We start from the raw sequence: 72089 nt of genomic DNA, 5'->3' as shown, positions 1-72089 counted from the left end.
GAATGTAACACTCCAACATGTGTTACTTCTCACAAACGTCCCTTTCTCAAACTCACGGGTCATATAGAGCTATTTTTAATTTGATCATACAGTAATGTCAGAGCAAGGTACACTGTTCTTTGGGGTGACAGGCTGTTTTAACTTATGCATGGCTGTCTCACATTCATAAGAAACAGAACAGTTCCCACAGAATCTAAGCCTGGAAGATCATATAAATAGCATGTGATCTATTAAAAATGATCAAGTTTGCAATTGCTGGTAAGAATTAAACATTTCAGCAGAATGTGGATTAAATGATGTGGTTCATTTTGACTGTCAATTAGGAGATGAGAGTATGCCAGGAGTAAGGAGAGGATGAAGTATTGAGTAAATGTTCTTTCTACTCTAAGACAAAAGGGAAGGTTTGAAGAGGGAAACTAAGGCCAGTAACTGTGTTTTCAAGGTGACAATAAGTGCTCAGTGGAGGAGTGAGAAGATTAATGAGAGACAAATTATAAATTGTCAATAGAAAACTTGGAAGGTGTAAGAACTGAAGGCAGAAATGTACGGCAGTCTGACTTTCTCAGTAGATGGAATCTTGCCGGTATGTGAATAACTGTAAGGAATGTTAAGATGTCCTTTTGTACTCATCATCAGGAGTATCTCATGAGGGCCAACTGACATCTGATTTTTTATGATACTTAAAACAGCATATAAAGAAGTAAGTATATTTACTCTAATAATTAATAAGATAAATAATATCTAGCTCTGTTCTGTAGGATGCTTTGGTTTATATGGGCTTTTAATTCAGTGAAAATATTAGGCATTAAGTGAGAGGAGTGAGCTAATTCTTATTGAAGGCCAAGCACGACACATAAATTTTGATAGGTTCTTTACATACTTTAACTCTCTTATTTTAAAAAGTTTTGTTAGCCTTTACTCCTTTTTATACAGAAGAAAATGAGTCTCAATGAAGTTAAGCAACAGTATCAAGTCATATACTCTGTCATCTCTACTCGTCCCGCTTCACAATACTCCTTGCAAGAATGATGTGAAAATATCAAATCACAGAATTGATCATTGGCTGCATTGTCAGGATTGCCCTTGAGGCAGTTTTCCCTTATTTTGGGGGGGGGGGGGCACGTTCTTCTCTTAAGCTGTCCCTTGACCTCTCCTTCCCAGGTTATTTGGTCTATCTTGATTCCTCATGTGTCAGAGAAAAGCCGTATGATGATCTCATTTCCACTGATGTATTTGCCTTCATGGGCATCATGAAAAGTAGAATGTAATGGGCTGGAAAAGTAAAATTGAAATGATTGAATTTTAAAGAAAGTGACACATGAGCAAGAGAGATGTTTGGAGAAAGAATAAGGAATTCAATCACCAAGGAGGCCTATACTCTGGGCATAAGGATAGCACCTAGAACAGCTAAATGTTGTTTCTACAGGACTTTTCCCAATAGCATCACATGATGTAAATATTATTTGAAAAACGGCTCATGGTCATTTAAATTGAAGACATTTTGACTTATTACATTTATACAAAAGATACTGATCTGTGCCTACACTGTGCTGAAGAGTTCTGACAAGTGCCGCATTTGTGTGGAATTTAAATTCCAGTGGGGAATAGATGGATAATAAACAAGCTAATAAATAAATAAAAACTGTAATTGTGTTTGTAATAATTCTGCTGAAAAACATTTATTAAGTGGGTGATACAGTACAGTAGATAATTGGATATAGATTTGTGTACTTGTTTGAAGCACAGCTAGAATTTTAGTTAGGCCCAAGATTAAAAAAACATATCATTTCCCCTCTTTCTTTTTATAAGGTAGTTACTCTAACACATGCTTTTGCAACGGGGACGTTAGCTCTCCCAAGTAGGCAAAAATGATTTCTTGGGAGATGAAAATATGCTACTGTTTTTACATATACAGCGTAGATATACATAAAATACATAAATAGTATATCTGTGGTGTTAAGATTTTTGGGGGTGATTAGGTAACAGAATGTCTAAAAGGGGTCTTAGGTGGGCAATAATGAAAAAAAAAAAAAAGGTTGAGGAGCACTGCCTAACACATGGTTAAGTGAGAACATGGAGTGGTTTTAGAATGCTATTAAATATAATCCAAGCACAGAGTTTGGCCCATCACCTGTGAAGATCATATTTAGTAAAACTGAAACTCCTTCTCAAGAGAATTCCCAGGGGGTATGGTCAAATATGTTACTGAAGCAGTTGTAATCTGTGAAGAACACTGTAATTGTAGGATACTGATAGTTTTTACTATTGAAGGTAGAAAAAGAATAAAGACTGTAACCCCAAATATTTCTAAACTGAAAACATGTGATTTGGGAGTACAAATTGTTATGGAATGAGACAGAATTTAGTCTTTATTTTTTCTGGCTGAGATATATTTTTTAATCCTTAATAATGTCAACTGGAGGCCGGCCCCATGGCCTAGTTCTTAAGTCCCAGGCACTCTGCTTAGGTGAGCCTGGTTCGGTTCCTCGGCATGCACCTACAACACTAATTGGTGGCCATGTTGTGGGACCACCTACACACAAAATAAAGAAGACTGGAAACAGATGTTAGTTGAGGCCAAATCTTTCTCAGCAAAAAATAAATAAATACATAATGTCAAATGTTCTTCAGTTAGATGTGACACAATTTTAACAATACACTTAAAAGTTCAAAGCTCACCAGATTATGTGATAGAAAACTTTTGTCTTAGTACTTGCTAGATAGCCAAGAAGAAATACTACTGACTTTTCTTCATTTATGTTTTCAGACACATGGATCATTGTGTGGCCATTCTGTTACTGAAGAAGAGACCTTGGTTGTGGAATGAATAATTGAATGGTTAATACCATGATCTGGCTTTGAGTTTGTGGAACATCAGCTTGCCTGGCTCCAGTGAAGTTCAGCCCCTGGGCAAAGCAGATCATTGCAGGGCTGGACAGGAATTCACTAGAATGGTGATTAGCTCCTTAGTCAGTAGAGACACAGCCTCAAAGGGATGCAATTGGAATGAGGCAAGTCTACTCATTTTGAAATTCTGTGCCATTTGATAATGGCACTCTGCCCCCTTTTAGCCCAAGTCTATTGCCCAAAGGGGCATATCCTGTTAATGATGTTTCTTCCAAGATGTGGATTGGAAACTCTGTGCAAATTAAGCTCAATATGCAAGCAAATGACAGACACAGTCCCATGAATGATTTTGTTAGCAGCTTAGCTGGCTGTCTTTTTTTGGAAACATTTTATATTTAGATGAAATTTAATTCCTCTACCAACCAGAGGGTTTTTTCCCTTCTTATGTCTGACCACTTCAAGTAGTTGTTTTAAATCTTTCTTTAAAATCATTAGAAACTCTGATCCTACGGATTTGCTACATTAAAAATTTAAAGTCATGATACTTAGGTTTTTTCTAGATGAAAGTTGATTTGAGTGCATCCTGGATGAGGCCAGACCTCTGGAGACCCTGGCATTATCCTAGAAATTTTACTTGCATAATGTCAACTTTCTACTTACTGTGTCCATCAGGTAACTTGGCTTTTGGATGTCACAGAGATGACATCAGACTGAATTTTGGAGGCGACTTTAAAAACTTATTTGAGTATTAAATATGTTCATATTAATTGGAGCTACCATTTTGAAATTACTGAAATAATTGAATCATCTATACACACAGACAATCATGTCATACTTAAAATGTGTCAGTGTTTTATCTGTTTTATCTATATATACAAATTGCAGCCTTGGGTTGGAAAGCCTTGAGTTATCAAAATTTTTAGCTCGATTTACTTTAATTTATTTTGGCAAATTATCAAATCTTAAGTGTCTACCTCTTGACCTCTATCCAGTTGATGAAATTAGCAAATAAAACAGTGAGTTTGTGTTTTAGAGATGAGCTTTTAGGAAGGGAAGGAACAGGATTAACTGGGCATGTCTAGGATGCTTTTAGAGAGATTTTTGTTTCCCTTCTTTCATGCAACTCTGTCTCTCTCTTTATGTGTGTGTGTGTTCGTGTATGTATATGGATATAATACAAATATATACATTGTATATGTGTTACTGATTTCCTCTTGTATCAATTTCCTTTAATCTTTATTTTTCCACTAATCATTTTTGAGAATTAACCTATGTGATGTTTTTGTTTCTATTTTAATTAGTTAATTATACATTAAATTTCTGGCTTAATTAATTAATTTTTTTTGAGGAAGATTAGCCCTAAGCTAACATCTGCTGCCAATCTTCCTCTTTTTCACTAAGGAAGACTGGCCCTGAGCCAGCATTCATGCCCATCTTCCTCTACTTTTTACATGTGGGACGCCTACCACAGCATGGCTTGACAAGTGGTGTGTAGGTCTGCACCTGGGATCTGAACCGGCAAACCCTGGGCCGCTGAAGAGGAATTTGCGAATTTAACCACTGCACCACTGGGCTGGCCCTTCTGGCTTTAATTTTTAATGTAAAGATGAATTGGAATTTAAAAATATATTTCTCTATCTCTGTAAAAGCACGCACATTTGTTTGTGAGCAGCTCTGCCCGCCAGGGTGGTTTTGGTGCTGGTGCTGACGGTGATACTGATGATTTGTTCAGAGATAGGGTGGTAAAATCAAGAAAGGTCATTGAGTGATTAAGCCCTCTCCCTCCAAAAGCATTCAAAAAAAGTAAGTTTTTGCATCTACAATGGTATAGTAATTTTCACTGTATAAATGTGCTCGATCTTCACACGTCAATCAAGGAAAGCAAAGTGAATTAGGAAGACTTACCACCAGAACAAGTCCTTTTAAAGCCTTTAATTAGAGAAATATACTATTGATGATGTATGTGCCCAGGATGCATATCTTCTGAGGAACACAGGGCCACTGATTATTCATTAAAAAATGATGACTCAGGGCCAGTCCCAGTTGCCTAGTGGTTAGGTTTGGCAAGCTCTGCTCTGCTTTGGCTGCCCAGGTTCAGTTCCCTGGGAACAGATCTACACCACACTGTTAGTGGCCATGCTGTGCTGGTGGCCCACATATTAAAAAGCAGAGGAAGATTCCCATAGATGTTAGATCAGAGTGAATCTTCTTCTTCAAAAAAAAATGGCAGCTCAAAGGTCCTTACTAAACACATTGCTATTACTTCATGTTCTCCAGGACTTTATTGAAGAAATTATTTTGCCCCATAAGAAATTAAGACACAAGTAACACATTTCAGCCGTAAAGTCAGCATATTGCATTCAAATCTAGTCTTTATCACTTACTAACTGTATAGCCTTAAGAAAACCGTTTATTCTGTTTTTTTCAAGTTATAAAACATGTCTAAATATAGCCAGATGTAAGGATTAAATGAGAACACATGTATAAAGTACTAACAAAATGTCTGGTACAAAAATTACTTATTATTTTTTGTTAAACAATGATATCTGTGAATAGACTATATATCTCTATATAGATATGACACTGCATTTAATTTACCTTTATATGGATACCATTAACATATTTATTGTTTATGTCATCAATGAAATTCTGGGAATTTCGTGGGTTCTAGGAATTCTAGGATTGAATGAACATAAATTAAGGTGAGATAGAATTTTTCACCCAGCACTTGGTTAATATAATAAAGATTGATAATATTTAGTGTTAGAAAAGCTATGGGGAAAATTATTCTTTAATTATTTTTCTTTCAGGCAAATTTCATAACATAGAGATAGCATGAACTTATTTGCCTAGTAAACCCAGGTAGATGAACTTGCATGTTTGCATTACATTTATTATTGACAATTCTGAAGACATGCTTGTTTTTATTAAAACAACAAACTGATACTAGCGTTTATTTATCAAAGATTATCCTGATCATTTGAAATTGAAAACCATTTGGGTTTGATTATGTATTTCTGAGAGTTTTAGGAATACTTAATTTATATAGGTGTTTATTTTTGTTTAAGCCAATTAAATAGAGCTCTCTTAAAAATTTCATGTACATAGTATACATAAATACAGAGATATACATAAACATACAGATAGACACAGAGATCTTATAGCTTTTATTTGAAACTTTTAACCATGCTTCAGATATAATAAAACAAAACTCAAAAGAATAGCTGGATCCAAATTGTGTTTCTGCCAGATGGACTAACTTAAGGTTATTGGCTCAGTTGGCGACAGTTTTTAGGATTTTTTATTTGTGAACTATAAGAATTCTTTTAGAGAAGCTATTTTTGGATTCATTTTGTCTTTTAGAAGTTTCTGCAAACCAATCAAAGAATGTATTCCACTGTCTCCAAGAGGTCTAAGATTTCTTTTCAAGGGTGCCCCTTAAGGTGGACTACCTTATCTAAGTCAAAGTTTTCCTAAAGTGGCCACAACAATTCTAAATTATCCAAAAATTTAACCATTTTTCCAGAAATCACAAGATCCAGGTCCACACTGAGTATAAGTCTAAGAGACAGGAGTCTTTTTCCTTTTCCTTTTCTTTTTCTTTTTTTGCTGAGGAAGACTGGCCCTGACCTAACATCTGTGCCAATCTTCCTCTATTTTGTATGTGGGTCACCACCAAAGCATGACCACATTTGAGTGGCAAAGCACTGCACCTGGGAAATGAACCCATGCTCCCAAAGCAGAGCATGCTAAACTTAACCAATAGGCCATGGGCCCAGCCCCAAGACAGTAGTCTTTAAGAGAAGAGGAGAAGGGAATTTTGACCAGGTGAAACTCATCTCTGCATTTAGATTCCCTGAAACAAATAATCCAAAGGAATCCTGGTAATTTTCCTGCTGCCTAAAACCCAGGGAATCATGGGTTTTCCCTCTTACAGACAGAAGGATGACCTACCAAGTAGATTCAACAAACAAAATACAGGTATGCAGAGTAAATCTGGAGAGCTCACATGCAAAGCAAGCAGAGCTGGGATCCGAGAGAGACTTACCATTAAACGCCAGGCTCTGTGAGAAAGCAGTGAGCTCAATTAACTCTCTGCATACCAGCACATGGTTTCTCACCGGCCTCAGAGTCTTTAAGGGTGTTCTTTGGATCCCACTTCTGATGCCATAATCTGTCAAAATTTCATAAATAGCAAAATTCAACTCATCAAATCAACAAATAGTCTTTAGTTAGAATTGACTGTGCATGTAAGACAGTTTGTGAAGTGAGAGCTTCATATTAGTCTTTGAAAGTAGAATGGATCTATCTGAAGTACAATATACATGCTGTAAATACATTGCACATGATTCATCTTCAAAGTAAATTGAAACAGTAGAAGCTATAAGCTCTCTATTGGATATTCTCTCTTTTTGTTGAATTAATGAATAGCAATAAAGTACATAAATAGGCTTCTGCTCCTGGATGAGATTCAATAACTTGTGGCCAAAAGTGTTTTTGCCATGAACAACTAGAAAAGCCAGAAACAATAGAAAAATAGTACCTCACCTGTATGAGGTACCGGAGACCTGCTGAGGCAACCAAAATTGAAAGGGAGACAAGACCTTCAATAAAGTGAGTAGAATCCTGTGGCTGCTTTTACCCTGGGAGAATTTTTTCTTTCTCTGGATAGACATCCTGTCTGAGGATGATAGCCTCATCCAGGCTGAGAATCTTGGTTTTTTTATTGTATAGTTCTTTCTAAGGATATGAGGGAACATAGGTAGCCAGGCTGTGGTGGTGACCCACATACAAAACAGAGGAAGATTGGCACAGATGTTAGCTCAGGGCTAATCTTCCTCAGCAAAAAAAGAAAAAGACTCCTGTCTCTTACATGTATACTCAGTGTCGACCAGGATCTCGTGCTTTCTGGAAAACTGAGTGAACTTTTGGATAATTTAGAATTGTACTGGCCATTTTACTCAAGAAATCAGGTGTATGAGGTCCTGGAGACCTCCTGAGGCAACAAAAACTGAATGGGAGGCAAGACCTTCAATAAAGTGAGTAGAATTCTGTGGCTGCTTTTACCCTGGGAGCATGTTTTCATTCTGGGGACGGACATCCTCTCTGAGGAGGTAGCCTCATCCAGGCTGAGAGTCTGGGCTTTACAACAGTGGATTGTTACTTCTGGGGCTTGGGTGAGGGCAGAGAAAGAAGCAGAACTTTTGGAGGAAATTTGGAAAGCCTCAATCATACAGTATTTTTCCCTTAAGACATGTCTCCACCTCTAGAGGATGTAGAGAGTGTGCTATGGGTTGAATTATATCCCTTTCAAAAGATCTTGAAGTCCTAATCCTCAGTGGCTGTGAATGTGGATTTATCTGGAAAAAGGGAATTTGCAGATGATCAAGTTAAGATGAGATCATTATGGTGAGCCCAATCCAATATGACGGAGATTCTTATTAAAAAAGCAAAATTCAGACACAGAGACAGACATGCACACAGGGAGAATGCCATGTGAAGATGATGACAGATTGGGGTGATGCATGTATAAGCCATGGTACTCCAAAGACTGCCAGAAACCCACCAGAATTGAAGGGAGAGGCATGGAACAGATTCTCCCTCATATCCTCAGAAGGAACCATATCATAAAACCAAATAATAAAGAGCAGAAAGCAAAGACATAGAATATAAATATGAAGAGAGCATGCATAGACCCTAAATCTGGTCTTTGAATTAGAAGAATAAAATTTATAAACTTCTACCATGTGTTGGTAGTTATGTGAGGGTGTACACCTGTCAAAAGTGATCTACTTTACGTTTAAAAATTATACATTTTATTGCATATAAAGTATATCTTAAGAAGTTGATTTGGAAATATAAATATATAAACACATTTTTTCTTTACATTCTCTCTTTCTCTTCTTCCCTCCTTTACCTACTGACTTCAGAATGTTTTAGAAATTTTATTAGTAGTTTTCATTGTAATTATTTGTATCATAATGTATTTTATTAGAATTATTAGGTTTTATAATTATTATATTTAACAGTAACATTTTCTAAAATATGGAACTGAGAGGAGAAACTTAGCTAAAGTCACAGAAACACAAATAATGAGGCTATAATTCAATTATATCACATCTATTTGAACTTTTACCTGGACCCAGAGCTTTGTCTGTCATTAGAAAAGATTTGACTTAAAGGAAGAACCTTTGGTAACTTTTAGTTGGGTTTACCTCAGTGTGACTTTGAAAGTGTGTTTTTTTCTTAGAGCATAGTGCATGGGTGGAAAACTTGGTAACTGAAATGGGAGTGGACGCTCAGGAACAACTAGGAGAGGAGGAGGGCTCTGAAGAAGAATCTGCCTGTTGACAACATTTTCTGGGATTAATTGGCCCCATGGTTTGCTGTGATCCTGAATTAACTGAGCTAAGTAGCTCATGGAGCAAATCCTTCAGAGTTGGGTGGGAAGAGCGGAGTCCTCGTCCATCCAGAGGCTGGCCTTTGTGAAATTTTATGAAATTTCTACAAATATCTGATGGAGGCAGAAGAAATATTTAACTCCGGTGTTCTGCCAAGGAATGCTTCGGGGTTTTAGAGCTGGCTTCAAAGATGTTTCCATCACAGAATAGTGGGCATATTTCTTTTGTATTCCAGAAAATTCTAAAAGTTGAAGTAGAAAACTTTCTGCCAGTAAACAGTATCTTTTGGAGAGTCTTACTGAGGCTTTTTAAAAGAGTTGGCTATCTGTGGAATATCTTCCCTCCCCATAGATCCTGCAAGAGAAAGCAGAATGAATCTATTTAAGATAAAATGTACTTGTAGCAAACACAGTGTGCATGATTCACCCTCATAGGAAATCAAATTGAAATAGCAAAAGCTATGAGGTCTCAATTGGATATGATCTTTTTTTATAAGAAGAAAAGTAAGTTTTCTAGCCCCACTGAACTATTATCTTTTTATTGCCTCCCACTTAGGACTGGGTTCTAGGCAGTTGCTATCATCCAGTTCTGTCTCCTGAGAAAACTTAAGTTCCAGGAACATACTTCCCACAGTGATGAGATGATTCTGATGTTTCAGGGTTCCCCAGCTTTTACTGGCCTCTGCTTAATGCAGCACTGTCTCATGCCGAATTTTTATTGAAACGAGAGGTACATTGAAAGGAGCCAAGTTATAGTATCCTACACATGCAGATTTCTTATTTACAAAGCTGAAGGTCAGGAGAAGGTGAAGAATGCATACCGATACTACTATGATCCCATTATACTGATTGTCCTGATATTAACAATGCTAATGTTGGCTGCCCAGAACCCTCTATCACCCCTACTAACATCCAAACATTACATTCTCTTTCTGCGCTTGGAGTAAGGATAATACGAGAAGTGGAAGAGAGAAGTAAAACTCTCTAGTGAAATCCTAGGACAAACTACTCTTTATTCCTAACATGGCTCTTTGCTCACCCGCACACTGTGGGATTTTCCTGTCCCCTCCCTTGATTCTTTTTCCTTGTCTGGTTTTTTCCACAATCACATTTGTCCCTTGGGCTCTGATACCTGCCACCATTCTCTGACCTCTCTGTCCCCTCCTCCTCACTATTATTTTTTCAATTACACATATAAAATGCCAATCTCTTTGTTTGACTCATCCTAAAGTGTGTATCCATTTGATAATCAGGACATGTATTGAACATGCCAATGGTTTTCTTCTTTACCTGTTTATGATTTCATGGCTTTCTGCTGGCTCTGCTCAGATGGTTGGACACTGATACTTCGCATGTCATTGTGGGGTGGAGTGTTAGAGAGAGAGATTACTATGGGGCCATGAATGCTTGGGTTCTGGTTTGGGTTCCTATCTGATTACTTTCTGCTAAACTCTGCCACCCCGTTTAACCTGAAGTACAAAAAATAAAGCAGCATGAACTTGCCTTATGAGATATTGTAAAATCGAATGAACAAAAGATATTAAGCAAAAGTGAGAGAAGACTGTAATTCAGGATTGGATGATTCAGCAAACACACACACATACTTTAATACTGGAAGCCCATTAGCAAGAAAATCTTTTGGTAAAACGTGGAAGGGTTTGCTGGATACTCTGTGCACAGATAGACATGGATATCAGAGGAAGGTCATTTGCTACTAAGAAAGATGGACATTCGGAGAATGAGATAGTCTAGGGGCATTTATGAAGGGCAGCAGTGTCAGGCATGGTTGGAGTATCTTTAAGCAGAAGCACTGGGATGAAAAGGTGGAAAGCAAGATCATGGCACAGAGAGGGCTTCGGAGGTCACAGTGAGTATACCAGCCATTGCATTCGAAAACCATCATAACCATTTTGTTATATTTATGACTCATTATACATTTAAGGTGCCCACTTTTCCTTTTTAAGGTATATCAAGGAGGTAAAAAGAGGGAGAGGACAGAATGAGTGAGGAGAAGAGGGAATACCTGAAATCGTGTCCTTTCTTTCTGTTTAGAAACAGAATAGGCCTGTGGGAATCCACTTAATGAACTGTAGGATTGGCCATTTGGAATAATGATGTTTGTGAAATATCAGCCTGAGTTTGTGGTATGATTGAGCTAATAATTCTCAGAATGAAAATTCACCTAGGTATCTCATTCAAAGTGTTATTTTTCTTCCACTAAATTGTGTGAGACAATTTATTTAGAGTTTAATGAGTATTAAATACTATATGAAAGGAATTGTTATGTTGTATGTTTTGGGTATATAAAAATGGTCCTATTTTTAGAGCAGTAAAAATACTATTCATGAGACCTAATGATAGACACATGTCATTACACGTTTATCCAAACCGTAGAATGTATACCACCAAGAGTGAACCCTAAGGTAAATTATACATTTTGGGTGATTATGATGTGTCAGTGTAAGTTCATCCATTATAACAAATGCATCCCTCTGGTGGGGGATGCTGATAATGGGGAGGCTTAGGAATGGGTGAGGCAGGGACAATATGGGAAATCTCTGTACCCTTCCTTAATTTTGCTGTAAACTTAAAACTGCTCTAAAAAATAAAGTCTTAAAGACAACAACAACAAAAAGAGATCCCGTTAAAGCTCAGGAGAGATATTTAATTTTGCCATTCCCCACAGAGGCTAATTAAAGGTGAGCACCTATGATCTTCTCTAAGAAAAGAAGTAACAAGTCTCAAGCCTCTGATGAATCATATTTTGGATGCCTGCAGGCACTATCTTACTTTTGTTGGGGCCATCATGAATCATGTTGTATGGTTTTCACTGAGTTTCTTAGTGTAGGGGATAGAAAGACAGACATCTATAGTGGAACTCTGATAATCTTGAAGGAGTTAGATACCTCCTTACAGATGACCTCAAAGTCCAATTAGCCTAAATTTAGTAAAAAGAAAAAAAGAAAAGAAAAGAAAAAAGATTAAATTTCATTAAAGAACTTTGAGTGATTTTTGTTAAGTACTGAGTAAATCTTTTTGGTGCAGAAGATTGGCCCTGAGCTAAAATCTGTTGCCAATCTTCCTCTTTTTTTTTTCTCCCCAAAGCCCCAGTACCTAGTTGTGTATCCTGGTTGTAAGTCCTTCTAGTTCTTCCATGTGGGCCACCACAAAATCGCTTGATGAGCAGTGTGTATGCCCACACCCAGCATCCAAACTGGCGAATCCCAGGCCACAGAAGCAGAACACACGAACTGAACCACTATGCAACCCGGCCAGCCCCACTGAATAAATCTTGATAAAAGCTATTCTAATGCTTTTTAGGCCTCCAAATTTTATATTTCACCAATAAAAATATATTCAACTTCATAACCTGGCTTTCATGCCTTTCAACCAGGAGGAGAGCTTTCTTTTCCAAGCTTTTCTACATGACTTTTGAGTCTGGCTAAACTAGAGTTTTCATGTTGGCCTTCTTTCTGTTTGCCTGATAAAGTTTGCCTTATCAATTCTATTAAAATTTTGATTTCATTTCTTTCATCCCAAATGTCCTTAGCCCTCTGATTTTAATATATCTGGGTCCCTTACTTTTCTACAGTCATGGACTTATTTCATTTTTACTTTCCTCTCATATTGGGCCCCATATATTGAAGCTGATATATACTTTTCTTGTATATTTTAACATTTGTCACAGATATTTGGAATTGTCATTCCTAGCTTCTGATCACCATAAGAAAACCAGTATGATAAACAGTGCTGATAAGATTTCAGCCACTCAGTAAAGGAACTTAATGTTTAAAATATTTGTGCCACTCTCTTACCAATAAATGAACAATTTAAATTAATATTTTTGAAAAATTGAAAGTACTTCTAGAAAAACCAATACCAATAATCATAATGAAAATAATCACTCTAAATGTAGATAGTGTATACTTGCATCTTTTATATGCTTGTCTATATGGAATTATATAACCTTCATAACAACTCTGAGAAGGTATATTATTTTATTATTTATGTTTACAAGTGAAGAAAATGAAGCACTGAGATGTCAAGGGACTTGTTAAATGTCACACCACGATAGATAGTTGTGTGGGGTGTGAATCAGGGCTATGTGGCTTCAAACTTTACGCAATGATCTCTGTGTTAACCCACCTCTCAGGTCTACTTTTGAATATTTGCACTTAAGAAAACCTGGCTTTGAATCTGACTCTCTTCAGTTAACATTATAATCCATCCTTTAATAATTCTGTTTTTTTTACTACCAATTTATCTACTTTTGGGAATTTGTACTCTTCTCTCTGCAGACAGTTTCCATTGTTCTAACACTAATTACATGGGGACTTACATAGTTAATGATCTTATCTAAATTTATCTTAAAATTCATATTAAATTATTAAGAAGAGTGGAGTATTTTCCCCATTCCTCACAATATCTCCAGATAATTTTGATTCAATATTTGAAATAAAAGGTAATCCTGTCATTATGGAAGATACGTCAATAAATATAATAATTTTATAGTATGTTGAAGTAATACATTAAATTAAAATGGACAAATTGAAACTTGCACTTTATAAAAAGGAAACAAAATTCACAGAAACAGAGAAAAAGCATAATCATAATAGTGAAAGAGGAAGAGGCTGAGATGAGTAGCATAGTTCTTAACTTATTATGAGCCAGATCTTTTCTCATTTTATCTGTATAGTAACCATGATTATGTCTAAAGTGGCTTTCTCAAGATCATGCAGCTAGTAAATAGTGGAACTGGGATTTGAACTCATGCCGTATGAATCCAGCAACTGTGTTCTTAACCAAGAAAGAATTATTTTGCTAGAGTAACAGCAGTGCTAGATAAAATATTGCTTGCAAAATATGAGCTCACAAAAAATAAAGGATTCTCAGAAAGGCAATATTTTCACTTGAAATGTAGTAAAAATGTAAAATTTGGTTGGTGATAAAAATGTATATGCATGTTATAAAAATACAATTTTTTTCCTACTAAACAACAGAGATAATAAGACAACATCACCAGATAAACTGTTTTTTGTCTGCAGGTTCATCAGCTTTTCTGCAAAATCACCAACATTGAAATATTGGCCATACTTGCTTATATAAAAAATTATTACAGAGACACACACATATGCAAGTATATTTATACAACGTTTCTGGAAGGACATACGAGAAACTGAAAGTAGTTATTTCCAGGGAGTAGAATTATAGATTCAAATATTTGAAGATAGATTTTAATTCTTATCCTGACATTCTTCTGTTCACTTTGAGTATTTATGGTGATCATGAATTACCCTATAATAAAAAAACACAAAATATTGAAAAACTCTTTAATACTTTATAGCAATGATAATCTCTAGCATTTGTGGCAGCAATATTGTATTTTGGAAATTATTCTAAAGCACTTTGTAGAATTATTATTTATGAGAGTGAAATTTGGAAGCAATAAAAGTATCTCAATTGACAAATGGTTAAATAAATCCTTCTTATAAAGTTTATACAACAGGCCATTCAATTAATAATTAAATTATGGAAAGTATGAGAACATGGGAAGATCTTTTATAACAATTCTAAATAAAAGTCAGAACACAAAATACTATATGATGATGATTTCTATCACATGAGTTATATATACTATGAATCAGGACTTGAAATAGAAAAATTATAAAATTGAATACTGGAATTATGGGATTTTTTTAAATATAATATTTTTAGAAGAAGTGTCCTGGGCGATTCAGGGTAAAGACAAATATTTGAGAGTAAAAACACTACTTACATCAGAGGCATATTAGAAAATTTATATCAGATCAAATTCATAGGCAGAGAGTCTCAATTTTCTTTTAGGGTACGTTCAAGAGTATAGTAAAGAGGTAAAGAGTAGTTTCCCAAATTATGACAACCTCAAAGTATTATCCAGGCATTTGTTCTCCAGACAGATTATTATCCAGACAGTTATCATGACCATCAGTGAAGCTGATGTCTTGAACACAAGAGGCATAGGTAAAGGGTTGTCAAAGTAAAGCATATTTCATCGAAGACCCTTAAGGGGTCAGGGATAATGAGCATAAAAATGAGTGAACCAAAGTGAGAATATTTTCTTCAGGAGGGATTCTCCAACAAAAGTAGCTCTTAATTGCATTGGAATAGTGTTGTTCAGATTTCAAAGCAAACAGATAGAATGAAGAATACATGAAATATTCATGTGTATGTGTGTGTATACGTACGGGCATAAAATCTTTTTTTCAGTTCTTAGGAAAACTCAAAGTAATGGCAAGTATTTGTACTCTACTTTTTTATATGAAAGCTAAATTTCAAAGCAGTTAAATCACTTGCCCAAAAAAGTACAAGTTCTACAGTTCTCAATCTTGATAGGAATGAAACATTTTAAAGAACGTTTATTTTTTATTTATACAAAAGCTTTGTTCCAGGAGCCAGCCCTGTGGCCGAATCATTAAATTGGTACACTCTGCTTCGGTGGCCCAGGGTTTTGTTGGTTCAGATCTTTGCCGCTGACATGACACCGTTCATCAAGCCATGGTGAGGTGACATCCCAGATAGCACAACCAGAGGGACTCATAACTAGAATATATAACTATGTACTGGGGGGCATTGACGAGGAGAAGAAGAAGAAGGAGAAGGAGAAGAAGAAGAAGGAGAAGGAGATATCCATCAGATCTTAGCTCAAGTGCCAATCTTTTAAAGAAAAGATAGGCATTGAAAAAAAAAGGCTCTGGTCCAATGCAATGAGTTTCTGAATTAAGAGCTGTATCTGGGAGATGCTTGGACTTCTGCAGATTTACAAAGATTCATAGGAGATTAAAGGAAGTTGGAGGTAACAGGATGATGTGGAAGCAAGTGATTCAGAGTTAAGTCCACTGATCTTCTTAAGATGTCACTTCTTTTTCTCTCTACAGATTAAAACGTTGTCAACTGCATCTTACCTATACCCACTAGTATGGCAATGAATAACAGTGTGATTTAATTCATTCTGTTTGGGTTGACACAGGATGCAGGAATGCAGAAAGCAATGTTTGGAGTCGTCTTGATTCTTTACCTTATGACACTGTTATAGAACTTTCTTACAGTAGTGAATATCAAAACAAGCAAGACTCTTGGGAATCCCATGTGCTTCCTATTCTATCTGTCATTTGCTGATGCCTGCTTCTCTACAACCACAGCCCCCAGATGGATTGTGGATGCCTTCTCTCAGAAGAAGACCATTTCCTTCAATGAGTACATGACTCAGGTCTTTGTGGTCCATTTCTTTGGATTCACAGAGGTCTTTGTGCTTATCCTCATGGACTTTGATCACTATGTAGCCATTTGTAAGCCCTTGCAACACACAACACTCATGCACTGGCAAATCTGTGTTGTGTTGGTGATTCTGGCCTGGGTGGGACATGATATCTACTCTTTAGCACAGATTTTCCTGGCATTGAGATTGCCCTTGTCTTATCCTAATGTGATTGACCGCTATTTCTGTGACTTGCAGCCCTTGTTGAGACTTGCCTGCATGGACACTTACATGATAAATTTGATAGTTCTTTCTAGTAGTGGGGCCATAAGCATGGGGAGTTTCACAATTCTGCATGACCTATGTTGTCATCTTGTACTCTGAGAAACCACAGTCCAGGAGGAAGGCAAAAAGCCCTTTCCACATGCACCTCTCACTTGATTGTGGTTGTCATATCTTTGGATCCATGTATATTTATATACACATGTCCACCAACCACATTTACAACAGACAAGATAGTGGCTATGTGATGAAGGGAGGAGTCTCACGTTTGGATGTGAAAGGCAATATTACCATACAGTTGCCTTTTCATGGTCTTTCACGTTGTTCTTCACAAAGGTGAGGGAAGAGGCTGTAAGAGAGTTTAGCAGCAGGTATAGGCAGAAGGGAGGGTAAGGGAAGAAAGTAGAATAGATAATGCATGATGAAAGCAGGGAAGATGTGAAAGGAAAGTGGAAATTTTATCCATGTGGGAGAAATTTATCATCCTTAAATTTTGAGAATCACTTTTGGGTATATGAACATTTGCAGGAAAAATGATATTTCAGGATATTTCTGTATCCGTGACCTAGTGTAGCTTAGCTTCCTTGGCTGTTATGTTTATTTGGGTATTAGAAAAGAAGGATATATTTTTAGTTCTTGTTCCTAATAGTATCTCAAAATTCAAAATTCAGATTTCTTGGGAGAACCTGAGATTGAAAAATCAGCTCTAGTGCTCTTCAACTTTGATCTTTTAGTTTTAATGTGAAAATTATTTAAAATGTGTATTTTCATTTGGAAGATAATCTAATCTCTCTGTGTAATACAAACTCACCAGCACCAGCACCACTTCATAATATAATAACACATACTCTCATGCTGTTTCAGTACCCATGTTTATAATTCCCATTAAATTGGCACCAAGAAATTTTACTTTAAGTGATATAGGCTTATGAGAAAAGAACACAATGAATTTCGTAAGTAAGTAGAACATTTCTACTAACTGAAGACAAATGTTACCAAGTCACACTAAATATTCTCAATACTCCCAATATAGCTAATGGTGGCAGCATAAATATTTAAGTCCCAAAGAGGTCACTTATCAACCTCTCAGTACCATATTCAAGAGGCAATTTTGTTTCACAGCCCCTCCAAATAAACACTCCTAATTTTCCTAGTTTTATGTCTTACTTTTTCATTTTTAAAGCATTTGAATCCAGTGCTATGAAGGTTATATTTCAGTGTAATTGGTTTTTAACTAACTGTGACATAATCAAGAGAAAACTATACTTCTGATCTCTTGTTGTTCCATCAAACTTAATTTAATGGGAGAAAATTTTCATCTGTCCCTAAATGAAAACTCAGAATGTTTCAGGAACTTTTTTTGCATTATTACATAATACAGAGCGCAGATTCACTTAAATTTTATTTTTATTTATTTATTTATTTAAAATTTTTGTTTTTTTCAGATGTACATCATATTTCAAATGCTGGATACATTACATCTTGTTCACCACCTCAACACTAATTATAGTGCATCCCCTCACATGTGACCCTAATCACCCCTTTTGCCCTCTCCCCTCCCCCCTTCCCCAATGGTAACCACCAGTCCAATCTCCAGTGCTATGAGGGGTTTTTTTTTGTCGTTTTTATCTTCTACTTATGGGTGAGATCATATGGTATTTGACTTTCTCCCTCTGACTTATTTCACTCAGCATAATACCCTCAAGGTCCATCCATGTTGTCACAGATGGCTGGATTTCGTCATTTCTTATGGCTGAGTAGTAGTCCATCATGTATAAATACCACATCTTCTTTATCTTCTTTATCCATTCGTCCCTTGATGGGCACCTAGGTTGCTTCCAAGTCTTGGCTATTGTGTATAATGCCGCAATGAACATAGGGGTGCAAGTATCTTTATGCCTTTGTGTTTTCAAGTTCTTTGGATAAATACCCAGCAGTGGAATAGCTGGATCATATGGGAGAACTATCCTTAATTTTCTGAGGCTACTCCAAACTGCTTTCCATAGTGGCTGCACCACTTTGCACTCCCACCAGCAGTGAACAAGGGTTCCCTTCTCTCCACACCCTCTCCAACATTTGTTGTTTCCTGTCTTGTTAATTATAGCCATTCTGACCGGAGTGAGGTGATACCTCACTGTAGTTTTGATTTGCATTTCCCTGATAGCTAATGATGTTGAGCATCTTTTCATATGCCTGTTGGCCATCTGTATTTCTTCTTTGGAGAAATCTCTGTTCAGATTTTTTGCCCATTTTCTAATTGGATTGTTGGTTTTTTTGTTGTTGAGCTGTATGAGTTCTTTGTATATTTTGGATATTAACCCCTTATCTGATATGTGGTTTGCAAATATCTTCTCCCAATTAGGTTGTCTTTTTGTTTTGTTGATGGTTTCCTTTGCTGTGCAGAAGCTTTTTAGTTTGCTGTAGTCCCATTTGTTCATTTTTTCTTTTGTTCACTTAGATTTTAGACATGGGCTTAATTTGAGAGGGTGGAAGAAGCTATGAGGGAACAAATAGGTCTTACTTGACCTGGTATCTTAACAAGCTGACTTATTGTCTCTGGGCTTGGCAGATGTTGAAAGCTTTTTCTTTCTCTTCCTTTGTGGGCCTTTGTAGGCCTTCTAATTCTAGTATCCTTGATGTAGGAGGACATTTCTATCCCTTATGATCACTGGTGACTCCTTGCTTAGCCCTTAGAAAGCCAGTGATTACCTTAAACATTCTGTACCCTTCAAAATGACCCCATTGGACTGATCCCTATAAAATCATCTTATGGCCCCTCTATGGAAGCCCATGTGGAAACATCTATGCATCTCTGCCCCTCAGGAGTACTATTAATGTAGAATCACTGTTAATGTTGGCTGATATCTACCAGGCACCCTCTCCTGACTCCATCAGTAAGTCAACCTGTCTATCTTCCTGCCTCGAATTTCCTGATCTCGGTACCTTGGGCCCACTAATATGGAGGGTTGCAGGGTACATTCTCAGAGTAGCTCCATCACACACAGTCACGTGCACACACACACCCACACACGCATGTTAAGTTTAGGGTGAGAGACATATCATTAGCAATTTCCCCAAAGATGTTCTCACAAACCAATCTCCCACTTTACACTCTGATGAGGTTTATGTCCTTTATCTAACCGTGGGGAACTTATTTTTATCATTTCCTCTGGTTTAGAGATAGGCAACGGTGGTTTGGACACACTTTGTAATTTCACATCTATTGTGTCTAGTCATAATTTCAGTTATAATACCTTGTTACACAAGAAGTGTTAATTCATAAATAGTTTGTCTTAACACTGGACTTCAAAACAATTTATTTTCATTTCGAAAGGTATTGCACATTATTTCAATTTGGGAAACATTTCTTTGCACTCACATAAGAGATATATTTTATGGAGAAAAGTTTGTACAATTAAAACTTACCTGTAAACAGGGAAAACATCAAAGGGAATCAGGCAAAGACTGACTTTAGGAATGAGTAATGATAAAAGAAGAAGACAAATCCTTCTAACCATAAGAATCGGAGGCAGGAAAGGACGTATGAAAATCCATCCAAAGTGACAGTGCATGGACCAAATTCACTTAAAAATGTATAGGTTTGTTTGATCCAAAATTGTTATTTAACATAAAGTTTAACAAATGGATCAGTTATCAACATATTCAAATCATTAAAATTCATATAAAATATGAATGCCTGATTCCTTTGAAACCTGGATATGTTGCAAATTTGGACATTCAATTTCCATAAGGCAGCAACAGACCAGAGCTGAGTCATGGCAGACCTTTATAGGGGGCAGGGTTTTATCCCTCTCAAGGGGTTGCAAATGTCTTAAATGTCTGTGCACAATTTGGCTTTTGTCATTTGTTTCATATTTCTGGCCACTGTAGGCATATGAGATTGAGATCTCTGCATTAGACATTCAGTAAAGTATATAGTAATAGCATTACAAAAGGTGGCTTTGGGGCCTGCCACGTGGAGCAGCGGTTAAGTTCACACGTTCCTCATTTTGGCAGCCCGGGGTTCACTGGTTCGGATCCCAGGTGCAGACATGGCACCACTTGGCAAAAGCCATGCTGTGGTAGGTGTCCCAGGTATAAAGTAGAGGAAGATGGGCACGGATGTTAGCTCAGGGCCAGTCTTCCTCAGCAAAAATAGAGGAGGATTGGCAGTAATTAGCTTAGGGCTAATCTTCCTCAAAAAAAAAAAAAGGTGGGCTTGTCTTATTCTTGAATTTAATGGAAATTAATTCAGGAATTTCTAATTCACTTAATTTACAATTAACGATGATATTTTCTTCAGGTATCTGGAAACTATTCTTTCATCAAGTTAAAGAATTTCATTTTACTTTTAGCTTACTGTGTCTTAATTATAAGTCAGACTAAATTTTATCAAATCCCACTTTGGCATCTTGGAAATTATCTATTTACAAAACAATATAATTTAATTAACAGAAAATCCTAGTAACAGAAATCAATCAACCAAAGTTTATATCAGAAAGCCGAATATAGGGGCTGGCCTGGTGGTGTGGTGGTTGAGTTTATGCACTCTGCTTCAGTGGCCCTGGGGTTCAGTGGTTCAGATCCTGGCTGTGGACCTATGCACTGCTCACCAAGCTATGCTGTGGCAGCATCCCACATAGAAGAAGTAGAAGGACTTACAACTAGGATATACAGCTGTGTGCCAGGGATTCGGCGAGAAAAAAATTAAAAACAAAATATAAAAGAAGCAGAGTCTATAAAAAGTTTCCAGACCTTATTTGGTAAAATATATTTAATGAGAAATAGAAGGACTCTGTTTTATGGGAATTAATATTAGTCATCTATGCAAAATATGTGAGCAAACTGGCAGGTGACTTTAAATTATAGAATGACAAATTCCCAAAAGTATCTCATTAATATGATGCAAAGCAGAAAATTTAAGCTAGCATTACACTATTTCTTTGATTGACCCTTATCAAATTATTACACCTCACATATTACACAAATATAAATTCAAAGACCTCACTCCAAGGTTCTTCCTAATATTTGCATCTTATGATTATAATTAAATAAAGATTGTCTTAATGTTTTTCCAAAGGCCCAGGTAATCACACTATTATGGATTCTCTTTCTTCTTACTGATATATGGAAAAAAATAAAGAACTGTAGAGTTAAGAGGAGTATTTTACTCTGAAATATTTAAAAAGGGTATTGCGAAGTTTATTCTACAACTGAAAATTAAAGGACAAATAGAAGCAGGCTGCAAAAGCTTTTCACAACATGTTGCCCAAGGCCTCTATAGCACAGAAGCTAGAGTCCATCTACACTCAGAAAGAAGTTTTAACACTAGGTCATCTTTAAGTAGTAATAACACTCAGGTTCTTTGGGGATTCAGGAAGGGCTAGACAGATCACCATTACATGATCTGATCACTGTGTAAATTTCTGGTTCTGCTTCTGGCAACTCGCTGCTTAGATCATTATGTTCCACTCACTCTGATCTTTCATAATTCCTTGAAAATACCCGGGTAGTTTCTGTATTATAGTTTTCTCTCTCATGAACCTCCATCCCTCTAATCCTGATATGGCTGTTTCTTTTCAATCATTCATGCCAGTTATTGGTGATCCTCATTATTAAACTAACCGATTAATATATTTCATCACTTTTCCTAAGAATATCGCAACAGAATTCAAAATCAGCTGAAATGTTACCTGCTAATAGAATCCTTCTCTGACTTTTCAACGTGATGTATCCTCTATGAAATAACCATAGCCTTGTATTTCCATTAACTCTGTTTTAATGATCACTCTCTGCTATTTTTTGTGCTGTTTTGTTTATTTTTAGTTACCTATTGATTGTCTCTTTTTTATCCCTAACCACCTGAATTTGGCTATTTGGAAAAAAAGATGCTTGCATTATAGTCATTCAAAAGATATTTATTGAAAACCTAATAGGTGCTGAGCATAAATAAAATAAAAACACTTCCCTCACAGATGTCCAGTCTAGAGAGAGATGGGAAGAATCAGAAATCAAATAATAATTATACAAAATAATTATACATTTGATCATTGTTGGTAAGAAAATGTAGGTATTGACATACCGAATAATGGCAGAAATGGAAGTCATTGAAGAGAGTTATGGAGGAAGGCTTTCTGAGGTAATGGCACATAGTCTCTTAATCTAGGACCAGAAGTTGGAGGGAAACAGCCCTGAAGAAGATGAGGGCTTGTTTTCAGAGAGAGAAAGGAAAAAGCACTGAGTTCAGAAAAGGCTTGCGTAGCTCTAAAGGCAGATGAAAAAGCCCAACATGGCTGATGAGCAGTGAGGGAGGAGGTGAAGTGCTCAAGATGTGGTTGGAGAGATAGAGGCAGTAGAAATATTAATCAGGGGATTCTAGGACAAGGCAAGAGTTTCTAAAGGCAATGGGAAGCCAAGGAAGGATATAAAGCACTAGACTATCATAATCCTTATGTTGTAAATACCCTAACTCATAAATCAGATCTCTCTCTCTCTCTCTCTCTCTCTATATATATATATATATAAAATATATATATATAATATATATATAATGTTATTTTTTTTAAAGATTGGCATCTGACCTAACAACTGTTGCCAACCTTTTTTTTTTTAATTGCTTTTTCTCCCCCAATCCCGCCAGCACTTTGTTGTATATTTTAGTTGTGGGTCCTTCTAGTTGTGGCATGTGGGATGCCGCCTCAACATGGCCTGATGAGTGGTGCCATGTCCGCACCCAGGATCTGAACCGGTGAAACCCTGGGTGGCTGAAGCAGAGCGCACGAACTTAACCACATTGCCATGGGGCCATCCCCAGATTTATATTTTTAAGAGATCCTTCTGGCTGCTGTTGGAGAATGGGCAGTTTTATTTCTCATGTATTCCCTTTTAAATTTTGCTAGAAAAGAATATTTTATTTTTTTAATTGAGGTAAAAATGTTTTCCAAAACTTTTTATGGTAATTATGTTTGTGATGGATGCTAACTAGACTTATTATGGTGATCATTCTGCAATATATACAAATATCTAATGTTTATGTCTCACACTTGAAACTAATGTAATGTTATATGTCAATTACATCTCACACATTTCTGAGAGAATGACTTCTTATGGGAAACACATGATGCTCTCAGTATGACAGCTGTTTGCCAACCAAAGTGCCTTGTTTCCTCGACAGTTTCCTCATGGCATTTTTTACGTCTGTGTTCCTCAGGGTGTAGATCAAAGGATTTAACATGGGTGCGATGATAGCATTAGACACATTCATTGCCTTGTCTATGGGGTGAGTAGCCATAGGTCTTACATACAAGAAAATGCATGGTGCAAAGAACAGCATGACCACTGTGAAGTGGGAGCCACAGGTGGAGAGAGCTTTGTGTTGCCCTTCAGAGCTGCAAGACTTCAGAGAGCAGAGGATGACCACGTAGGAGCTGATGAGGATAAGGAAGACAGTCATACACATCACCTCACTGTTGAGGATGACTAAGAGCCCCAGGATGTGGGTGTCCATGCAGGCCAGTTTCGGCAATGGAAACAAATCACATAGAAAGTGATCTATGATATTGGGACCACCGAAAGGTATTTGGTACACAAAGAGAAGCTGTATTACTGCGTGGGTAAATCTGCCCATGCAGGCCACTCCCAGCAACAGGCAGCACACCCGAGGGCTCATAATGGTCATGTAGTGTAGGGGTTTACAGATGGCCACATAGCGGTCATAGGCCATAACAGTGAGAAGGATGCTCTCCACACCACCAAAGAAATGCTCTGCAAAGAGCTGGGCCATTCAGCCTTCGAAGGAGATGATGGTGCTCTCAGAGAGTGAGTCTACAATCATCTTGGGGGCGATAACAGAAGAGAAGGCAGCATCCAACAGGGACAATGAAGTAAGGAAAAAATACATAGGTGATCTCAGACTCTCACTCATGATCATGGTTACTACAATGAGTAGGTTTCCCAAAACAGTGGACACATACATGATTAGAAATAAAACAGAGAACACTTTCTTCAGGTCCAGGTTCTCTGTAAAACCCAAAAGTATGAATTCTGTCACATTGTTTTGATTTCCCATTTATTGGGTGTTGATATTAGATTCAGCTGAGAGTTGGAAAACCTAAAAAAGCAACATATGATTTATAATTACTGATTATTTGGCTTCATATATTTCCAGGACCTCAGGGAAGTTTTGTTTATTTTTATTCATTTATTCATCATCCAAGCCATTGACTTTTTAGAGCATGCTAAATAAAGAACTAAAAAGATAAAGACCTCATGAATGCACAGTTTCCTCCAAGCCTTTCCGCCTCCCTTTTCAATGGTTCTTCCATGTGAAATAGGTTTTTCCTCCTCCTCCCTTTGATTGTTATCATTATTAGCCAACTTTTTTGAGCACCTGTCTTACCCAGTTGCTAGATAACCCTATGATTGACTTGATTTTACAGATGAAGGAACTGACTCTAATAGAGTTTAGGAAGCTTAACCAAGGTTGCATGCCTAGTGGATGGTGAAGCCAAAATGTGGACCATGTTTTCTGACTCAGGAATCAGCAGCATCAAGCACCAATATTGCTTCTCTAGTAATTATGCTGTGAGTTTATCAGTTACCAATCACTGAGCTAAGTAATATTACAATTATTATCCTGTTTTATGTCAAAACAATCTGAAGTGTATTTTTCTTGCTGTGTTCTTTTCCAAGCAATATGACAATTCTTATGTAATTTTGTGCTGTAATTCTAAATATTAAATGATCAAAATGCACCTAAAACTAGTGATTCTATAATTCCTGACTAATATGCCATTCAGTGATGAAGATTAGAAACCATGATGCTCTACAAAGATACAGACCCCCAATATAACTGACTCAAACCTGAATCAGCCCAAGACATTTCTCTCAGTTTCCTCTGTTCCTTAAATGGAACAAAGGATCTGGGAACATAGTAATAACAATAATCAAACAATTGGCTTTTAAGCTTACTAACTATGTTTCTGGGCACTCTGCCAAGTATGATGTATGTATTACCCCAGTTAAACCTCATGATACCATATGAAGTAGGTACCATTACTACTCCCATTGTAAAAAGAAGCAACTGAGGTCTTAGGAAGTTAAATCACTTGCATATGATTATATAACTAGTGTTCTGTGGAGTTGGTATTTCAACCACACAGCTCAGATTCCCAGCTACTATGTTCCACCACTGCAGAAGAGAAGAGCAGATTATGTGACATTTCAGGAGAGTTACTGTTACAACATGGAAGAAAAGTTACAGTGAAAATATGCCTCATGCCTCATATTACTGGAGACTTTTAAGCAGAGGCTGACTGCCACATTTTAGAAATTTTGCAAAGAGCATAGCTTCCAGTTGATATTTGGACTATCAAACTGTGAATGCTGAGGGGTCACTCTTGCTATTCGACAACCCACCTCCACTCCTAGACCGTAAACAAAATGCAGAGCATCTATAGGAGACTGTGGAAGTGCCATTTTATTCACATTACCTAATCTCATCCTCTCCCTCAAAGCCCAATAATTGAGGTCTTTCTTGCAAGAGCCTTTGTGAATTGTAAGAAGTACTGGCTCAGGAATCAGGAAGTAAGTGGGTTTTATTCCAGGTAGTGTCACTAACTTAGTCTGTTATTTGGGCATGTTGCTGGCATCTCTGATCTTCAGTCTCCTCACTTGCAGTATAAGAATGGTTCATTGGATGAGTAACAACAGAAAAGACCGTCCTCTTCACACACAACACTCAGTTCTAAATTGCATTAATTGTTTATGCTTCTCGGTAAGATTTCCTAAAGAAGATTCAGGGGCTGGCCCTGTAGCTGAGTGGTTAAGTTCAGGTGCTCTGCTTTGGTGGCTGGAGGTTCACCGGTTCGGATCCTAGGCATGGACCTATGCACTGCTCATCAAGCCATGCTGTGGTGGCATCCCCCATAGGGGGACTAGAATGACCCTCAAGTAGGATATGCAACTATGTATTGAGGCTTTGGGGAGAGGTAAAAAAGAGGAAGATTAGCAATAGATGTTAGCTCAGGGCCAATTTTCCCAAAAATAGAAGAAAAAAAAAAAAAGAGATGATTCATTTCACACTAAGAAAAAAAATTGGAATTCACTGCTCTAAGTAATATCTAATGCCCTTTCTGTCCTTATGGCTTGGAACTTATAGTGACTCGCTATCAAATACCGTCGAGACTTTAATTTTTCAACCTAACATTCAACTCTTGTCACCAGCACCTCCTTACTTACTCAAGTTCATTTCTCTGTTCTCCTCACTTTAATTAATTAACTAATTAATTTTGTGAGGAAGATTGCCACTGAGCTAACATCTGTGCCAAGCTTTCTCTATTTTATGTGGGCTGCTGCCTCAGAATGGCTTGAGGAGCCATGCCAGGTCTGCGCCCATGATCCAAACCTGTGAACCCCAGGCCTCCAAAATGGAGTGCATGAACCTAACCACTATGACGCAGGGCTGCCCCTCCTTACTTTATTTATTCCAGTGTCATCTTCCGTGCTCCTGCCAGACTCACAACATTTCTTTCCACATCCAACTTTCTGTTTGCAGGGAATGTCAGTGGATTCAAACTTACTTCTAAATCACAGCCAGGTCACTTATTTCAGCCTCCTCAAGCCTCAATTTCTACAGCATCACAGTTAGCAAAAGAAAAACCACAGATACCATATATGTGGTGCTGAATATCTAAGTGCAATGCACACAGGACTTTTTTTCATTTAATCATGACAAACAGCCATACAATGTAAGTATTATGATTGTGTGGATTTTCTGAAGCAGCAACCGAGGCTTGGAGAAGTTGTGTTACTTCTTCACTGTTTCTTTGCAGGTACACGACTAACTCCAAAGCATAGGCTATTAGCAATTATGTTTTGTAACCCCTCGTTACTTTAACTTCCTGCCTCACAGAGCTGCTGTGAAGGCCAAAAGATGTAACACACATGAGAAAGCTGTGAAAAGCAGTATACACACATTTATTTTCATGATCATGTCATTATGTCTATAGGCTCTAAGCTTGCCTACTGCCTTTGTCCGTTCCCTCCATCAGCCAATCCATCACCAGGCCTCTGTCATGCTGCCATATCTCCTTCACTCAATGCCCACCTTCAACTTCATCTTCCTGAATATTCACTCTACTAACTCATAAAACACCTTTTCTGCATGTCATTATTTCACGTTTCTCTTATTTCCAAAGGGAAATGTTTAAGGATTGTTACTTCTTTCATATATCTCATAGTTCCTAATAAATTAGTAAGGATGCAATTGGCATCAATAGAATCCAAGACATTTTATTAATTGGAAGGAAACTGCAATGTGTTGTAGGACACAGGTAACGCTAGTGCCAGCTCAGGGTTGAAAGCAGGTCTGTTATCAGAGTCTGGTTGCTATTTCTCTGTCAACCAGCCACAGCGATGCCATTTACTGGCTGTACTCCTTACCATTTGGCTTCCTAGATATATGTCAGTGAAAACCAACAACTAAACAGTACCTTGAACGTCCAGTTCAGTGTGAATCACATCATCACATGCCTTCATGTTCCTTTCACAGCAGGCCAGTGAGGAGATGTATTTTATAAGGCTGTTCAAATGAAGACAGAGGCAATTATAATGAATGCTTTTCTTTGTTTCTTTTTATCTTGACCACGCTACTTCCCTCACATTCCCTAGTTATTTAAGTAGACAGCATTTTTTTTTTTTAATTTCAAATGTGGTCCATTTCCTTAAATAAGAGCAGGGCTAGTAAATTTAAAATAATAACAATAGAAATCATTGTGAACTGAAGAAATGAAAGAAAAATAAATAATTTAAGTCTTAAAGCTAAACTGTGGCTAAAATAAAGGAAGACTAAGACTATTCCTAGCAGAGGAAACAATGTCGGCAAAGTCCCTGACATGGGGATGAGAGACGTTGTGCAATGTAAAGTACAAAGTAAGGGGCTGGAGTCACAGATGCCAGGTCTAATTTGACTTTTGGAATACCTTTTAGCTGTATAATTATCTAAGTATGATTTATTCTTTCAGGGGTGCATTTGTATTTAGAAATATTAAATTTATATATGTATATATGAAATATATACATATAATTATACAATAGGTTCACATATAAACTGCACTTTTACTTTTAATAAATACTTCATCACTTTAGGCATTCCATGTTAGGATATGGAATGAAGGATATGAAGATTTGTTTCAATTTTCTGATATTTCAACAATGCTGCAGGGAAAATCTTTGCATGTTTGTGCATATATATATATATGTATATATGTTTCTGTAAGATAAACTTTTATAATAGAATTGCAGAATCAAAGGGTATGAACATTTTAAATTGGAATACATATTGGTAAATTCTCATGTTAAAATGTTTATTCCCATCAATAATGTATTAGAGAACTTTGTTCTTTCTGTAGTATTTTGTCTTTCTTCTTTCTATTTCTTACTTTTCAAATGTATTTGTTTCTTTTATCTTATTGTTACATAGGGATACATTGTATATTATAAAAGTATTCAGAAAAATTTTCAGCTTTATCTTTAAATGAGTATGTTGATGAATCTACACAAAATTATTCCCACTATATTTTTTTATTTGAGGAAGATTAGCCCTGAGCTAACTGCCGCCAATCCTCCTCTTTTTGTTGAGGAAGATTGGCCCTGAGCTAACATCTGTGCCCATCTTCCTCTACTTTATACATGGGACGTCTACCAAAGTATGGCTCGCCAAGCGGTGCCATGTCCACACCCGGGATAGGAACTGGCGAACGTTGGGCCACGAAGCAGAACGTGCACACTCAACTGCGGCCCCACCGGGCCGGCCCCACTATTTTTTATATAAAATTAGTTTAAATGTTTGCTGAATTTTTCTCTGAATTATTTATTTATTTATATATCATTTATGCCTATATTATATATTACAAATTTTAAGAAAAATAGCATTTCAGTTTTTTCTCATTAAGCAGAGATCCGAGGCCAATAGTATGAAAGGAAAGAGAGAAAAAGCCTTGGATACTAGGAAAGAGGAGATAGAAAGAGAAGGAAAGAAGGGAAGAAAGTTGGAGAATCAGACCTATACTCACAGGGAGAAAGAGAAATGAAATTGGAAAACAAGGGCACAAAGAATCTCCTTGTAACTATTTCCAGTTACATTATCCACTCTCTTTTTTGCTGCCTATGAGCAATTTTTGGAAACCTACACATTTTATTTTATTTACCAATTCTCATTTTTTAAGATAGAAGCCCATTCACTTACTTTTTTAAAAATTTGCTCAAAAGTGTACAAAAATAGATCAAGCAAAACAATATGAACTTACTCTAGTTGGAACTCAAATATAAACTCAAATTCATTATTCAAGTTTCCTTACCCAGAGAATAAATATTGCTTACAGATAAAGCATATAGGCATTGACAGTGAATTATTGACATAGTGTAAGAGTAATAGATATGTATGCATTTATTAAATTCAATTTATTGTCATATTTTGGAAGTAGATTCTAAGATATAATTTTATGCAATAACCAAAATCTTCATAGTAAATACTTAATCAAATAATAAACATGATTCTTAGAGCCTACTTTTTATAGTTGGTCAGAAATGGAAAGTTGTATAAATACAGATTCTTAGGTCATCTCAGGTCTACTCAAGGATTTTACCAAACTCAAGATTCATTCACATGAAGTAACTTCAGAGAGTCCAAGATCCGAGTGAAATTATTCCAGCTTGTTTTTTCTAACTGTGGAGGCAGGCTGCCTGGGATATAAATGAGGGAAAAGTCATCCAATTAATATGTCTTAGTCAAATTTGTAGAACTAGGATTTTTATTGCTTTCAAAGAGAGATAAAAAACAGCAGCTTTAAGTATTTGTGATCCTAATGAAGAAATAACATTTCTGGTTTACCAAGGGATTTACATCCTCTCCAATTAAGGATGATTGCTAAAAGGTATCCAAGTAAGTGTTTACCAAATCCTTCAAGTCCCTTTTTGAATCTTGATTGACTTTATTCTTAGGTCAGAGTAGAAACACTTTTCGTTCAGCTTCTGAGAACATTATGAATATAATGTTCTCCTCTGGGTGAGGGACCTGGGTATAAGAAGTCAGAGTGCCTGTTTGAGCAGAGGCGACCACACAGATTTGCATCACTCTAGTTGGATCTCTTGAGGCTAATTCTCCACTGATGTTAGTGCTAACCACAATCCAGTGAATTTCCACCCCCTGCCTTAATAATAAGGTATTTCCAGGAGCAACAACATCACCGAGGCCAGGCCAACATGTTTCTCCACAAGCAGAACTCTAGATCGCAGTACTGACCATTTAATTATTTGTTCCTCCACTGTGATCTGTACCTCAGTTACAGAATTTCCACATGTGTTATCATCCAGCAGAGCCATATGCTTCTTAATCTGCATTGCTTTGTTTTTCTCCCTTTTGATTAATTATCTTTAAAGCTCAAAAATTTCCTCAGTGACAATCAGCATCCTTGAGCAGTTCTGCAACACAAGTGGAAAGCAAGATTTGGTTCCTTAAAAGAATTCTTAACCTATGTAGGTTCTCTACTCTGAGATGCTCAAACCAACTAAGATGACTTCCTAGAGTCTTATTATTTCTTGGTATGCTATTGTCAATATTTAATATTTGTATCTTTCATAATTATTTTACCACCTCCCCCAGTGAGCTGTTGGTGTCTTTCAATCATACTCTGATTCACTAGCTTCAATATTATTTAAATACTTGCTTATGCCCTGTATTAAATGGTATTTTTTCAATATTTTTTCCAGTGCTGACCCTTGACTTGCCTTTGGTTGTGTTCCAGCCTCCCAGAAAGCAGAAGGCTATCAGATAATGAAAAAAGAAGCCAGTAATCTTTTATAATGACTCTAATTTCTGCTACTTCTATTTTTCAGCAACGATTGCATATTTTGTCATTTTTAATCATTCACGTATTGCTTTTAATATTCTTCAAGAACTAGAATTTCTGGAATCTAGTTAATTGCTAACAAGTCTAATAAGAAAAGCAGTCCTTAGAACTGTAGTCACCCAGCAGTGGGAATGTCATCCTCTTGTGTTAACAAATCTTCAACAAAGGGGGTTGAGAGACAGTCAGAGCTTTTGGGGAAAGAAAGGTAATGTGAGAATTTGACATAAAATATCACATTCAAAAACTCCCTCCATGTTTCTCTGTCAAGTATATATTTTGCATTTTCATGAAGGAACATTATTTTGAAAAGTAACAGTTGATGAAGTGCTGCAACAACTTTGTCATGATTTTGCAACTAGTTAGTGAAATTATTTTTTAGTGACTAAAGGTATAATTTAAATTGTATTAACAAAAAATACAGAGGCTGACACACCAAATAAACCTATATTCTAGTACACAGAATGTTGAATAGAAGTTTAAAGATACAGATTGGAATACTTCATCTGCTACTTCCCAGCTTTGGAACGTTGGGCATAAGGAAATTTTTAATGTTCTCTTAGTCTTATTCGCTCTTCTATTGCCAAAAGCTGAAAGAAGATGGCCTCTTCAGTACCACCTTCCAAGTCCCAAAGGAGTGCAACTAATTGGAGGAACCTAATGCACATCCAGAGACCAAGACATAGGCAGTGAGGGAAACATGGCTTTTAGCATTCCAGTACCTTCCAAAGTGAAGGTAGCAGGAATGGAGGTCAAGGGAGCCAATGCCAAGTGCCAAAGGCAAGTTTAAAATATGGACTATATATATTCTCAAGAAAAAATCATTTTTTCATACTGGGAGATCTTTAAAGGCTTTATTACAATGAAAATTGGGGGAAAAAGAAACAGAATGGGAATTCCTTGGTAACAGCGATAGTTTCCATCCTTGAGCCTAGCACTGAATTCTAAGCCATTTGCTAAAAATATAGGAGTAAAGTGATCATTTTTCCTCATGGTCAATTTTCCAAATTTACTAAGTAACCAATATTTTAAAATATGTAAAAATAGTCAGATGGTTTATAGTAATTTATACATAATGAGAGGTTTCAAAAAGATTTTGAAAAGTTTTGCAAATGTTTTGGTGACTTGAAGTCTAATCTAGATTTGTTTAATTTTAGTTCAATTTATTTTCACTACATGTGATCAAAGAACTGAGTCGACCAAGTTTATTCCTGCTTTGCTTCTACACATTTTGGAAATTTATTTATTCTTTCCATAAATATTTATTGAGTAACCACTATGTGCCAGGCATATTTTAGGTGTTTTAGATAAAACAGTGAACAGATTAATGATTCCTGACCCCATGAGTTTAGATTGTAGCAAGGGAGAGAAAATAACAATAAACTAACAGTTAAGTAGATAGCGTGTTTTGTTAGAAGTTTATAAGTACTATGGGAAAATAAAACGTAAAGGATGGTAAAAAAGATTAACAGGGCTGAGGGAAGTCTTCAATTTAAATAGTCTTGGTGGAGGACACTACGTTTGAATAAATATTTCAAGTGAATGAGAGAGTCAGTCACGTGAGTATCTGCTTGAAGAAGTGTGTCTGGTGAGATCAAGGGACAGTAAGCTGGCCAGTGAGGTGGGGACCAGAGACTAGCAGGAGACGAGGTCCGAGATAGGGTGGTGGTCTAGATCACGTAGGACACAGTACGTTGAATTGATTCACTTTTTTAATGAAAGAAATTCTTTTCTGATTGCTTAAAGGTTTTTTTTTTTTTTTTGTGAAGTCAAAAGTAAATTCATTGGTTGAGACTGAGGAAAGAGAAGAAGATATTGGGGTTTTAAAGATAGAGGGAGAGGTGGAAATAGGCCTTTGGGGTATACAGTCCTTTGTTTTTAATAGTCCCAATAGTCCTGAAGTCATTTTACGACAGAGAGATTAAAAAGACTGTGCACCTGCTGTGTGATGGTCTAGGCGCATCAAGGGCTCCCTTGAGAACCAGGTCATGAATTTAAAGTGAAACCGGTTCGTGTGGTCCCCAAAATACCACGCACCGGATGAGGTACAACTTGATTAAAAAGTCACACAGTCCAATAGCGTTTTCTGAGGCCAGGCAAATCTACAAAATCCTCCAGGACTACGTTAAACGAAGGTACTGCTGCTCGGTTTATTACTTGACTTGTCCGCCACCTAGTGGGAAGGTTGCGTAAGGGCCAAATTAATCAAAAGGGTGCAGAACTACAGAAATGACCATTAAACAGGTTGCCAGAATCTGAGCAAAGATGAGATTGTGTGGTTTGTTCCTCTACCTATTTAGGAAATCATCTTGGGGACTAGTCTTAATCTGACCATTTATCATAGGCTTTGCTTAGTGTATTTGTCCACAGATGTGACAAATTCCCACTTTTAAAAAATCTGTTGTCAACGCTCTTTTGTAATATTTTTTCCACCAGGTTTAGAGTCTTTCTCTTTCTATTTTTCTTTGAAAGGTCTGAACAGCGTTGTGCTTCAGTCGAAAGTTCTGTAAATAATGAATTTGGCACCTTCTCCAAACAGATTTCAAACATCTTACATCTGGCAACAAGGAAGATGTCAAAGTGTCTACTGCTGCCCCAGAAGCAGGTGCAGAGCATCATTTATTCCTGATTTTATCCCAATATTTGTTGCTAACTCTTCCTATAATTAGCAAGCTTCCTTCATTTTATTGTACCTATGATTGTAATTGTGTTTCAGATCAGTTTTTATGGGATGCATTGTTAAAGTCACTTTTCTTACAGCTTCATTTCTCGCCTTGACCATGTTACAGTCCCAGGACTGCAGGTCTGGCTCACTTTGCTTCTGATTTCCAGTCTCAGAGGGCAGGACATTACTTAAGCTGATAGATATCTGACAAAGCAGCATTATCATATTACAGAACTTGTCCTTAATATCTACTTGCTCTTTTCTTAAGATGAGGAAAATTTTTGATACATTTCTGATGTTTCTCACGGTCCAGGAGGCTTTAAAGATTATAACATACTCTGCTTTGAGCCGGGTTTGGAGGTGATTTACAGGGACAGCATGCATCACTTTCAGGAGATTTAGGAGGGAGGTTGTGGCTACATCAAGAGGGCATTTAAATTTGGGTTTTTAATATTTGACGCATAGATGGGAAAACATTAAAATGGAAATTCTCTTGTGACAAAACGCACATTTTGCAATAAGGAAAAATGAGTTAATGTTGACTTTTGCTGACACAGAAATCACATTATATATATATATATGTGCCTATATCTACCACTCTTAGTGGCCTTCATTCCTTTCCCTGGATCCAGACTTCCATTTGATATTATTTGTTTTCTGACTGAAGCGCTTCCTTAACCTTTCTTGTAGTGAAATCTACTATTGATGAATTCCTTGACTATTGTGCATCTGGAAGTCTGTATTCCATCTTTGTTCTTGAAAGATATTTTCGATAAGTCAAATTCTAGTTGGGCGATATTTGTTGGAGAACATTAAAGGTATTGTTCCACTGTCTTCTGGTTTATGTTGTTTCTCAGGAGAAGTTTGCTGTAATTTTTATCTTTAATCATGCGTACATAAAGTGTCTTTTCTCTTTGGTCACTTTTAACATTTTCTCTTTGTCACTGCTTTTGACCAATTCATAATGACATAGCTTTTACTGTAATTTCTTCCATGATTTTTGTGGTTGGGGTTTGTTGGATTCTTAGTTATGTGGATTTATAGTTTTCATTAAATTTGGAAAATATTTGACCATTACTTCTTTATACATATTTTCTATCCCTTCTCCCATTCTATCTTTTGAGGATTTCCATTACTCCTATGTTAGGCTGTGTGAAGATGATGCTCAATATTCATTTTCAGTCCATTTTATCTTTGTTTTCATTTTAGATGACTTCTGTTGCTATGTCTTCAAATTTCCAATCTTTTCTTCTTCAGTGTCCAACTTTCTGTTAATCCAACATCCAGTATGTTTCTCATTTCAGTTATTGTATTTTTCATCATTAGATTTTCAATTTGAGTCCTTTACATTTTCCATGTCTCTACTTACCATATGCAATCTTGTCCCTACTTTCTTGAAAATATTTAATATAGTTATAATAATTGTTTTCATGTACCATCTTAGTAATTCTATAGTCATTGGTATTTTTGTGTTTGTTTGAAGTGATTGTTTTTCCTCCCCAGAATGTGGATTATGTATTGCTTCCTCTTTACATAACTGGTAATTTCTGATTAGATGTTAGGCATTATGAATTTTACCTTGGTTTCTGGATATTTTGCATTCCTATAATTATTCTTGAGCTTTCTTAAGTGGGACTACATAGTATTTAGATTATGGTTAGTTTGTACTCAACTTTTACTCATTATTGAGACAATGCATTTCTGAATACTCTACCTGGTGCCATGTGAATTATGAGGCTTTATATTCTGCTGGATGGAAAACCCAAACTACTCCAGATTCTGTGTGAGTTACAGGGTTCGGTTCCTCTAACATCACTAATGCTGTCTAATATCCTAAAGACACTCAACATCCTAAAGATTTCGATTCTCCACAAGCTAATTTATACATTAAAGTGTTCCCAAATAAAATTAGTAATTTATACTTCTAATAGACAGCTTTGTTCATATTGAAATATAAATATGCAAAATATATTAATTTATGGACAGGTAAATTTGAACAAAAAATAGAGGAAAGGTTTACCAATATTAAAATATAGCACACAGCTACAATAATTATCAAAATGTGTTATTAGCAATAGAATACACATATCAGTTTAATTGAACACAAGCTCCTGAAATAGAGCATAATAGGGATGAGATTTTGGAATAAGGTTGAGGTGGTATGTAAAATTACTGGAAAACAACAAATTATTCAGAAAGTTAATGGAAAACATTCCTTATGTCATGGAGAATAAAAGTAGATAAAAATTTAAATGGAAACTGTCAAGTTAGTCAAGGAAACTATGGTGAAGTTATTTTAGAACTTTACAGTAGAGCAGGCTTTTCTAATAATGATGTAAAGGCAGGAGGGAGTCAGGTGTTTCACAACAAGATTAAACAGATGGGAAAGTTAAGGACTGAGGAGAAGTGAGAATGGGAAAAGGACAGTAAGATGATAATTTTCTTGAGATTGTAGTGAGGAGAAGGACCTGTGATTTATACTTTTGGGACATCTTCCAGTCATATGAGTGTTTGGGGAAAGAGATGAATGATCTAAGAAGTCTGACATCATGTTCTCAGAAGAGCTCGGTTTCCTATGATCCAATGGGTTGGAGAATTTAACTGCCCACAGACACCTTTTACACCTCAGGTTTATCAGAAATCTAGGATTATGGGGCAGGGTGGTGATGGGAGAAGGTGGTATCTGTAGCAGCTGCTGCAGTGGGCTGGAATTCCAATAAGTTTATTGGGTTCGGGAAGCAGAGAAGGATTGCTGTTGGGGAAGTTCTGGGAATCTGAGCCTTTTTTGCAAGTTTTACATTTTGACATCTTATAAGCAGATTGAAGTAAATATACATATTTATTTTTACAAATGCAAAATGTTCCAATACTAGTGATGATCATGAAAGCTGTAGTATTACATAGCTCAGATACGCTTAAGAGATTTCAAATAATTAAATAGGAAAACACATTGATAGCTAATGTAGATATTAAAAGATTGTGTTGGCTCCATACAATATTGAGAAGATTGTTGTACTGTTTTGTTTTATTTTGTTTTTTTGGAGGAAGATTGGCCATAACTTCTGCTGCCAATCCTTCTCTTTCTGCTGAGGAAGAGTAATCCTAAGCTAACATCTGTGCCCGTCTTCCTCTATTTTTTATAGGTCAGACGCCTACCACGGTGTGACTTGATGAGCAGTGCATAGGTCTGTGCCAAGGATTCAAATCAGTGAACCCCAGGCTGCCAAAGAGGAGCCCACAAACTTAACTGCTACACCACCAAACCGACCTCTGTTATACCCTTTTCGAGCCAAGACATGTTCTCAAAAATTCAGATAATTTTAAATCAAGGAGAATAGTAGTGGTTAGAATATGCTAAAATTCTAATCTTCATATAAAAGTATTATTTTTTTTATGGAAGATTAGCCCTGAGCTCACTACTGCCAATCCTCCTCTTTTTTCTGAGGAAGGCTGGCCCTGACCTAACATCCATGCCCATCTTCCTCTGTTTATATGTGGGATGCCTACCACACCATGGCTTGCCAAGAGGTGCCGTGTCCGCACCCGTCATCTGAACTGGCAAACCCTGAGCCGCCAAGAAGCGGAATGTGAGAACTTAACCACTGCGCCACTGGGCCGGCCCCCAAAAGTATGATTTTTAGCATTTATAACATTGACAAAAATAACTTTTAATAATTTTAGTTTATTTTAAAATATTTAATTAATTCAGCCCAAAGATCTTTCAAGAAAAAATGCCCTTTGGAAATTCTGCATCCTTGATTGTGGTAAATCAAAAAGGTAAAATGTCTACTGTGCCATCTCAAAATATCAGTAGAAGGAAAATTACCAAAATGCACAGCAGTGTATGTGGTAAATTGTATTTTAAAAAATCAGACATAATAAATAGTGCAAAGAAAAAATATTAGAAAAAATAAATTAGGTAAGCTCATTGATCAAACTTAGATCCAGGCAGCTTGTTGGTTTTGTGAACTCTGACAAGTGGGATAGGAGCAGAACTGGCTAAATATGAGTTTTGTGTCATTTGTTTCCATTCCACAAACACATAGGCCCTGAAGTTAGAGTTTGTTAGCACAATGCCTAATTGACCAAGAGCTAGCAAATGATGACTCCGAAACTCACCAAAGTCCACTCCAATCTGAGAGCACATTTTATTATTGATTCCTGTGACATAATGGGGGGAGCTTTGATCTCAAGTTCCGGGGGCCTGTGTATCCATACAATATACCCCACAGAGCTGATTCCAGATATCATCCATGATGAGTCAGCCCTACCATACATCACTGATTTTAAAGTGATCTCCCTACATACTCAGGTGTGCTAGTACCCTTCTTTAACGCCAGACAGCAAGAATAGAAATCTTGGCCATTATTAGTTCCCAGTCTCATTCTAGTAGCTGGAAATCATAGGTCAAATTCTGCCTTAGTGTGCCCTGCTGGGGAGAAATCCAAAGATATCATTTTGGAAACTCTTGTTGGTACCTGAAGTGGTACCTAGAACGTCCACTGTCCCCAGGTGGTTTCATGCAAAGCTAGGTTATTTTCCTACCCTCCAAAAACTGTACATTTTTAATTTAGTCTCCTGCATCTTAATGTTTCTTTCTCCTCTTCCTCCTTCCTGCCTTATCTTGGAAACTTTCTTCAACATTTCGCTGTAATAATTCACTACAACACCCTGCAGTGGTAATCAATCTCTGCAAATGTCCAAACAAACAAAAAGTAAAAATATTTTTGAAAGATAAATTCCATTTATGTTAAGTAATTTAACTATTACTGAATTAAATATCACAATTTAAATATTACAGAACTGTACTAGCCCTATTAGATAATTTTATTAATTTGAAGCATGAAGAAGAAATTGGATTCCACTCTTTGTCAATGAGGTTTATATATTAAAAACAATGAAGGGAGAAAATAGTTGTGCAGTTGCAATTTGCTTCGTGATCCTGTTTCCTTGATCCTGAAGTGATTTACTCTCAGTTGCAGCTGTGGTTGTCATATCTGTGTTCATATCTTGGAAAAGAGTTTAGTATTATAATTATAGGTATTATAAGAATGTTGATCTGATTAATGTTTCATATCCAAAAGAAAATCAAAATGAAGAAAATAAAACAAATAAGGAGCTTGTCCCTCCAAGTCACACTTAGAATGTTCACCCATATTTGAGTAAATATTCATATATTAATAATGAACCTGAATGCCATGACTAACTAGTAATAGTACCATTATGCAGATTGGACATGATGGTAACCTATGCAGTCACATCTCTGAAAGGCAGAGATGTCACAAATGACACTCATGTAGGCATTTAGCTCTTCGGCCTTACAAATGCTGAAGTCTAAGCTGATAAATGATTTGGGCTGAATACCAAGGCTGAAGCTGACCTTCAGAGCATTACTATTTAAAAATATTCTGCAAGATACTCAAAGTTGACAAACAATTGTCTACACATTAAAAAAATATCCTTAGGAGTTACGTCTCTAAACAATGTGAAACACGTTTTGAATGTGAAGATGGTTCTGTGCCCATGTTCTGTATGACAGAAAAGGGGAGAAGAGTGATCTCAGGATAATATTCTGTGTAAAGGCAGACAATTGGCGTGAACTCATGAACTGAGAAGAAAGAAAAGAGGCCTCAGTTGCAGTTCTTGACTGGGCTGGGCACTACTGACAGAGACATCTTTCAAGGTGGCTGATGTAATGTCTTCAGAGAATCTTTTATTGTGTTGGAGGAATTGGGTACTGCTAGTAAGAACCATTTTCACTAGGTTAATAGTAGGATTCAGGTATGAAGCTTCTTGTCAAGAAAGTATTGGTCACTAGAAGAAGTTATCACTGGGGATTGGATAAACAGAAGTGCCTGTTAGTGTAGAAATGGTTTTGGCAGCAAGCATTCTGAATAATTAAAGCATTGCATCAGCATTCTGAATAATTAAAGCATTTCATCAGCAAAGACCAAGAGACCATGGTGGAAGGAGACATTGACCACAGTTCTCCATATACCTCAGAGAATACACTTTTTCTTTTCATGCTTCATGACTCAAAGGCAGGAACTGGAATCCCAAGGTGTCTCAGTAAGTAAGCCTGATCTAAAGAATGCATGATTGTCATTGCTTCAATATAGCTCATGACCCTAAGGAATTATATCTTAAACACTTGGCATATGTGTATAAAATTCTATACATCGCTCATAAATCATAAAGGGTATTTTTAATTAAAGATTTTATTTTTTTACTTTTTTAGAGCAGTTTCAGGTTTACAGCAAAATTGAAAGAGATTTCCCATATACTCCCTACCTCAGCACATTCATAGCCTCCATTATTATCATTCCCTAGCAGAGGGGTACATTGGTTACTATTGATAAACCTGCATTGACACATTGTAATCACCCAAAGTCCATAGTTTACCTTAAGGTTCTCTCTTGGTGTTATTCATTCTGTGGATTTGCACTAATGTATAATGACATGTGCCCATCATTGTAGTATCATACAGAGTGATGATTCTCATTAATAGAAGCAAACACCTCAAATCCAACTTTCTAAGTAATATATTTAATAATATTTAATAAATAAGGGGTAGTCTTTCAGCATCAAATAAATTCTTTTCCCTTCACAGGACACTAATCTATTTTAATATTCAAAGATTTTATCCCAAATATGACACAAAGTGGCTAAGAATTGACATGTTTAAATTTACATTAAAACATATAGACTACTTGTGATAAATCCCTAGTTCCAGGGTGAGTGATTCTGCAGCCCATACCATGGAACCTCTGGTTTCCACCCACCACATTTCCTTCCTGAGCAAATAAATTGAATTTGCAAATAAATTACAAGAGCTAGAAAAGTTTGTCTCCTAATGCACAGAGGGGAAATTTAGGGAGCTAGGTGACAACAGAGTAGTTTCTTGCTATCAACTTCCTTTTTTACCCAAGACACTGTTTTTTTCTTCTTCCTGTTGTCTATTATTTGTGTTTTCCTCTTTTTCCCTGGTATCTTTGGTCAGTATGACATGCCTAATATCCCCAAACCGTTGTTTGTATTTTGTTACTGAGTTTTAGGAGGGTTAACTTTCTCTTCTATGGGCTAAATGGACAAACTAGAAATTAAACTTATTATAGCATCTAGGATGTTTCTGATTGCAAAGCAGAAGAAGCTTGAGGGATTTCTACTCTCTAGGATGCTAATATTTTACATCATTAGACTTAAAACATTCCCTCAGGAATTCATAGCAGGATTTTTTCCCAGGTATTCTGTGGGATGACTGCTTTCAAAAAGGGATGGAAGGACTTGACACTAATTCAAAGTGTTCTAACAGGTAAGTGACAGATTACTTAAATCTTTCTCGTCAGAGAGACATCATTACAGAATAATTGAACATAATTTTAAAATATATTTCTACGTGTCTTCTGACTATATTGCTCCTACATCCTCCGACAAAAAGAATGGAAAAATAGATTTTTAAAAGTTTACTGTTAATATAGTAAATAAGTGGAATGAAATATAAACTTTAGAATGAAACAATCTTTTGAACCCAAGAAATATTTTATGACCACTAGGTATGTGTAAAGCCATCATTACTCTGTGTAGATACAAGGATGCATTCCATGTCCTAAGGTTTATTACAGTTTCTTGAGATGGCAGAGTGTAGAAAATTTCACAAATGCTTTTCCTGTAAGTTAGCTGAACAAGATAGATCCTCCCTATGGATATTAAAAGTTAGAAGAGATTATAACTGATTAGAAATTAGAGAAAAGATTAATAGTGGTAGTGACCTTGACATAGCTTCTGGAGAATGACAGCTTTTCTATTACCAAGGGACAACTTTAAATAGAATTTTGTATATATCACAGTACAGAATTATTACTCTTCGCACGTTTCTAAAATTATAGCATAAGAATATAATTTTCAGTTTCATGCATCTCATATTTAGTTTGAAAAGCTGAATAACTATTCCTCATGGAAAGTTCAGAGGAAATATGACAATGTAGAGGCTAAAATCTATGTAATGAAGGTGAAAGATAAATCATGCCATGTATGTGGGAGGGTAGTTTTTAAAAATCATTCTTTAATTTGGGCTTTTGAGGAATAAAGAGTCTTGGGATAACTTGTTAACCTTTCCACAGAGAATGGTAAATTTTGCATAGAAACAAATGTGTGTAGGTATTCTCCCAAAGATAGAAGTCTGGTATAACCGAATCAAGGACGATTGGGTAGTTTGAGAGACAATCCTTAAGGAAAGCAATGATTCTCATGGTGACCTCTGCAATAAAACAGGTTTTTTTTTAGGATAGAATGAACCACCTAACATTCTATTGCACCCTCATCTATTTTCCACCTTTTTCTATCTGTTTTTCTTTCAGCTCTCCTCTGTTACCTCCCCACCAAACACATTGCCTGTTTATTATTGTTTTGACTAATTTAGCCATTCTAAAGTTGGCTGAACTTTTTTAAGGTAAGTACAGTAGTTATTATAAGATGTGCTATTTTATTAGTGTTGTTTTGTCTCCAGGTCAGTCTTACCCATTTTTGTCTCAGATTCCTTTGAGAACCTGATGAAAGGTGTTAGACCTCTGGAAAAAAAAATGGACCTACAGTTGTCCACAAAGACATTCACAAAAACATACGTCAATATCAGGAAGAGATGAAAAATGTTAAGGTTCTCTTTGCATTATTTAAGGGCCAAAGATTCATGTAAAAATATGTCAGATGCCTAAGTTGAACATTTTTATGGGTGTCAGAGTCCCTAAATCTTGCATGGCCTTGTGGTGCTGTTCAGACTACAACATCTGGTCCAGGTTGTGGAGCTGATTTACTAAGGTATTTAAAATTGATCTGAGGTTTTTTTCTTTTTTTTTCTGAGTTTATAAATTGGGAGCATTTTTCTCTGTCTATCCTACATGATAGATAGAAGGCCACAGTAGATTAATAGCGCGTATGCGTTTGGTAATCAGAATAGTACTAAAACAACCAGGTAATTATTATTTGTTAAGAGGTAATTGAAAAATTCAATTTAAAAACAAATACCGAGCTCCTACACTGTACAAGGCATTGGGTTTTGAGCTATGGAGAATAAAATCCTGAGAATATGTAATCTTCAGTGATTCTTATTACAATAAGGAAGCTAAAGGAAGAGCATACATGATTGAATTTAAGTAATAGTATGCTATGTAATAAGAAAAGCTATAAAAGAAGCCATTAGAGAAAAGGAGAGAGAATTTCATTTACCACAATCGAATCATTGAAGGCCACCAAAGATGCTTCTTAAAAGTTGGATCTTAAAATTTCAAACCAGTTGAAGTAGTTAGAATTGAAATGACAGTTCAGGAAAGAAGGGGACTATTGATTAAACTATTAAGTACTTGATGTGAACTCACAATTATTAACAAGTTGAAGAAAATATATGCATTATGATTTTTATTTTATCTTAAAAATGTATGTCCAAATGTCTAAATAAACTTGTTCTAGAATTGAGCATTCTAATGGGATTGATGATATACAAATCAAAAGCCACTCACTTAAAAGAAAGGCCACAATCATGGGCCTTATTTTCAACTACAAATATTTCATGATGGTCACTCTTTCAAATGAATAAGGAAAGAATGAGGTTATTGTATGGATTAAGATACCAAGTCTCAGTTTCCTCATAGTTTAAGATGCTTGGCAAAGAATACACAGTCCAAATAGAATTTTTAAAAAATTTGGAATCCTAAATTAAATTACTTCATCAGACACTTTCCCAAGAGTACTCTTTGATTTGGAGGGAGATAAGATATATTTCAAGTTTGCTAGGAGAAGACAACTTACCAAGGGAGAGGAAAAAATATATATAAGGGAAATTTTATATCTGTTTAATCTATCTTAGTCTGTGCTTTGGCCACTTACAACTTTCAAGACAGTATATTGAAGGCATGGATGGGATCGAGGAAGAACACAATGGGATAACTAAGTCTTCCGAGTTATACTTAAACACATTACGTTTCAGTTTGTATTTTAACTTGCATACAGTATCCTTTTGAACATCATCTTGACAAGAAAGATCTAGAGAAAATGTTCTGTTCTAAGAAGTGAAACCAGTGATAATAGCCCTTTCCAAATGCAAAACAAAAAAAGAAATCTTCACTGAAGGAAGTGAAATTTCAACGTTGAACAATTATTGACTTTGCCAGGACAGAAAACAAATGGAACAAAATCAGTTACTGACTATGTACTATTCCTCTTGTCTGAAATTCAGTCAGCCTCCCTCTTGTGAGTCTCCGCTTTATTACAAGAACATGGGGTTTTCAAGTACCTGGATAATACAAACTCAACTGGAGATTACAACCATGATCTGATCTTACACGAACTGCATGGTGACATCTCCCCAAATGATCTCAGATCTAAAATGCTTAAGCTAAACACTTGAATTGTGAAAACGTGAACTCTTGAGTAATAATACCCACCCCTTTCATTTATATGTAACCTCAGGGACTTTGGGTCCACTAAGGGGTACTTTTCAGAAGTGGGAAAAAGGAAAATAGAAATGAGGCTATTTGTGATACTACCAACTATCAAAGATCATTCACTTCTCTACCTTAGTGTTAGTGTATGTCAAATACTACATATGATAAGTGTGCTTCAAGGTAACGGTACATTATTTAGAGGCTATAAGTGTTTCCTATTTCTTTTTTCAAACTATAGTAGCTGGGAGTGAGTGTATGGTGCATTGGAGCATATTATATATTTATAAAAGTATAAGTTTATAAATATATATAACAAATACATATATAAAGAAGATGTTCTTTATGGGGTGGAAGTAAGGTGTGATTTTTGCATTCACATCAGGAAATTTCAAAAACAGTCAAATATATCTAAAATACCAAATGATACCCCAACCAAACACGGGCCCCAAGATTCATTGCATGTGGAAAAATAAGTTAATAATAAAAGGGAGACATACATTTAAAATTTATAGTGAGTTATGAAGATTAATAAGAATCATGTAAAAGCCACAAAGGGCTATATTTTAATAGTGCTGTCAGAAAGTATAAGATTCATAAGCTTATTTGAGACACATCATGACTCTGTGAAGCGGTCATTACAAATTGTGGAACAAAGTGTTGACATGACTTATTAAGAAACCACATCTAAAATGCCCATGATGAAGAATATTTATTTTTATTAAAATATTTCATAGCACCACATTTCACAGCATTAATTAATACTTTTATTTTTTTGCAGAGAAACCATTTCACAATCACCCCTACACTTCATTCTTGAATTATGCAGCTGTGTAATAATGTGACCGAGTTCATTATGCTTGGTTTGGCACAGGATCCTGTTAGGAAGAAACTAGTGTTTGTCACTTTCTTGCTTTTCTATTTGGGGACACTTCTGGGTAACTTTCTGATTATTACTACCATCAAGACCAGCCGGGCACTTGGAACTCCAATGTACTTCTTCCTTTTCCATTTATCCTTATCTGATACCTGCTATTCTACTTCCGTAGCCCCTAGAATGATTGTGGATGCCCTTTTGAAGAAGACCACTATCTCTTTCAGTGAGTGCATAATCCAAGTCTTTTCATTTCATTTCTTTGGCTGCCTGGAGATCTTCATCCTAATCCTCATGGCCCTTGACCGCTATGTGGCTATCTGTAAGCCCCTGCACTACATGACCATCATGAGCCGACAGGTTTGTGGTGCACTGGTGATTGTGGCCTGGGTGGGATCCTGTGTGCATTCTTTAGCTCAGGTTTTTCTGGCCTTGAGTTTACCTTTCTGTGGTCCCAATGTGATTGATCACTATTTCTGTGACTTGCAGCCTTTGTTGAGACTTGCCTGTACAGACACCTACATGGTCAATCTGCTCTTGGTGTCCAACAGTGGGGCCATCTGTACAGTGAGTTTTGTCATGCTGATGTTCTCCTATGTTATCATCTTGCATTCTCTGAGAAACCACAGTGCTGAAGGGAGGAGAAAAGCCCTCTCCACCTGCGTTTCCCACATCATCGTGGTCATCTTGTTCTTTGGTCCTTGCATATTTATATACACACGCCCTGCAACCACTTTTTCCATAGATAAGATGATAGCTGTGTTTTATACACTTGGAACTCCTTTGCTCAACCCTCTGATTTATACACTGAGAAATACAGAAGTAAAAAATGCCATGAGGATGTTATGGAGCAAGAAGTTAATCTCAGATGACAAAAGATGAATGCATGTTTCAAATTTTTCTTCATTGTTTGTATTCATCTCACAGTCCATAGAGTGTATTATCTTCTTATTGTGGAGTTAATATAATCCTAACCTGTGGCATAAGAATTAGTTCCTTCTGGAAAATAGGGAATGTGAACTCATACACTGGTTAGTGTTCAGTCAATCTTATGTAGAAGAAGATACAGTACTAGGTACAAACAGCCATGTAAGACATGCTGCGTTGAATGTTCCACACGGTGTTCCTGCCCCTCTTGCCTGCTTAGTATCACTTCTGGTTTTGATCTAATGTTTTCCCTTTCCTTCTTTGTGTTGACTTCTGGTATCTCTATTTATAGTTACACATCTATATGTTTATGTTCACCACCTGGCAGGTTTTCTGTCTCGATGGTGCTTTTATTAGATATTGGTCTCATAATATCTGTTCATGAAACTTCAGTTTGGTTGTTTTCCCTGACTCAGGAGAAAGCACCAGATTCATATAACTGTATAATTTTCATTTTTAAGGGACAAGATATATAATCTAGGTAATCTCCCTTCTATATCTTGGGGTTATACTTCAAATTCTTATCATATGTCTACCTTGATCCTTCTAGAGCAGTGACAGAACACAGGGAGAACATTCACCTTTCTGAAGTAGTCATTTTATCTTAGGAAGGTTCTCACTGTTAAGGTTGTACTCATATTATTCTTTTTGTATACATTACTTTTTGCTCCTAAAATGATCCCTTTTAACTTTGGGGAAGTATTAAGTTTTCCTTTGAATCATACCAACTATAATAATTTGTTTATAATATTGGATTATTTTGATTGTATCATAGATTGCCAAAATTAAGTTAGATATATTTATGTGGGTTAAAAGTTAAGAGTACATGCAGTTGATGATAGAGAGTTTGAAAATAATAACTGATTAAACAAAGACTGTTATAATCTAGAGGAGGATTTTTAGGCTTTAAAATAGAAATAACTACATCACAGATATGAATTATTTTAGTGAGTTTTAATATAACCCAGAAAATAGAGTAATTTAAGAAAGACTGAGATATTTGAATGCAAATTGCATTTATGCAATGGAGATAAATATCACCTTTCGTCACCATCCATCAACACCATGGTCTATAATTACGTGTTCACTAGGAATCTTTCTGGTTTCAATTTGTTATTTTGCTTGTATTTTTATCCATAAAGCAATTCAATATGATAATTTTTGTTTATTTGGAACTTCTATTTCTAAATTACTAAATTATATTAAAATTACTAAATTTGTATTAATTTCATTGTACCAACAACTTTAAAATTGCTTTAGCTTGAGGAAAAGGTCATTTGATTCTCCATGTGAGAGTGGAAACCTGCAAATTCCGCCATGAACTCTAGTGACATATGTACATTGCTTCTTTTCAGATTCTGTGATTTTCATGGCTAATCCCTCTCAAGAAGTTTATCACTGATCACAACTGCTACACTTTGTTTCTGTTCTTGTAAGGTTTGCACCTTAGCAGATTCCAGTTGGCAGAGTTTTAATTGAAGTTGTCTTCTATTTTAAGATAAGGGGAATATGAAAAGAGGTGTACATTAGATATAACTTAGGTACCGCCCCAGTTACACTCTATGTAATATGTCTTCCAGACATTGTTTTAACATAGAGCTTCCATGTCACTTGTCACCACATATCCTGCAGAGATTATGCTTTAATTTTAGTCTAGGGTTTTATAATAAAGGTAATAGAACTGCAAAGATGACTGAATGTGCAACCTCACCAGGATGTTTTTGTTGAGGTGTGTGTATATGTATACACAGTGGAATATTACTGTGCGATATACAGATGAAATAATGCCATTTAATTTACACAAGATGGATGGAACTTGAGGGTATTATGCTAAGCAAAATAAGTCAGAGAAAGATAAATACTGTATGATTTCATTCACATGTGTAAGATAAACAAATATACACACAGATAAGGAGAACAGACTGGTAGTTACTAGAAGAGAAGGGAGTTAGGGGAGGGAAAAGAGAGCAAAAGGGCACATATGTATGGTGACTGTTGGAAACTAGCCTTTTTATGGTGAACATAATGCAGTCTATAGAGAAGTCAAAAATTGATGATGTATACCTGAAATTTTCATAATGTTAAAAGCTGACGTAACCTCACTAAGACAATTTTAGGAAACGAAACAGAACAAAATAGGTCTTGACAGAGGTAATCAAGTTAAAATGATGTCTTTATGGGGAGCCCATGTTATCCAACATGGTTGGTGTCCTTGTAAAAATGGAAAATTCGACACATACAGACACAGGGAGAATGCCAGATGAAGATGAGGGCAGAGATTGGTGTGATACATCTACATACCAAAGAATGTCAAAAATTGTCAGTAAATTACCAAAAGCTAGGAACAGATTATCCTCATAGCTCTCAGAAGTAATTAACCTTTCCACCTCCTTGATCTCAAAATTTCAGCCTCCAGAACTGTAAGACAATACATTTCTGCTGTTTAAGCCACCCAGTTTGCCGTACTTTGTTATAGCAGTGCTAGGAAGCTAGTACTGATATTCTGATTAAAACAACTAGATCTGACTCTTTAAGGCATATACAGAATGGTAGCTGTATTGGTTTTCTATTGCTGCTGTAAAAAATTAGCATCAACCTGGTGGCTTAACACAACACAGATTTATTATCTTATAGATCTGTAGGTCAGAAGCCCAACATGGTTCCCACAGGGCTAAAATCCAGATGTCAGCAGGGCTTTGTTCCTTTCTGGGACAAAAGGGGAGACACCACTTCCTTGGTTTGCCATCTTCCAGAGGCTGCACACATTCCTTGGCTTTCGGCCTCTCAACTCCATCTTCAGTGTAATCAATGTTGCATCTATTTGACTATTCTTTCATTGTCACATCTCCCTCTGACTCTCTTTTCTGCCCTCCTCTTCTGCTTTTAAGAACTCTTATGGTTCACTGGGCCCACCTGGATAATCCAGGATAATCTCCCCGTTTCAAGGTCAGTTTATTAAGAACATTAATTCAATCTGTAATCTTAATGCCATTTGCCATGTAAACATGTTTTCATAGGTTCCAAGGATTAGAATGTAGACATCTTTAGGGACTATTATTTGGCCTACCACAATAAAACTCAGTAAATCTAAGGCCAGAGAACCCAGAAGCTTACTGTTTTATGGGAGGGTCCAGAAGACACTCGCTTCACTAACACAATAAGCTTGTACTGGTAAGGGAAGTACAAATGTACTTGAGAAGCTTCATGGTTTTAATAGATGAAGATGCTTCCCTAGAACTTTGCTGTTTGGTATTTTTGGAAATGGTGGGATTCTAGAACAGCATTAAGTAGCAGTTAATAACTTCGATATTACAGTTAATAACTATAAAGTGGATGCAATTATCATAATGATGGCAAAACACGAGAGCAATAAGGTGCCTTTTCTTGTAGGGCTCTGTGACAATGACAAATACATCATGGTGTTGTTAGGGGCTATTCCTTAGTCCTAGTGCCCAAGAATCCTCTTACTACCTCCCATATCAAGTGCCCTTCTTTATCTCATCCATTATGTTCATGTTAGATCTTCATCTTCCATTAAGCCCTCCATCTCCCTTTCCCATTCCCTCAGTCCATTTAGACTCAAGGAAAAGAAAATTTGACTATAAACAGGCATAATCATATTCATACTTAGGCAGATATCGTTGAAGTCTTTTTGTTTTCTTTTTCTTTTGCATGAGCTGAAAGAGGGGAAAAAATAAGTTCAAGTTAACAATGATAGAAAAGAGAAGTAGAGAAATGGACATAAAACAAGTTTATTTTCTTATGTGACCTTCCCACATCAGTGTGGTATTCTAGAATTCTAATAGTCTCTGATCTACTCTTTTTATATCTTCATTTCTTTCATTTACTTGCCTTGCTGACAATTTATTGTCAGATAATATTTTAACTTACTGATAAATATAAATTTTTTTGGTTAAATCGCTTGACTTACTGTTTTAATTGTTTTTATACCCTTGGAACCATCCAACTGTGTCTTTTATGTATATAAGAAGTGTATCTAAGATCTGTTGTTGACATGTTATCATATTTTTACCAGCACATCATGTTTGATATACTTGAATTATTTGTGTGTGTGTGTGTGTACCTAGACTACAAAGGAAAAACAAATCTGTCTTCTTCTAGAAGCCCTCAGCTGTTTTAAAGAAAAATTTAACAGAATTTCTATCACTTTTAATGCACTATTCTTTGCTATGTTTAGGTATATTGATAATAAATCTGGAAGCTAAATTAAAACTAAACTAAACTTAGGTAATAAACTAAACTTCTAGATAATAAATCTAGAAGCTAAGTAGGTATTTTGACTGTTTTAGATTCCTATTGCCGCATAACAAATTACCACAAAATTAATAGCCTAAAACAACACCCATTTACTATCACCGTGCTTCTTGTCTGGAGTTTGAGTGAGCTGGTTTCTGTCATTGATAAGGCAAAAACCAGGATCTACTGGGCTGGAATCTTATCTGGAAATTCTGAGAATTGATCCCAGGCTCATTCATGTTGTTGGCAGAATTCAGTCCTTTCTGATTGTAGGACTGAGTCCCCAATCTCCTGGCTGGCTGTCAGCTGGGAGTCACTCTCAGCTCCTAGAACTCCCTGCATGTGGCCCTTCTGTCTTCAAGGCCATCAATGGTGCATTTAATTCTTATTCAAATCTCTCTAATTTACTCTTATGTTACTAGCCAGGAAAAATTCTTTGTTTTTAAAGAGCTATGGGAGTAGAGTCCGAACATATAACTCAAGGTCAACTAATTAATAACTGTAATTATATTTTGATATCCTTTTTGACATATAATTTAATATAGGTATGATACATTATCATATTTACACTCCTAAGGAATAGAGGAGGAAATCTTTAGGGGCATTTTGGAATTATATCTACCACAGTGATAACAGAGTTTTGAAAAATCATAGCTTAACTGGACAGCCACATGCAAAAGAATGAAAGTAGACCATTCCCTTATACCATGCACAAAAACCAACTCAAAATGGATTAAAGACTTGAATGTAAGACCTGAAACCATGAAACTTCTAGAAGAAAACATAAGCAGTAGGTTATTTGACATTGGTCTGACCAGCATATTTTCAATTCAAATGCCTCACCAGGCAAGGGAAACAAAAGAAAAAATGAACAAATGAGACTACATCAAACTAAAAAGCTTCTGCACAGCAAAGGAAACCATAAACAAAATGAAAAGACAACCTAAAAATTGGGAGAAGATATTTGCAAACCATATATCAGATAAGGGGTTAATATCCAAAATATACAAAGGACTAATACAGCTGAAAAACAAAAAAAACCCAACAATCCAATTAGAAAATAGGCAAAAAGAACAGAGATTTCTCCAAAGAAGAAATACAGATGGCCAACAAGCATATGAAAAGATGCTCAACATCATTAGTTATCAGGGAATGCAAATCAAAGCTACAGTGAGTGGTATCACCTCACTCCAGTCAGAATGGCTATAATTAACAAGACAGGAAACAACAAATGTAGGAGAGGGTGTGGAGAGAAGGGAACCCTTGTTCACTGCTGGTGGCACTACAAACTGGTGCAGCCGCAATGGAAAGCAGTATGGAGTATCCTCCGAAAATTAAGGATAGATCTACCATATGTTCCAGCTATCCCACTGCTGGGTATTTATCCAAAGAACTTGAAAACACAAAGGCATAAAGATACTTGCACCCCTATGTTCATTGCAGCATTATATACAATACCCAAGACATGGAAGCAACTTAGATGCCCATCAAGGGATGAATGGATAAAGAAGATGTGGTATCTATACACAATGGATTACTTCAGCCATAAGAAATGATGAAATCCGGCCATTTGTGACAACAAGGATAGACCTTGAGGGTATCATGCTGAGTGAAATAAGTCAGAGGGAGAAAGTCAAATTCCATATGGTCTCACTCATAGGTAGGAGATAAAAACAATGACAGACAAACATGTAGCACTGAAGATTGGATTGGCAGTTACCTTAGGGGAAGTAGGGAGGGGGAAGGGCATAAGGGGTGATTAGGTTCACATGTGAGGGGATGGACTACAATTAGTTTTCAGGTGGTGAACATAATGTCATCTAAACAGAATTCAAAATATATTATGAGGTACATCTGAAAATAAATAAACAAATAAAAAATAAATTAAAAATAAAGAAACACCATAGCTTTATCACAAGAATCAGAGAATGTATAACTCAGTATTTCTAAAATGAGGATAGTTCTACTCTATCTATTAAATATGCTGCCTTTGCATCCTCTACCAAAATATTATCAATGATTAAATAATGATTAAATATGACTTTCCCTTAGGCGAGGGGGATTTTGTAGGAAATATAAGTGACATTTTATAGCAGTTTAAACAATCAGTGAATCCGACTAAATATATGATGGTCTTCAAATATCTTCCACAATCAATAACGAATTGTCTACACACGTGAACATGTAAATCCCATGGATGAGGGCCTAAAGTGGGAACTGAAATTTTAGTTCCACATAGTTTTGCATCGTGAGCTATTGTCTTATTTTTCCCTTACATGTCATTTACTTCAGTCTGAAGATTGTGATCTGAATGCTTTGTCTTTTAAATATTTCAGAGTTCCCTTCACTAACTTTCCTGGAAATTGCATCAGAAAGCTTCTGAAAATAAGATTAATCTGCTACTACTACTAACAACAATATTAACTATAATAATAATGGATAATGCCTATTACTTATGTGTGATAAAATACATATTCTTATTGCATTTATAAATGAAGATTCTAGGGAGGTAAGTATCTTACCCAAAGGCACATAGCTGGTTATAGGCACATCAGGAATTCAAACTCAGACACTGGCTTCAACATCTGAGGTGATAAACATTAAATCACCCCGACAAGCTCTCTATGCTGCGTCTTTCAACCATACTCTTGCTACCATTCACATGACATATACACACAAACACACTCATACATTTTAACATAATCATTTCTCCTTGCAATGTTTCTGAAATCAAAAGCACAACAATTAAATAATTTAGGCAGTCAACAACAATTATAAGAGTAGTTCAATAAAAATTTTTAAAAATAAATCTTTTAAAGTATATGTTGCTTTACCATCATCAAATATAATCAAAATTATGAAAATTTTCTTAGTAATTTGTTTTGTTGTTGCTATTGAAATTCTACTATGAATGGACTGTATAATTTGGAGAAAAATGTATAACATGAATCCTGTGTAATTTAAAATTTAAACATGATTTTGAAATATTCAGCACAGTATTTTACTGTCTTATTTTAAATTGAAAATTCAGAAATATTTATTGAGCGTTGTACTATGTGTAAAGTGTAGCAGTGCTGTTCAAAGTCATTGTAGTGTTAGTAAGCATCTTAGCCAAGGTCAAATTCTAATATACTAGTCACTTGCTTCCTAGACTTGTCAATTTACCTCTTGTGCCTCTGTAGAAATATTAATAGTACCATATCGTTTGATCACTATGTGCGTTAAAATGAAAAATCCTTTTAAAGTCCTTACCATGATTACTATCACATTGTAAGGACTGTTTTCAATTATTGCTGTTTCTCTGGCCATGATTAAAAATTAAATTATTAGAGGGGCCAGCCCAGTGGTGTAGCGGTTAAGTTCGCGTTGTCTGCTTAAGTGGTCCAGGGTTGGCAGGTTCTGATCCTAGGTGCTGGACCTATGCACCACTTATCCAGCCATGCTGTGGGAGGCATCCCACATGTAAAGTAGACAAATGCAGGCCAGATGTTAGCTCAGGGACAATCTTCCTCAGCAAAAAAAGAGGATTGGTGGTGAATGTTAGCTCAGGGCTAATCTTCCTCAAAAAATAATAATAATAATTAGATAGAAGATGAGAAAGAGCAGAGCCTGATTTCATTGAGGTAATAGTCTATGGAGAAGATCAGAGAAGAATACCAATATGTAAAAATACAAACACAAAAATGGCCAAAAAATATTCAGACTGTCTATGAAAGGGGAATCAATGGTCTGGCAAAGATAGGTATTAGGAGTGTAATGGAATGACCTGGGGTGTGAAATTATGTTGGAGGAAAGACAATATAATGAGGATAAACTTTGTGGAAATGGAAACATTTAAGTTTCCCCTTTATAAGTTAAGAGAAATCTGGATACCTTCAATATTAGTAATTAATTAGCTTCGGTAATAGAAGCAGATGAAGACTCTTAATAAATATAATGAATGCAACAGGGTTTATTTTCTATATAGAAAGTAATAAGGCTACTTTTAAAATTTGTCTTTGACCATAAAACCTACTTTTGATATTTAACAACATATATTTGAAGCGATCTAAAATAATATATTTAAAAAGGCACAATTGAAAAGCCAAAGCAATAGCAAATTAAAATCAGCAGAGTTTAGTTTTACTTGCTTTGTCCAAGAATTACCATAGGGACTGACATTGGGATCGCAGCACCGAGGTACCTGCAGCGCCTTGAAATACTCCTGACTTTCAGTGCAGCTTCTCTAAGAGTCACCGACTCCTGAGTGTGAAGGGACTTTGTCTTTGCTGCTCACTATTGCATCAGAGGGAAAAGAGACAAGAGAGAAAGGCCAAATGAGTTTGACATTTTCCCTGCAGTTTTGTGATATAATTCTCATTCTCATTTTGAGTATGCATAAAGCTAGTTTTTAAGATGTACTTATTTTAAGTATATTTTAAAAGCTAGATACGAAGAATGAGACTTTTTTCATTGTGTTTTTCCCCCTAAAAGATTTCCGTATTATTTTTGTTTGCAATAGATTTGTTTTTCATTTGTTCTCATGAGTTCAAGAAGACAAAGATATCCTTTCAAATACTGATTGGAATTGGCTGATACTAAATATGTGAGTTGGTTTTTTGTTTCCTTTTTCTTTCTTTCTTTTTTTTTATTTTGCATGCCTGAGTCTATGTGAAGTCATCTCTGAATAGCTATAGAATCATCTATCCTTGTTTGCTTATTATTTAAGGGAATTATTTTTTCCATGAATATGTATTATAAAAATATATCTGCTTTGTAACTATTTCTTTTATAACCTTGAATGTTTTATAATTCATGTCACAAATTGGCATTATAAGTGTTTACAAAACAACTTCAGGAGGTTTGTTCTAATAGAAAACGGACAATGGGAATGCTCTCTTGAAATCCTGTTCCTAACATGGGACTGTTTGATGCTGAGACAGAAGGTTAAGGGAATATTTTGTACTCTACTTAGGATAGAAAAACATTGATAAAAAACCATGAAAGTCTGAAAAAGATAAAATAATTGAGTAAGACAAGTAGTAAGCAGAATGAAGACAGTCAGAAAATTATGGAATTGATAACATCATTTTGATTAATTACTTGATAAATCATTTGATTTAGAAAATTAGTTCTTTGCACCTGGAAGAATTCATGAAAACTATAATTCCTCATTGTCTTAAGAAGAAATAAGTACCCATAGAATTGAGGGACTTTTTCACAAATCACATAATTAGGGAGTGTCCTTATTAGGACCCAAACCTCTGCTTCTTGCCTCACTGTGTCATAGGTCTATAATACTTTGCATAACTCCCTGATATTTGAACTGGATAGGGTAGTATAGAAGGAAATTTCAGTGATCACAATTGGAGAACTTCAAATTACATAATTAATGACTATTTCTTTAAAAAAGGTAAATCAGACATGTATTATTAAAATTGAAAAAAAAACTGCAGAGAACTACAAAATAACCTAAGTAAAAGATTGGGGAAAATAATTATTTTCTTGAAAGATTTGATTCAATTATTCTTAGAGCGATGATCTTTTCTAGTGCACTATAGGCCTTCATAAATGAATTTTTGCCTTGATTTCAGTTCTCTCATCTGTGAAGTGGGAAATCCCATTACCTACCCCATGTCCTGGTAGTAGTCTGGGATTTTCAGCAGTGTTGTCAAAATATTTTATAACTTTGGAATTTGTTCAGTGATATGTTAAACTCACTGGAGAAAATCTATTCTCTGAACTCCTCTTGTCTTAGAAATGGTGAAACATTCATAGAATATCAATCCTTTTTCAATTAATAATTAATGAGTCAATATTTACCTAATTCTTACAATGTATTAGATGCACATATCTGTACCTAAATGTTTTATATGGATATTTTATTTTAATTCTCAGAAGAATCCTGTGTGGTAGGTACTACTATCATCACTGCTTTACACATTAAAAAAAAAAGGCTCAGTGTAAGTAACTTGATTAGATTAGGCAAGAGTTAACTAGTGGACCATATATTGGAGTCCACTTACTGAAACTCAAGCACTCTCACCCACCATTTATAGCTTGTCTCATTCAAAGATGCAGTTGACAATTTTATTCTATTTATTTATTTATTTATTTTGAGTAAGATTATCCCCAAGCTAACTTTTGCTGCTGATCCTCCCCTTTTTTACTGAGGAAGACTGGCCCTGAGCTAACATCTGTGCCCATCTTCCTCTACTTTATATGTGGGATGCCTACAACAGCATGGCTTAAAAAGTCTTTTGTGGGTCCGCACCTGAGCTCAGACATGGTGAACCCCAGGCTGTCGAAGCAGAATGTGCGAACTTTATTGCTGCATCACTACACCAGCCTCTGACAATTTTATTTTGAGAATTGGAGATTAGTCAGTCTCATTTCCTAAGAAACATTTTCTGTGAGACTACAGAAACCAAGATGACCATGAAAATCAGGGGTTGATTTTTTTCCCTGTTTTAAGGCAGGATGAACATTGTGTCCTGACTATCCCATTTGGATGCTGTCCAGTCTAGATTTTCTTAGTGAACTTGTTGCAGCAGAGATGAGGATTTTAGACCGAAGTTTTAACGATGACAGCGTTTCTATTGTGTCCACACATATCAGAGGCTGTTATCCCTTCATGTAGCAGACCAAGATTATTCAAACTTCGTTAAAAATCTATTGTTTCTTTCTATTCAAACTATAATAAGAGCCAGTATTAGTTTAGCAAAATTAGGAACCACGAAAAACAGTAAATTATATATGTGAGTCTTTAATAATAACAGCTATTAGATTTAGCAGATGATCTTGGAATTTCTTTAAATCCTATCAGAATTATAAAAGTGTAACTATTTTTAATGATGATATAAAAGCCAAATCCAGAGATAGGTGTAAAGAAAGCGTGCAGATATTGGTATAAATATAGATGCAGATATAGATGTTTTCTATTTCCTTATGTCAAATATCTCTTCCTGGAGGAGTGGGAGGTAAGAAAGGATGTGTCTAATTATATTTATATCTTTTATGACAATTGACAGCATATAATGCTTGGATAATAGCATCTATGTCTACATTTACTAAAGAAATAGAGGCACCATTGTGGTAAGTTATATGAGTTTACTGAATTGCAATAAAGGATTATGATTCATATTTTGTTTTAATTCCATTCATTATTATATTCTTCTCAAATCATATTACAAAATAATGTTTTAAAATTAACTTTGTTTACAGAATACTGAAATAATTGCTTTGATAGGGAAATCATAATATTGTATAACACTAAAATCCCCTCTGACCATTACCATTTTTGTTTGTAACAAGTAAATCTTTCCTTCCAAACCTTTTCATATTAAGTTATAAGCACAGAGTTTCTCACGAAAACTACATGATATTCTGTGGGTGTGATTTTTTTTAACACACTAGTTATCATATTGTGATTATCTTTGTACTTTTTTTATGTTTTCCACTAAAAAATATGTTAGCGATTTGTATCATGATAGATGTGCAAGATTTATCCAACATTTACATTTCTGCCTAGTTTTCCATAAGAAGAATGTACCACATACTATTTCCATTCTATTGGCAGGAATTTATATCATTTCCATTTTCCAAGTTTGAATGTCTGCTATGAATATGTTTTTGTATGCTTTCTGGTGTAGTTTTACTGGGTAGCTTACCAAAATGTTATATGAACAGGCTTTTAACTTTTATTTTTATGAAGTTGACAATTGAGAATAGTATCTTGTTTAATCTGATTCTGATGAGGTTGAGCATTTTTATATGTTGTTTGCTAGCTAGTACTTTCCTTTCTTTGTTTTGCCTAGTCAAATGTTTTGCTCTTTTAGAAATTTCACTTACTTATTTTTATAATATTGATTTATAGGATTTATGTTTACTCCAATTAGTTTTTAAAATATTTTGTTCATATGAAATTGTGCCATACAGCAATTTTAAATATATTGTTTCTTATAATTTTTTTTGTGCTTTGCTTAAAAAATTTTCCCTAACTTATAAATCCATTCTAATTACCTCTCAAATATATTTTCTAGCTTTGTTTGATACATTTATATTTTTCAATAATTCAGTATATAATTTTTTTATGCCTTATGAAGCGTTTTGTTGTTTTATTTTTTACCCGCAGAGGGAGATTCAAAGTCCTAACCTCAGTTACTGAAAAGTTCACAATTTCACATCAATTTGAAATTTCAACTTAAGTATAGAATAAATTTCAATATACTTACTTGTTTATTTATTGGCTATCTTCAAGTTCAGCAATCTTTCACTAACAAATCTTTAATTGTCATAGTTTTATAATATACTTCAATTCTAAAAAGTATGTTTATACTTTTTGTTCTTTCTTTTATAAAGTTAACTACTATAGACATTGTTTCTGAAATTTGGAAGCAGATTTTGAAGTTTTATAAAAAATTTTGTCAGAACTTTTGTTTTAATTATTGAATACATGGATTAATTTGGGAAGAATTTACATCTCTTCTATATTGATCCCCTGTGACCATTAAATGTGGTATTTCTCTTTAATTGCTTCAGTATTTTATTATCTTTTAACACAACTCTTTATTCAAGGAGATAATTCATTTTTAAGGACAAGTAACCCACAGTTAAAAGAATCTTTAACTTTTTATTTTAAAGAAATCATACCACAACTCAGAACCATTGAAGTTGGAGTTTCACTTGTGTGACAGCCACACTTCCGGAGATTTTGCAAGAAATCACACCACGGGGTATTAACTTGGCATTCACAGATGGATTTCAAAGCAAAAGTCAATACTTTTCCTTAAAATCTTATTGGAAATCACTTTGTATGTCCAATGTGCATTTTTCTAAAGTAATGTAAAGGGAACTCAGAGTAAACAGCAATGTTCAATTGCTGTTATAACTCTCCACAGGCTGGCAATTCTTTGTCAATATGTAGGGTTCATCTTTGTATAAAACTCAGCCTTGAGTTTAGAAGTTTTGTGATAACGTTTTAGATCAGGTTGCAGAAAGGAAGTAAGAGATGTAGTGTACTTTCCACCAAAGTAATAATCCCTTTTTAACTAAAATATTCCCGGACTTGACCCCAGGTGAGTTTAATAAGCCTGACAAAGAAAGCAAGTGGTTGGAGGGCTGGTCTAGTGGTGTGGTGGTTGAGTTCACACTCCACTTGGGCAGCCTGGGATTCCCAGTTTCGGATCCCACGTGTGGACCTAGCACTGCTCATCAAGCCCTGCTGCAGTGGCATCCTGCATAAAATAGAGAAAGATTGGCAGAGATGTTAGATCAGGGCCAATCTTACTCACACACACAAAACAAGCAAGTTAAGAGGTTCAATTTAAAGAGATACAAGGTGGCAAAACAGATTAAATGAAGAAGACTCTCTGGATGCAATTTGCCCCTCCAAGGATGTTGTCATAAAAGGAAGTACAGAAAGTGTGACCAAAGGATAAAAATGATAAGGACTCCTGAGCTATACTGGGAAGTGAACTGAGAAATAGGGTCAATTTCAGGAAGCTGTAAATGTACTAGAAGCCCATGCAGTGGAGCAAAACTTGTCATCTGCTTGTTGTTCTTTCTCTCCCTCCCTTTTTTTTAATGTTCATGAAAATGTTCTAAAGGCACTTTCTGAAATTAAAATTATGAGCTCATTGAAGTCTAGTGACATCACTGAACTTTCAAGATTCAGCACAGATTAAATCACTGGGAAGTATTGAGAATTATAATGACATTTCACCCTTTGAAGCATAGATAACCTCAGTGCTGTTTTACACATACTGGAGATTCAGAAATCACTCCTAAAGTATAATGCTGAAATTACATCTCAAAATTGACCTGGAAAAGAGCATTTGATCTTTTATGTATTCATCTTGTGGTTCATGGCAAGTGAGAGACTTTGGAACTCAGCATAATTGTAATTAACTGATGATGTGTGCTATTATTGTTACTGTATGTCTGCTCTACTGAACTTCACGCCACTTGTGGGTAGAGATTATATGTATTTTGTACACTGCTGTACCTTTAGCCAATTATGGTGATTGTATTATAATAAACCTTCAATACATATTTATTGAATAAATGAATGACTTTTAAAATAAATCAATAATTTCAAATAGTTGAGTGTTTCAGGTATATTAACTTCCCCCTCTACAGGATCAAACCCACAGAAGCAATGGGACATCAAAACATCACAGAATTTATCCTTCTAGGACTTTTCAGTGATGAGGATGTGAAAGTTGCCTGCTTTGTCATGTTTTCTTTTTGTTATGTTGCAATTCTTTCAGGAAACCTGCTCATTCTCCTCAGGTGGAGCCGCCTCAGTGAGCAGCCTATGTACTTTTTCCTCAGCTACTTGTCCCTCATGGATGTCTGCTTCACCTCCACGGTGGCCCCCAAACTGATCACAGACTTACTGGCCCAGAGGAAGACCATCTCCTACAACGACTGCATGTCCCAGATGTTTTACGCCCACTTCTTTGGTGCCACTGAGATCTTCATCTTGGTGGCCATGGCCTATGACCGCTATGCAGCCATTTGCAGACCCCTTCACTATATGGTCATCATGAGCAGACAAGTGTGCTATGTCCTTGTGATGGCCTCTATTATTGGAGCATTTATCCATTCAATCCTGCATGTATTGATTATTATTGAACTTCCGTTCTGTGGCCCCAATCAGATAGACCACTATTTCTGTGACGTATTCCCCTTGCTAAAGCTGGCCTGCATGGACACCAGTTTGTTGGTCATTGCGATCATTACCACAACAGGGGTGATGTCCATTTTGACTTTTGTTGCTTTGCTAATTTCTTACATCATCATCCTGTCCACTGTGAGAACCCATTCCTCTGAGGGCCGCCACAAAGCCCTCTCAACCTGTGGCTCACACATCACTGTCGTGTTCATGTTCTTCTTGCCCCTCATCTTAACCTATGTCCCAACAGCTGATTCTGTCAGTAACGACAAGGTTTTTACCCTATTTTACACCATGATCGCCCCCATGTTCAACCCTCTTATCTACACACTGAGAAACACAGACATGAAGAATGCCATGAGGAAAGTGTGGTGCCGAGAGAAACCATTTGAAGGGAAATGAAGCCTCTGGTGTTCAAGCCCTTAGGCAAATCCTGTTCTATCTACAGAATCATTAATGTCACCAAATACAGCAGGTACAGAGGAGTGGTGTGTAGTCACCAAAAGTTGCAATGCCATTCTTGGATCAGCCATCTCAATAATGTCATGTAGCACGCCACCCCAAAACTTGTGGCTTATACGACAAACATTTAATTCTCACTTATGTGTCTTTGGGTAAGCTTGGGTTCAGCTGATCTAGGTTGAGCTTGAAGGGGGTTAAGTGCAGACGTCAAAGTAGATTCAAATATATTTCATGTAGTTCTTATCTTTTTCATGCATAAAATAGAAGATTTATCTTACCCTTTGCTGAAATTATAATTTTATGCTCTGTACATTAATGTTTCACTGTACCATTAACTGTTATGGAAGTTCAGCATTGTATGTCTCTCTATACTATGTGGCAGACTTAATTTGTAGATTTTTCATACTAAAGAATATACAATAAATACTGTTTTGAAGATTTGAATAAAATGATGACGTTGAATTATACCTCAAAACAAAACAAAACTGGTCACCATGCAAGAAGTGGACACATCAGAACACTGTCAAAATGAGGCATTCCTACTCAGTCACTATAAAAAGCAGTGTAATTCTAGAGGCTCTGACATGTGATAAATGTTTTAATCTCATGAATATTTTAAATGAAAAAGAGATATGCTGCAAAACATAAAAGCTATCCTTACATATTCAATTCAGCAGAGCATGGAAACATGTTTAAATAATTTATGCTGCTCCAGGGACAGAAGTATAATCACTGGTTAGAAGAAACAAGGAGACAAATTTATTGTTTTTCACTATAAAATAAACTAATTTATTCATCTGGAAAATGAGAAAGGTTGCCATTTATTTTTGTCAGTGAAGGCTTTAATCCAAGTCATACCTGCCTTCGTATAACACCAAGGTTATAAAACTATAAAGCTGGTAGACAATGTTGTCATCATACATCCATGAAACAAAATGGTGTTGTTGACCAGACTCATCCTTATTGAAACTGGAGAGAGTCTGAGTTCTCGTGATTCTTGGCCATTTATTTCCAAGGAGCCAAGAGGAGACTCTATAAGCTCCTCTGATAGGGATTGACTCTGAGGAAATTTGTGAACAGGAATATGTTTATAAAGTCACTGGTAGAAACTTGAATATTATTTTATATGTTCCACTTCTTGATCTTTGATAGTAATAAATATGTTAGCTTTTATCTTCTTGGGGACTTCATATTTTCAATATCACTAATATCTAGTGATAGTCCAGATTTTAGTGCAAAGATATGAAAGAAAGAGAATTGTGGAGAAAAGTTACCAATTGGATAACAGTTTTCTAAATTCTGTTCAAGTTTAGCTCCCTTTGTGTTTGTTAGCAGAATCCATGGGGCTATATATATCCAAGGGAGGGCTCTTTGGATTTCATTGACTCATAGACCTCTTGTACTCTAAGAACATCAAGTATCACCAATCCCAGTGTTTCCAAATCTAAGTTCCCAGATGTACCACTGACTGTATAAAAATTACCAGAGAAGCTTTAAAAATGCACATTTTGTATACCATTTAACCCTGGCCTACTGGATCAGAAACTCTTAGAATAGATACTATCATCTGTCCAAAAATCTCTCAAGATGCTTCCAATGATCAGAAAAGTTTGAGAAGCACTGACGTAGGCATTATTTTAAAATTGAGCAAATGGGGGTGCATAGACATCCAGTGAGGATATGTCCAAGCTGGGACAATAAACATGGATTTGTGTGGTCCAGGGCAAGGATTTCTTAATTATGACTCCTAATTCAGATGTGTTTCTGCCTTTTTATCTTTCTTATCTTTAATTCTGTGAATGCATCAATGTCAGAGATCTTCTTTTTAAAACACTATGTACAGTCCTTCACATACATACACACATAGAGACACTTGCACAGATACACACTCTGCAGCCATAAACATAACCACGTGTAGGTAGTAACGGGAATAATCAGATTTAAGGAAATGGCAATAAAACAATGACAAAATGATAATCAGGGATGTATTCATTTGCTATAGAAAAATAAAGCTCAGTTTTCACAAAGTAAATGAGGGATGTGTCACCAGGACAAATGTTGTTCATATAGGAAAGTCATGATTTTTGTCCAGAATGAGTCTCTCTGGAGTCCAGAGTTGGAAATTGGGATGCCAGTAAAGGAAGCCGTGATACATGGCTCACCATATTCAGTGAAGCTGCTTGGTTCAAACATTGGAGGAAATATGGTTTCCCAATCATGAATCTCAGCAAATTGTATTTACCCTGTTGATTGAGTGACAGTCGCCTATTCATCACAGGTCACTTTGTCTTCAGATTTATTAGTTGTTCCTGTTAGTCATTTTAAATGTTAGGGACCACTGGATGCAGATGGCAAGTAAAGACTAGAGTCAGTTACAGAAGCATATTAATGAGATGTTACAATTAAAATGGGGATTTTAGAGTCTCTTCTTTTTTTTTTCAATTTCCTTATTGTTTGCATAAAGAAATGAGTTCTAGAGAAAGGAAAAAGTTTTTCCCAAGACCAGAGGTTGAGAACAGGTCTTTTGTTTTTTTAAGCTTGTGTTTTCTCTCTTTCACATTCTGCACACACCTCCCTTCCCATTCCAACCTTACTAGGTTTAATTTTCACTGAGCTTTGGAGGGCTTGCATCAGAATGCTGTAGCTCAGATGTCTGTTAATTTTCATACAATATACACATATTGAGTATTTAGTATGTACTAACTGCAGTTCTGAACATAGAAAACAGCCATAAGTCCTCCATAGTAGACTCTCATTCTTTAAGGAAAATGATGAAAAAGGCAAACATGGGGAGAAGAAATTAGTGGTGCTGAGTATAATCATGCTGTGCTTCTGAGTTGAATAAGATTTTTATGGCCTAGCTATTTCAGAGAATTATCTGATTGTGAAATATTAGAACAAATATAATAATAAATAACAACTTCTATGTGTAGAGTGTGTTATTGTCTCATTTTTTCTGCAAAAAAATAACCTGTGAGGTTTTTATTGTCTTCATTGTACAGTTGAGAAAATTTAAGATCATCCAGCTTAAATTGATATTTCCAACTCTTTAACATTAGCCTTCTAGAAAACCTTCCTGACCCACAGTTTCCTCACTGCATTCTTTACTTCCGCATTTCTCAGTGTATAAATCAGGGGATTTAACATGGGGCTGATAATGGTGTAAAATGCAGTCACTAACTTCTCCTCTGAAAAGATAGTATCGGGAAATGTATATGAAAGTACAGGGAACAAAAAAGATGATGCCCACAGCAATGTGGGAGCCAAAGGTGGAGATAGCTTTGCACTTGCTTTCTGCTGACTGCTGTCTCAGGGACAACACACTGATGGTATAAGAGGTTAGCAAGATAACAAAACTCTCCAGAGTAATGATACCTACTGTTGGTTTTCACAACACCACTAACAAAATATTTGTCTGTGCAGGCAGGTTTCAGCACAGAGTGGACATCACAAAAGTAGTGATAAATCTCATTGGGTTCACAAAAGTGTAGTCAGACTACCAGAGCCACTTGGATAAGGGTGTGTAAGAACCCAACTACCTAGTTCCCTGGCAAAATTTTATTGCCTCTTTCCTGGTTCATGAGGGTTATATAGTACAGGGGTTTACAAATAGCTACATAACAGTCATAGGCCATTACAGTAAGGATGAAGATCTCACTGCAACCAAATAAATGCCCCCCAACATGCACCCCACATAGGAGGTAGTTTTTCTCTTGGATAATAGGCCAAGAAGCATCTTAGGAGCTGTGACCAAAGAGTAACAAATGTTCATAAAAGACAAGGAATTGAGAAAGAAATATATAGGAGACTCGAAAAGATTGCCCTCATAAACTGGCAGCATGATAAGGAGGTTTCCAAGAAGAATGACTGTGTAGAAGAAAGAAAATACCACAAAACAAACTTCTTCAACATCTAGGTTCTTAGAAAGACCCTAGAAAATGAATTCAGTTGCATTGTTAACTTTTTTTCCTGGAATTAGTCTAGGAGGTCAAGATCCCAAGAGAAAATTAAATTATCTGAAAGAAAAACATAACAAGGACTAACAACATTTACTTCTAACTCAAAACAAATGGAAAATCACTGTTGTTGAAAATGGAAAAAAAGCTACTTACTGCTTCTTAGCATGCATATTTAAACAAATTGAAATACACATTCTGATAATCTTACTTCCATATGATGGCCCATTCATCTACTCTAGAAGAGGAATCAAAGTCCAGTGAGATAAAGTTAATCCCCTAGTCACACATCTAACCAAGAGTCTCACCTGCCTTATCTTTTATTAAGGTTTTTGCATCTGTTTGTTTCTAAAAATTTACTTAGTTCTTCTTCTGTGTAAGGCACTCAACCTAATTTTGAAACAACTTCTGTGTCTGGTGATATGGTAACATTTATGTATCTGGAAAGATTTGTCTAAACTTTGACTCAGAAAGGTAAACGTATTTTTGCATTTTTAATTCTGAATACTGCCATGAGTGTTCAAGTAGTTGAAACTACGTGACCTCTGCAAGTTCTTATCATGAAACTCAGATCTTTTTGTACAGGAATTTATGGTCCCCTATCTGATATGAAGCTCTTATAGTCAAAAGGTGTGTGGTGTAGTAGAAAGAGGACAAGATACAAACCTAATTCTGAGATAACGGTGCTATAACTCTAGATGAATAATTTATCTTCATGGGGTTTCTGTCATCCCATTTGTGAAATGAGACCGTTTCAATTTCACTATCATCTATCATATTAACGATTATTTCTACCACGAATTAAATCAATTCTGTCAGCACAGAATAGCCATAAAATTCTGATAAGAACTCAGAAAAAGATAAGACAAAGCATTAACATAAACCTCTGGAGACAAAGAAAGCTCTGTTTGATTTGAAAGGAGGGGAGGGGAAGCCTCTGGTAATTTCTCCATCTTCCAACTCAGTGATTGAGGATTCTTCAAGAGTTGCTTTGCCTTGGTATTTTAAAGATTTGTCTAAGTGAGAAAAAGAGAAAAAATCTGCCTTTAATTTCACCATTGCTTCATGCATCCTTTTAATCTTTCAAGTTTCACGCTAGTCGATATTAGTTACCCGACTTAGGATGAATTAAGTATTTCGTTATTTGCTAAATTTAAAACTCAATCAATTCTTTCATTTAACACCATAAAACTAATCCAAAGAATTCAGTAAACAGAAATAATTGTAACAGAAGTGGGAAGGGAAGAAAGTGAAAAGGGTAATAGGGCATATGTCTATGGTGACAGATAGTAATTGGTCTTTGGATAGTGAGCATGATGTAGTCTACACAGAAATTGAAATAAAATGATATATACCTGAAACTTATATAATGTTATGAACCAATGTTACCTCAATAAAAATAAATAAGTTGAACAAAAAAGAAGTAATCATTCTGTGATTGTTCATTGGATTAATGTGCTTCTATATATATTAGATATTAAATATTTAATATAACATATGATAAAATATCTCATTCAGGAGTATTTCTCTCTTGAATTTTAATTATTCTACTCTTGAAAATTCTACATGATTTGAAAATAGTGGCTTCAATAGTGCTATTGAGGTTCACTGCTTTTCTTTTTAATTGAATCTGCTGATTTCTGGACAACTTGATGGGTAGTTCATTTTCAGCCTATGTCTGAGATGAATCATAGTGCAGGCTTTCATTCCTTTACTTTTCGATTGTAGACCATTAAAGTTGACTCTTGACCACTAATATTCTTTCATATTTTTTCCTATTCCTACTCTTTCCTTTCCCTTCATTCTTGCTTTACTTTTTTTTTTTTTTTTTTACCATTTCTACCCTCATCTAACCTCCTTCTTCCTTTTTCTTACAATGTCCAAAAAGTCAAACATACTCTTAGTTGTTCGTACTCTTAGAGGGAACTTATGCACTGCCCACTACTTGGTAGTAAGCACAGCTGATTTCTTGATCCACTGCACCTTTTAAGAGAGGCTATATGTTCCTTTTTCAAACCATCTGTAAATAGCTGGAGAGGAGAAAAATGTACCCATTGTCTCCCCTTTCCTACTGCCCAAAGATCTCCCCACAGTGGACCATTCTCCCTGCAATTTCTGTCCATGTCACTGGACCCTTCCTGCCGTTGTAAGAGAAGGCAGAGTTCAAACTAGCATCGGGGTCACTCTTAGCAGGAGGCTAGCTTGATGGGAAAGCCATTGGGCATATTTAGGCTCAAATCATGTTGCACAGTATCTACCAGTTCAGCAACAACAAGGAATCTCTGAAGTAGGATTTCAGAAGTGCCCACGTGGGTGTGAGCCAAGGTCCTATCAAGTCAAGCCCATTAGTAACTTAAAGATGGATAATAATTTCCATAGGCCTCTTCATCTATGGTCATGGTGAAGCCAGGCCATTGAGAGAGTGTCTCAGGCTACAAGCAAGGCAAGTACAGGAATCTGGGTTATCCTTCCAACAAATGAAGTCCAGTACAGTTGACCCGTGTGCCACTTATACCTGCTTGTATTTTCTAATGATATTGGGGTCTTGTTGGAGAGTGAATTACAATTACCTTTTTCCATGAAAAGAGATGAAATCGGAGGTACAACTCAACTTCTTCAAGGAGGTGACCATTTCTAGTTTCCTCAGAAGACTTAACGTGGGTTAAAAAAATCAAGCTCAGTTCCCTACTACTGCAGCTGCTTTTAGGGTTATAACTGATGCTTATCAACTTACTTCTCCAACCATCCGGGCTTCTTCTCCCTCACATTCAGGTGTTATCTCTCAGTTGCTTAACAGCTCAGGTGACACTTTCACCCAGAATAGATTTGATTATTTCCTGCGTTGCCCTTGTCAGTGAATCCTACTGAAAACTAGCAGTCTCCCTAGTCACCTTATACGTGATTTGGAGTAGCACCACCCCCGATACAGTATGTGTTTTCTCCAAAATTTAAAAGCCCATTAAGTAGTATGTCTTTTTCCTAATGATAGAAGATAGAATAGAAAACTCCTTCTTTATTGAGAGAATCTCTGCATCCCCAAGACCACTGGATTCCTAAGAACTCTACCCATGTTACAATCCCATGAAATTTCACAGCATTTATTTTCCACGTCCTGCTTCTGTGCACTTAGTAGGTTTATAAGTTACCAATTGCAATGTACTGGCAAACAATGCTAAGGCAAAAAGAGTGGCTTAAAATCACAAAACCAGGACATAAAGGCTTACAGTAAAAATAGTTTATTTGATTATGATTCGGCAATTTAGGTTGGATTCAGCTGGGTAGTTTTTCCACTGGTCTTACCTGGAAACACTCCCATAGTTTGACTGGAGTAGATGTTCCAATGTGGATTCATTTATACATCCAGAAATTGGCTCAGGTGCCTCAGTTCTCTTTGATTCTCCAGTGGCATAGATTGGGCTCTATCACACCAAGTTGGTTCAGGGCAGTGTTTGTTTCATGAAAGCTAGATCTTCAAGGCCTCTCAAGCCACAATGCAGGAATTGTATATTACTTTTCACCACATTCTACTGATGTGGTTAAAAGGTTACATATGTCATGTGTCACAAGCTTAGCCCAGATAAAAGTATAGAGAGATAGATTCCACTTTTTGATGGAAGAATTTGCAAAGTAGTTGTGACCATTGTGTACACTGGATTGTACAGGATACTTTCTAATTCTTCTCAACAGTCTGTTTAGCATAATGGTATCAATATAGTGGCTCATTTTTGCACAATGTTCACAAGATTATATTCCCTGGGATTCTAATATGAAAAAAAAGACAAGAGATAACATGGTTCTCAGGCAAGAGTCTATCATCCTTGTCATGTGAGGTGAGTTCATTTTATTCTACTATCTCATTTGGTTGGAGAAGAGCTACAAATCAAGTGCTGGAGGCTCTGATACTTTAATAAAGTTAACATGGCGCACTGAATCTTCAACTGAGTATACCACCTAAGTGATATCACAGTAGTACATAGTCAGATGAGTCATATGCTGCAATCCATCAGCTTTTTGCATGCATCATATCAATTAATTAAATGGTGATATTATAGGGAACTTGAATTTTTCAAATCTTTTGCGGTTAATTTTATCTCTGAAATTCCTTCCATCATAAGGTTTTGCTTCTGATTTTCTGCTTTGATTAGTGATTAGTGATGTTGACCGTCTGTTCAATATCAGTGGGCAATTTTCATGTGTTCGTTGGAGAAATGTCTATTCAACTATTTTGTCCATGTATTAATTGAGTTATTATTTGTTACTGAGGTGTAGGAATTCCTTGTATATTCTGGATATATCAAGTATATATTTGCAAGAATTTCTTCCTAACCAACGGGTTGCCTTTTCTCTCTGTTTATTGTGTCCTTTAATGCATAGAAATTTTTACTTTCAATGTAGCTCAATTGATCTATTTTTTCTTCTGTGGTCTGTGTTTTTGGTGTCATATGCTAAAAATTGTCACCTAAAGTAATATACTGAAGCTATTCTCTCTACTTTTTCTATAATTTCATACTTTTAGATCTTCTGTTTAGGTCTTTAACCTATTTTGAGTTTATTGTATATACTGTATAGGTTAAGGGTCTACCTTCATTCTTTTACATGCTGATATCTAGTTCTGCCAATATCATTTGTTGAAAAAACTGTCTTTTCTTCATTGAATGGTCCTGGTACCTTTGTAGAATGCCATTTGACCATTCATGTGATGGTTTCTTCCTGGACTCTATTCTATTCCATTGGTCTATGTGCCTGTCTTTTTGCCAGCACCACAATGTTTTCCCTACTGGAGCTTTACATTAAGCTTTGAAATCAGGGAGTTGGAGACCTCCGACTTTGTTTTTCTTTTCAAGAGTTTCTTTCCTTCGGGGTCCCTTAAGATTCTATATTAATTTTTCAGATATTTTTTCTATATCTGCAAAAATATCATTGGAGTTTTGATAGCAATTGTATTGAATTGGTATAATTTTAAGTATTATTGACATATTCACAATATTAAGTTTTCCAATCCACAAAAATGTAATATCGTTCAGAATTAATACCACATATACATGCATGTACTGCATAATGATATTTTGGTCTATGAGGAACTACATATATGATGGTGGTCCCACAAGATTACTACTATATATCACAGTGATGCCTGATGAGCAGGGCTAGATCCTCACCTGGGATCCGAACCTGCAAACCCTGGGTGGCTGAAGTGGAGTGAGTGAACTTAACCACTAACCTGCAGGGCTGACCACCTGCTGCAGCCTTTCTTAACTCCCCCAGTTACAACATTAAATGTGGAATCTCTGCTGCCTGAACCCATATCAATAAGTTCAGCCTGATCAAACTTTATGATTCTTCTGTAATTATCCCATACTTGTAATACCTATTCCCATATATATTTCCCAGATTTCTGTCTGAATAAATTAGAAAACTCAAGCAGTTATTTTGAAGTGTAGTGCACCTCCTCATGTGTCACACTTTGTACCTTAACTTTAGGGGCCTACTAGGACTTGTGTCTAGTTACAGGTCTGGAAACAAGGAGGGAGAAGAGGTGAGTCCTGAGAAAAATCAGCATTGTCTTTCACGGCAACTGCCTGAAGGGAAGCCATAACAGTTTCCTCAGGTAATGCAGGATTAATCCTTCAGAAATAGGGGGAGAAGCCAGTGTCACTGAAAGTGGAGAGGCCTCTTCCGTTAACAAAGAATATTCGTCTTCTTTCTGTTCCATCTTCATTGTTTCCTCATCCATCCAGTGATCTAAGCCAGAACCTGGGTTTTGTTTATTATTCGTCTTTGGAAAATCTTCATTCTATATCAAGTTCTTTTTTTTGTAACTCCTAAATGTTTCTTGAACCATTCTCTATCTCTCCATGTTAGTTTGAGTTTCCTAGATGCATACCCTGAGGTGGGGATTTTTATGAAAGTGATATATAAGGAGAAAGGTTGAGGGAAGCTCACTACGGTAGAAAAGAAAGGATGTGGTCTCAACTGGAATCTAGCTTCAAGCTGGATCCATGGGAGCTGTGGAGTATACATTGTACTACAGAAGTGATTCCACCCTGAGGCAAAGGGACCAACATTTGTTACCCTTGCTCCAGTCATCCATTGGCCATTTTTGGGCCCTGGGATGGTGGGCATAATCACACAGGTGAAACAGCTTCAATTTTCTCTGATGCCGTTGTTGAGAGACAATGAGGCTGTAAG

General features: G+C 36.1%; 2 protein-coding genes and 2 pseudogenes across 2 annotated transcripts; 2 read left to right on the top strand and 2 right to left on the bottom strand.

The window, feature by feature from the left end:
* Positions 1-23889: 23889 nt before the first annotated feature.
* On the bottom strand, positions 23890-24831 carry LOC139040503 (olfactory receptor 4C6-like; annotated as a pseudogene).
* A 20759-nt stretch (positions 24832-45590) lies between these two features.
* Positions 45591-46523, top strand: LOC106825941 (olfactory receptor 4C16-like). The gene has a single exon (XM_014832968.3). It carries the CDS (start codon positions 45591-45593, stop codon positions 46521-46523), a length of 933 nt encoding a protein of 310 aa, XP_014688454.1.
* A 14440-nt stretch (positions 46524-60963) lies between these two features.
* Positions 60964-61884, top strand: LOC139040502 (olfactory receptor 4P4-like). The gene has a single exon (XM_070487275.1). The coding sequence runs from the start codon at positions 60964-60966 to the stop codon at positions 61882-61884; it is 921 nt and encodes a 306-aa protein (XP_070343376.1).
* Positions 61885-64971: 3087 nt separating this feature from the next.
* LOC139040501 (olfactory receptor 4S2-like) lies at positions 64972-68532 on the bottom strand (annotated as a pseudogene).
* Between the last annotated feature and the right edge of the window lie 3557 nt (positions 68533-72089).

The sequence above is a fragment of the Equus asinus genome, chromosome 17 (assembly GCF_041296235.1).
Source record: "Equus asinus isolate D_3611 breed Donkey chromosome 17, EquAss-T2T_v2, whole genome shotgun sequence".
NCBI lineage: Eukaryota > Metazoa > Chordata > Mammalia > Perissodactyla > Equidae > Equus > Equus asinus.
The sequence above is the reverse complement of the archived record's forward strand: the minus strand, read 5'-3'. Positions and strand labels throughout refer to the sequence as shown.

Coding starts and splice junctions, on each gene's coding strand:
- LOC106825941 (XM_014832968.3), top strand. CDS start 45,591: ATGCAGCTGTGTAATAATGTGACCGAGTTCATTATGCTTGGTTTGGCA.
- LOC139040502 (XM_070487275.1), top strand. CDS start 60,964: ATGGGACATCAAAACATCACAGAATTTATCCTTCTAGGACTTTTCAGT.